Source organism: Diadema setosum, chromosome 16 (assembly GCF_964275005.1).
Source record: "Diadema setosum chromosome 16, eeDiaSeto1, whole genome shotgun sequence".
Taxonomy (NCBI): domain Eukaryota; kingdom Metazoa; phylum Echinodermata; class Echinoidea; order Diadematoida; family Diadematidae; genus Diadema; species Diadema setosum.
In genome coordinates, this window is record NC_092700.1 from 31,556,442 (window position 1) to 31,628,530 (window position 72,089).

Genomic DNA, 72,089 nt, shown 5'->3' on the forward strand with positions numbered 1-72,089 from the left:
TTGCCTAGCAAATAAATACTGCTATGTCCAAAATGCAAGTCTGAGATGCAGTTTAAGATGGTGACTAGCCTCAAATGCTACAAAGTGGTCATCTTCTGGTGGTACAGACATTATGCTTCGCATTACCTCGATCATAGCGTGTCAACAGAGCATGTTACATGCAGCTCATAGTGGCCCAGTTTTAATCAGGGTTAACTTTTTATTTTTTCTGTAATGACATCTCATTCCACATCTTACCCTTTTCTGTGCCAGGGACTTTGGGCAGTGTGCACAATGTGGGGGTTTTCTGTGCGCTAAACTCTCATTCATATCCCTATAAGAGTAGCATCTTAGTATTATAAAGTGGAAGGAGAAAAAAAAAAAGGAATAGCAATCATATTTTTGTGGGGGGGGGGCAGGGTACAAAAATAGGTTACTGAAAAAAATCACTTACAAGCTTCTAAACTTGCTGTAAAGCAAGCCAAGCGTAACTGCAGTTAGTATACAAGCACATTAAGGTAATCTGTGTTTCTTTTCTTTTTTTCATACATGTATTTATGTGAGTGCACTACTGTATCGGTAAGTGCTGGTGAATAACTTTCAGCAAAAGACCTGTCACGATTTAGTTGTACAATTCCATTGACAATTCTGAGCAGATATGATATGCCACTGCTACAGTGATAAAGAAAATACACACAAACAAATATACAAACAATGGAAACTACAAAATATTACTTCGGTCTTCTTTATCCAGGGTAGCCTCTTTAGTGTAGCCACTGTTCTGTCAGAGGACCCTGCCATTAATATTACCCATGCAGCGCTGCCGGATAGGGACATGATGGGTAAAAACATCTCCAAGGATGTCAGCTCTTGACGAGTTTTGAACTCGGAACCACAGACTTGTAAGTCAGGAGTCTTTTCCACTAGGCCACACATCCCCCACTATGGACTTGTACATGTCTGAATCAAGCCTCCATGAGTGTGTACATTCACACTTGCACACACTCCCCATGTGTTTTTCCCTCTTGTTTGCTTTTGGTGACAAAATTACAGGTTATTGTAAGTGTTGCTAACATGAATACAGCTGAATGGGACTGAATTATACACGGTTTTGCCAAACTCAGAAAACATCCATCAACCACTTACAGGACTTAAAATAATTACACATAGTGAGGTCTTCTTTTGAAACACGGTTCTTTTATAATGGCTAGTATGGTGCTTAAATGTCTCAACGGCAGACAGAACAAATTATATCTCTCTTGATGTACAATCATGTGTTTAAGTACTGTACTTGCATTCTCATACAAGTCCTGTACTTTTACCTTTTAAACAGTTTGGGAAATATTGGACAAAAGATCATTTTAGAACACTGGTATTAAGCTCCATTCCAAATTTACTGAGACACTAAAACAGCTAAATATCAGCTATTAAAGTTTGTTACAATAGTCCATTCCATTCACCCCCCCCCCCCCCCCCCGCAAAAAAAAAAAAAAGTACCAAAAAAAAACCAAACTTGACTGCATACATATCTAGATAAACCAGCATCTTGCCGTAGGTGAAATTTTCAACTCCCTGCATGAAATATACTTACATGTGCATTTATACACTGTGTGAAGAAAAAAATCATGTGAAATGCACTATAGCACTGTGCACTATAGCAAAGTGCACAGTTTATTTCACATATAATGGTTAAGATGTCACAGGCATGTACATCATGCTCACATCATAGTCTTTGTTTTTCTACAGTGCTAAAAACAGGTTGTAACACAGTGCCATGAGATCAAAGGAAAAACAGAAATCACTACTTCGTGCAAAAAGTATGCCTTTTGCTTTGATAGCTTCTTCTTTCTTTCTTTTTGTTTTTGTTTTTCTGTTTCCTAAACAATCCTGAGACCATCATCACAATATGTACCAATTTTAAATTTGATATCAAACAATGACATCACACAGTGATTTTTTTTCACTCCTTTTCTTTCACTTTGTTTTTGGTAAGTGTCCAACATATACAAATACTAGCAAAATGCACAGACGTTACAAGAAAAAAAAAAGAAGAAAAAAGAAAACCTGATAAGGAAGTTAGATTTCGAACACAGAGAAGTTAAAGAATGCATTAGACACTTCTGGAAAATTTGAATACATAAGCAGAAATAGTGAGACTGAGAGCCATTTGTAGAGTAGGTCTGAGGAGTGGACAACGGACATTGCATTGTGTAGACGTCCACTTCACTCGAACGGAACAAGACACTTTTTACCCTCAGCCAGAATTGCATGAAATGTGGTGATGCTAAATCTGACGAATATTACATTCACAAACAATGGAGATATATATATATATATACACATACATATATATATGTATGATATATATATATATATATATACATATATATGATATACATATTTATATATACTATCACCTGGTAAATATGTAGTCTATGTGACCACAATTAAACAAATACTTTATACATCCAGTACTATGCATTTTTCTTTCCAATTTCTCCACTTAATAACGATATATTATTTTTACAGCAATTCTCTTTCCTACAAAGTAAAAAAAAAAAGACAAACAAAACTTTGGATGCATTTGCAGTCCTTTGGGATAACATTTCACAGTGAAACAAAAATAGACAATTCAGAAACCATATATAATCTTCTGCAACATAAAAATGACGATTCAGATTTAAGGCTACCATTTGATTTTGTGACTCGTAGAGTCCATACATTATTTTTACGAAAGAAATCGACAACAAACGTGACACAGAGACACAAAAGACAAAATAATCACACCTTATATACAAAAACATGTCTTTGACGATAATTATAGTACTAACTGCCTATGCTGGATCAAAAGACATAACAATTGCTTATAATTTTTTTTGTCATATAAATCTCACCTTTTCAATTCAAAGGGTGCCTCCGAGCGCTCTCCAAAAGCGTACCATACCATATCACATCCGCGCCAATGGAGCACGCGAACGCTCCCGCAGACTGTACCATACCACACCAAAAGTGGACCACGTCCCGAAGTGCTTCGACAGTACCATGGCATATCATGTCAAGCCCGAGAGTGCTCGAACGCAAAGTGGTCCAAAAGTACAGTACGTATCAGCTGTCGACATGAGAAAAATGCGTGGACGTCATGATGCAAAGAGTTGATTCTCTTTGGGAGGGACACCTGTATGTAACATATGCACATGAGGTGAATGTGCTAGTTGCTCAAAAAATGTGTGACCCATCCACTCGAGTCCAAAAGTAATTCACCAGCCACGCTATCTTCACAGAGCCCTCGAACGTTCGGTTCCTAATCTGGCATGGTACGGGACGGTATGGTATGGTGTACTTTGGTTTGGTTCAGTTTGCCTTTGAGCGCTCGAACGCAGCCTTAATCAAGTAAATTTCAAAGTCAAGGCTAGGATTTGTTTGTCAAATTATCTTTGTTCCACTTCGGCAAGCTCCAAACTTTGCACGGAACAAACCACTCCACTGAGAATACAGATTCAAGACGAGAACACATTCGCATGCCCCTCACAAAAATGATGTTAACCTCCTTGAAACACGAATGCAGCGACGGCTGAGGCTTCCCTCTCGTGCAATCAAACCACCTCTACGGTTGTCCTGCATGCCCCGCAGCAGGACTACCTGTTACCCTTGCTCAGTCTCCCCCCCCCCCACCCCGCCGATGACTCAAAAAAAAAAAGAAGAAAAATCACAGCTCCATTAAGAACGACTCATAATATTGGAAAGTAGGAAGCTGGAGAGAAAGTAGGAGGATGGAGAGAAAGTAGGAGAGAAAAACTGTCAGGAAGAAAAGAAGGAATAATGGAAGGAGAAAGAGGAAGCAGAGAGGAGATAGAAAAAGACAGAGAGAGAGAGCAATAAAATGCTAATAAGGAGCTCTATTCTTGCACTCACATGAAGCTTCTTCCACATTCAGCTCTAGGGGGCGATCTTTATCAAACTACTCTTCCTTTTTAACACACCACAATAGTTAGGCACGAAGAGAGAGAGAGAAAAAAAATTGACATTTTGAAGTGCCGCCACCCAGCATCATTCTCTCTACCCATTGACCATATCCCTTCCTTCATTTGGCCCGAGTTCTGCCAGTTTAACATCCAGTGCAGGGCACTGTGGAAGTCAGTACCCTCTCAATAACAAATTTGCTTGGGGTTTAGACTGAAATTACAGCAAAATCCAAGCCCAGAAGAAAAAACAAAATCAAAACTTGGTCTCAAATGAAGAAAACAGAAGAAAAATAGCAGCATTTCTGATATCAGCTACTATCCTATCACCTTCCTGTTCTATTTAAAATTTCTATTTTGCGTGCAAAAACTCGCTGACTGGCCCAAATATACTGAGGAAATGTTGATACAAAGTTTGTATTCTTTAAATGTATTTTGCATGGCTTCAAAGATCATCTTTCCTTAAAACTTACCTAAAAAGCCCCACCAAACCAAACAAACAAACCCAAAGACGACACAACGCTGCTAATTTACTCATATATTCCTTCATCCATGGTATAACAGCAAGAGTAAAAGTTTCTGACACTGAATAGAATATTTTGCCGACAGAGATATAAAAAATGGGTGGTAGACAATGTACCTCTGTTCGAGGTAAGTGTGAGTTGTGAGGTGAGGAAACTGGCACAAAAAATGAAGTGGGGGGGGGGGGCCTATACTAGGTTTCCTGTTATCTGACTGGCTAGTTTTGTTTTTCAAACAGACAATAGACTACCATATTGGACAATCAACTTGTGTCTGCTACCTACTCTAACATGGGATTGTTCCAGGAGCGAATAACTATGAAAGTGTATGACAAAATGAAACCATGACCTGATCATTACTTTAGCAAGAATGCTCATAACAAATAACACACAACCAAAACAAAAGAACTTCCTGGAACGTATTTGCACCTTCAGAGGTACAATTTCACTGATCAAGGCACACATATTAAGAATAAATATCATATTTAAACCACACACTGCATAAAAATCTTCTCTTTATATTTTATTTATTCATCTACTTTTTTTTTTTTGGGGGGGGGCTGTTCTCAAGTGGATACACAGGTTGATAAACATTTCATAAGCATGCTGTCGGCATAGCAGTCGCACTTGTCAGACAGCTTGCAGAATTTTTAGTGTCTGAGCAAAAGCTTAACAAGGACATTGCAATTACCACTTTCCATTTAAAAAAAAACAAAAAACAAAAAACAAAAAAAGACTTTTTTCCCCTGATGACAAGGACAAGTTTGATTGACAAGATTGCACAAGTTTTCTTTTGTTTTGTTTTGGGTTTTTTTTCTCTCTCTCCAAAGAGATTTCTATGATAGAGGGAAGGTGTTTGGCATTCAAACAATTGACAGTGTCAGCACTTGATTGCTCTAATCTTGATATTTCCCAGGAAAACTCAACGACAGTAACACTACTTGAGAAGATTGTATCTCCATTCACGGCATAAATTCGTGACAAACAAACTTCTTTCATAACGATGAGAAATTACACGAATGGAATTATCTCATTTATCAGACCCCCAGAGAATTGAACAATAGAAGAAATGTGCCCAAACAAGGAGACAATGTGACACTGTTTGCTATCTATGTAAGTCATGCAGGGGAATAACACAGGACATTGTGATGACTAACCATATCAGTCAATCAAAAATACTTGCCCTATGCAAACAATTTGATATATGTGGGCGTATTCCGTCTAGGTAATGACAGATCTTCTTCATCTTGAGGCCATTAACGAGCGCAGATTCATCATCCCTCCTAGCAATAATGCTACCTCTACAACCGGTCATCATATCTGGACAAGGCATAATTAGTGTCAAAGGCTAGAAAGTTTTAAAAGCAGTAGACAGAGACAAACAATTAGAGAGAGAGAGAGAGAGAGAGAGAGTGGCAGATATGGAGGAATAGAGAGACGGAGGTCATCACTGAGTTGTCATGACAACGGGACAATTTGTTCTCTCCTTTGCTAGCATGTCCCCTGTTAGAAAGTCTTGCTATTCAGGAGCCTTCACTGACAAGCATGAAATTACTGTTCGGCATGCCATTAAGATGACGACATCAAATATCTCAATTAACGTCGAGGGCGGACATGAGTGGCATGTCACTCTCGACTTCTGTGACAAGAACCCCCAAAGGCTCCTTGAGCGTAGCTGGAATTACTTGGGGATGGGGCGTCAAATAAACCAGGACACAGCCAAGTCAAAACCTGAATGCATGCTGATTGCTCCAACACCCTCGAGGAGGGGTAGGCATGGCAACCGCCATCCCAGGCGAGCTGCGGCTGAGGCCTTGCCAACACATCAGAAAATCAACTCCAATTGATGATGCTACTACCACAGGGAGCACTGCATTCTTGTTAAATCTAATTCTGTCCGAAGATGGAAAATACGACCATACATCTCTATCGTTACTTTCACAGAAGAAGTGATGCCACCTTGATACTTCCATAAGCCAGTTTCTAACTATATTTGGTTCAGTCATTTCTAGGACAAATTTCCACGTACTGGAACCTTGAGTCGTTCAGAAAGGAAAAAAAAACAACAACAACAGATGAAGGGAGATCGAGCTAATACTGGAGACTATTATTCTACAGTCACACTACCACTCTGAACCTCCCAGATCCATTCCTGATATTGCTCACTGCACATATTGGCTTACGTCTTGTTTCTGAGGGCAGGAGTCTCGTGCATGTTTACACCACATGAATAATAATTGATCAGTGACTTTGCACCCTAATTAGCATAATGTTCTTACATAATTTCAATCTAACCAGAGATGGTTTATAAGACAACACTTCAGCACATGGCCACAGGACACAGTGATACACATAGAATAATTGATGCTGCCTTACACGTACGATACAGACGCTGAGAGGCAACACACTCTGTCTTCCGCTCACATACAGACACAGAGACAGTTACTATGGCAACGAGAGGCTGCTCGCTAGGAGGGCATCCTTCCCTGCACCACAATAGCCACAATTTGTCCTAAACTTACTTAATGTGAGCATCACAAGTCCTCTCTGCTGACTGCACTACAAAAGATGCATCAAAGAAAAAACAACAACAATTCAACTAAGTAACAACAATAATAAAATTGCTCTCTAGGAAAAAGTTAGAGATGTATTCTGACTTTCACAGAGGAAAGATGGAGGGGGGATGAGAGCAAAAGTGGGGAGGGGAGGGGATGCAGGGGAAGGGAGGTTTCATCACAAGTCCGTGGTGATGACGCGGCCCAGCGACAGGTTGACCGAACCCGAGGAGGAGTGACGAGAATCTCCCTGGACGAGCATCCCACTCCCCGGACGGTCGTTCTCCACCTCGGTCAGCGACGACAGGCTGTCCTTGATGCTTGGCGAGAGGCCGTGAGTGGAGCTGGTGCTACTGGAGAGATCGTTGCGCAGTTTGCCCTCAGAGGTGCTGGTTCCACCACCACCACCACCACCAGCGGGCGGGGCAGAGGCGGAGTCGACGTTGGAGATGGAGCTGGTTTCCGGCTCGCTGTCGGCGATGACGGCGCTCAGCTCCGAGTTGAGCGAGTCGTTAATGCTGACAGAGTCGGCGCACGAGTACGACGGAGCCTCCGAAATGCAGTCGCTTATCTTGACGCTGCTACGCTTCCCACCGCGGGACCGCCCTTTGCTCTTTGACTTCCGCATGGCACTGGCTGTCGTGGTGGTCGGGCCACTGGACTCCGCCCCTTTTTCTGCCAGGCTGGGAACATTGGCACTTGTTTTCAGTTCCCACACATCGCCTGTGCAACCCTTGTCACTGTAATTCTCGGCGAGGCCGGGCACTTGACGGATGGAGGTTGCACAAGAACGGGAAGAGCCACTGGGGCCCGCTATGCTGTGCTCAGTACTGTTGCTACTCCCGCTGTTGTGGCGAGAGCTTGGGTAGGAGGTACGCTCAATGTCCACATGAACTTCGAGCGGGTTGCTGCTGTGTGGAACACCTTTCCTGAAACTGGTACTTTGGTAATCTGGTCCATCAGGGAGGAGTAAAAACAAACAAACAAAGCAAGACAGCTGTCAGTTACATCAACCACAGATAAGCATCTTTGACAGCAAAAAGAAATCTGGTGAAACAATTTTGTATCTCTGCAAATCAAAACATGCTAGAAAGAGTATTCACCTTCATCTTATACCATCAACATCCTCAAATAAGGGTAAATTTCGTAAGTCAATCGCAGATTTCTATTTCTAATATGCATAAGGACAAGGAAAAGCATAAACTCAAATATAATCCTTCCTTTGTTTGGAGGTATAGACAGGATGTGACACCTGTCCTGAAGAGAAGAATTATAACCTTCAATTAGGATTTTGATAGTAACTGATATCTTCTAGGATAAGAGGTTGTGAAGGATCACAAATATAAACTTATATAAATAGTTGATATATTTGGGGGTTGTGCAATCACATTTCAAAAAATATGCTTGTTTGTTTTGTTTTGTTTTTTCCTTGGGGTGTGGGGGTGTTATTATCAGTAATGTGAAATTGCTGTCTTTGGTTAGATGTTTTGCAGTTTTATTGGATGAATAGGGGGATATGGCGGAGGCAAATCAGTCGCCACAGTAATTCTTTTCAGTTCTGTATGTTTTCAGAAGTGTGTAACATGTCTTTATTGTGCACGCTACATACATATTGGATATTGTTCAACCTATTGATTTGTGTACTTACAATATTTTCTCACTCATTTTTTATCATACATGTACATGTAATATATGTTATATTTTGTAATTGTGTGAAGGTTTGAATTTTGCCTGTAAATAGTATTTGTAATGTTATAGGCAATTTAGCCCTTGGGCTACGAGGTATAATATGAATAAATAAATCTTTATATCACACTATACCTTTGTCATCCCTGTTTGAGCTTGCGTTGTAGGTGTCAAAGGTCGCTTCACTGCTTAGGCTCAGTCTTTTCCCAACAACTTCAGCGTGGACATCCATTCTGACCAAATAAAAGAAAATCATATGAGTGTTGAACAAGGGTTTCAAGAAAGGGATCGTATGGTTTTTGGATGAGATGGGGGGGGGGGGGCTTCAGATTGCAAATTTTTGTGAGATAATTAGAAACCACTCAAGAAAGATGAAAGAACATACAATTCTAAGAGGAATTCGATGAAAAAGTAGTCTTGAAATGGCTTAGGTATCCAAAAGCAAAGTAAAACAAAGTAAAACAAAGTGGTCTCAATAGAAGAGTGGGTCCCACTTTTTATTAAGATCTCTTTGTTTTTGGATATCTCCGCCATTTTCCCACCATCATCATCATCATCATCGTCGTCGTCACTACAACATCCCCATCACCCTCATCATCAAGCTGTCATCACTGTTCCTCTTCCCTCTGCTCACCTGTGCTGACTGAGGATGAGGGGCCCCACCCCTCCACTCCCGGACAGGCTTCCGGTGAGGCTCGCTCCGGCGATGGCCCGGGTGCTGGCGCTGTCGCTGACCGTGTCGTCGGTGATGACTCCGGCCACTTCCAGGTGGCTGGTACTCTCCCGATTCAACACGCTAGCTTCGCCTATGCTGGCGTTGGCCGCCATGCTGTTCACCTCTGGGTTGTTCTCTGTTAGTTACAATCACATGCACACAGACAGAAGGACAGAAAAACAAACACACCATTAGACAAAGACAGACAAACACACGGACAGAAAGAAAGAAAGAAAGACAGAAAAGAGAGATGAAAATTACAATGTTCAGTGGAGTCTTTTTAACAGGAAAGAATCCTATAGCTTTGGAGATGTCTCCAAAATTATGAGTCCCTTGGCTATTATTATTTGACAGCTATTGGCATTCTTGCTGTATTACCAGCAAGCTTTAGAGATGCGGCGCAAACACTAAGATGACACTAATCAGACAAAAAAAATGGTGTTCTACACATGCGCGAGACAGTTGGTTCCATTGTTGAACCTGCTATTATCACAGTAGAGATCGATACTCTCGATCAATCCCCCCCCTAAAAAAAAAAAAAAAAAAAATGAGTTGACAATTCTAATACGTGAAAATAAACTCCTCGCTGAATGTTAGTGAGATGTAAGGGCTGATAATTCTATCTGCTGCTTCATATCTGGAAGGCTGGTTTGTGGTTTGTTAATCTCAATGAAATAATGCACCATGTAAAAGATGATGTCTACAATTACAATAATGCAGCGAGTTTTTACAAGAAATTTGGGTCATGGGGACAAAAAATCTACACACATGACTTCACTCAGCAAATGAATGTTTTGTTTTGTGTTTTCAGTATCATCATCTCATCTAGATCATCATGATCACCATCACCACCACCACCACCACCACCACCACCATCACCATCACCATCACCATCACTATCATAATCATCACCATCATCACCATCACCATCATCATCATCATCACCATCATCATCATTACCATCATCATCATCACCATCATCAGTACATCTACCACTGTAACATGAAGTCAGCTGGATGGCTTTGCACGGGGCTTTGTATGATTCACCTTCATGTCATAACTTTTGCATTTTAATACTAACTTTTGCATTTTAATACTTCTCTCTCTCTTTCTCAATCTTCTCAAGTAGGTGAATCCATTGAGTGACGAGGGCAATGCTGAATGTAAATCATGATTACGATGCCCACTATGAGAGACAGAGGGGGGGGGGGGAGTTATGTTTAGCACTCCACATAATGTGCTATCAATTGTTAAGGAGTAAAATCTAGATGCATCACTGGCCGGTGGTGTTCAACAGATTTACGCTCTTGCAGCTACAACTGCAAAACACACCACCAACATTGTGTGCCGTGGCAGTTGCCTATGGCAAGGGCAGGGTTAAGAGACAGCAGCGATGAATACCTGATCTGTTATCCGAGACCCCGACTCCCACGTCATTCTCCTCATCCAGCTCGATGCGGACGCCCCCGCTGTTGCTCGTGGTAACGCCGCATCCCCCGCTGCGGCAGAGTGACACCGGCACCACCCCGTAGACGTAGGCCAGCATGATAGGCACACCGATTCCTGGGTTTGGGTGGTGTGGGGGGAGGGGGATATGGGCAGGGGATGGGAGTTGGGGAGAGGGAAGGGAGAGAGGGGGAGGGGTGTGGATGGGGTAAGGAAAAAGGGTGATGATGAGGGGGAAGGAAAAAACACAAGATGTCAGAGACAAGGTCTTGTGTTGACCGAATCAGTAAAACATTATTCATGTGGCACTACTTAATGCCATTCTACCAAGTATCTTCTTTTATTGGGAGCATGAGACACAAGGTTACCATAAGTGCAATTTCACAACACTTCGAAACCCCCATGATTTGAATCATTCAGTATGTTGTATATGCTTGCCTGCATACTTACATGCTGAGTGCCCACAGTAAAATAACATCTCAAACCCATCAAAGGGTCGGGGGGGGGGGACCCTTGAAATTCAGTTTTCTTTAGCTCACAAGCTACTGAAAGGAAATGCCAAATGAAGCAAATGAAGACAAGAATTGACACAAATCATCCTCCTCTGCAGTATATTCCTCCGTACACTTCAAACTAGCTTTCTGGTGAAATGTTGGTGAAGGTAGGCATGTGTAAGACATGGACTCTTGCCTCTCTTCAGATAACATACGATGTACTGCATCAGCCCACCATTTTAATTGTATCTAAAATGCAAAATGATCCTCAAAATCCTATATAATAGGCTTGGGATTGATAGAATGTCTCTCCATTCTCAATGTCCACACGGATGTGTTGGAGTTGAATTTGTGAACTTTAGTGTACCATGTACCCAATATTGCTCAATCACATCATATTCAAAGATCAGTGTGCCATAGAAACAAAAGCTGATAAACCTCAGCATTACAGTGACAAAAATTCTGGACACAAAAGTTACATGACAATTGCAATTACCCATGGCAATTAACAATATGGTATTCCTGTAAATTGCCTAAAATATGAATCTAAAAGAAAAAGTGATACATGTAACATTATAAATTTCATCAAACTGAACAAGAATACTCACTATTGAATTAAGAAAACACCCCCAAAAAAGGCAATTCAAACAATGAGATCCCCCAGCATTGTGTTTAACAATACAACAAAGTCATATACAAGACTGGCTACCTACCAACTGTGAGGGCAGCAATCACAGGAGAAACGAGTATCGAGAGCGACACGCTGCCGGCGATGGCCAGGTTTCGTCGATGTCGAGGCATGCTGGCGTACTTGGCATGGACCTGAATGGCAGAAAGGGAACAGGGAATGCACTGTTAGCCACAACACTTCCCCGACCTTCCACAGCTGCTGCAACTCTTCAACAAACACATCTTCAGGTAGCGAAGAAGCATCCACGATGCATTTACCCAACACTATGCAAATTCTTAGTATTCACTATCAAGCATGCCTCTGCATGAATGTTTGCTTTTGTTTCACTTTAGACAAGGAATATAATGATGAATGAACACATGATAAGATAGGAAATCAGTCAAAGGAAATGTTAATTTTTCATTGCATGGTTTGCATATTGACTGATTGTTACTTGATCCAGGGAGGTGGGAAACTTGCCACCTCCTGCTTGATCTGATTCTATGTTTGGTACTCATATCAGGGCAATTACCCCCTCCCCGGCTAAATACTGGTTAGTGATAAAGTTAGAGTAAAGATTAGGGTTAGTTTTAGGGTTAGAGTTTGGGCTAGGGTTGAGAATTAAGAATATACTATCATTTTGACGTTTGTATTACTAGATGTACTGCATATTGTTTAGAAATGAAAATAAAACATGAATGAATGAATGAATGAATGAATGAATGAATGAATGAATGAATGAATGAATGATGGTTTGAGGTCCCTCCAAATGACTATACATGTAGGCAAAGGGGGGGCTCATGACTATACATGTAGGCAAAGGGGGGGGGGGGGATTACCCTGTGAAGGACATCACCCCTGCTGTCCGAGGACTTGAACATAAGACCTCAAGATTCACAATCTCTGGTTATACCCACTGATGAGATATACTTAATTAAATATGGAAGTAGTATGGCAATCTTTACCCATTTAGGATAGATTGATTTTGCTTACAGCACATATTTCTCATAGACACTTGCCTGAGTATACTCACGACTCATCAACGGGTTACGGGGCAAAAGGGTGTGAGGTTCAGCCCACCTCACATGTATGCATTTATGATTTACAGCTTTGCAATGACTTTGTAACACTTTCTACATTGTTTAAAGCTGATATATATTCTAGGGGCCAACAGTGAATATGACAAGATTGTAAACAGTGTGCAATGATTTTGTTTTCAATATCACATTTCACAGAAAACAACAGTATGAGTACGCTGCCTAACGGAAGTTGCACATAATAAACTGCTCCATATCTGTTGAAATAATGGGAACAAAGGACAAAAATGGCTAAAATCATGTCTGAACTTGACACCGAATTGGGTGTTGAATGGAGACGACACACAAAATTAGGCTAGGATGTAATAAGTAATCAGCACATGACATGATCAAATACTATCTACATTATTTTTTCATTATTATTGTTTTTCTTTCTTAGACAGGAAGAAATCCCTTCAGTTTGAAGATAGAAGAAATGCTGCACTGAAATGTTACTCCACATGGATTTACCCTGAATACATTGTAAGAATATGCTTTTCTTGGCCCCATCCCCCTCTTTTTTTTTTCAAATGTGAATAGGGTCAGGGAAAAGGGAACATTCATGTTTCACTTCCACACACTCATGTTGACTTCTATGTCTCTGTACATTCTGTTTAATGTTATCAAGACTCCGAGTATATTTGCCCAAAGCATACGGCCACTCGATCATCACATGTACGTAGCACGTCTGAACCGCTGGGGCAGTGGGGCAAATAGGCACAAAAGGTACCTGATTTTTATCTGTGTCAACGACCTTATCATGCACGCTTCACGACGAGAGTCAGCCATGAGACTTACAGGGTTCGGTCAAAGGTTTCCTGTTGTACGCATTCACATGCATATTGTATTCCCCAATCATTTTCATATCTCTCCCTATGTGAGTTTATGACATCAATGTTCTTTTTACCACCAAGCCATTAATGTCTCTCTGTGGATCGTATTATGAATGCTTCTTCTCCATACATCACATAATGCTCACTTCTAATTGTTTGGGGGGGGGGGGTTCGTGGGAGCTATCACACATATCACCTTAATTTGTTTCAATCTTGCTACATGCTACAGTCACACAAATATTATCATGGCAAAGATGAACTACATTTCTTGATGGCTTGTTTACTGGCACTAATTCCTCATGTTTCACACTTAAACAAACAAAACAAACAAACCCCAAAACTGCACAACAGTAGAAAATTTTCCCTTTCTAACCACAGAGTTACAGTTCTAATTGAGCTGGCCAGTACACAATAGCAGAAAAGTTCACTTTATAACCACAGAATACTAGTTCTAATTGAGCTGGCCAGTACTATTTGTTTTTTTACTGAATTATGTATATATTATAGATATCTATTTTGGTATATTTGGTGAGACAGAGTGACGGGCCATGGGATGGTCTATTCTTTTTCTTTCCAGGTTTGAGGCCTATTTAAAGCTATTGAACCAGTCACATTAGTCCAGATTAAAGAACTTCAAATTCAAGTGCTAACTGAAAGGGAAGACAAAAAACACAAACAAACAAACAAGGAAGGGGTGGGTAGATACCAGCACATTGGCTGAAGGTAAGGTTTCTGGCAGTCACTGATCTCTGTAATGTCTCACTAAGATACAAAACAAAACTTAAGGACTGCACAACGGCAGCACTTCATACGGTCATTATGATGTAACTTTACCCTGAATGTGCTTTAGGCTATTGCTTTGTTCTGCTGCAGCACAAAAATAGCTTTATCTATTATGCACTCGGCACCTCAGCAAGACAGGGGGAAGATACATGCAGTCCACACCCACATAGTCCCACTATATTCAAAACAGTGTTGGCTAATCAGCAGGTTTGGGAGGATATCCATTCAACAGACACTCGTGAGCAGGAGCAACATTATTAGGGGAATCACGTACAAGTCGTAAATGATCACAAGAAAATGATGCACGCCCCATAGAGGCCAGTTTACGCAGCAAGGACAAATCAATACCGTGGCAATCATCCTGCACGTTTATCAACGCTAATTATGACACTATAATTATGTTGCCGGGAAGTCTACATGTGTACATGCATGTCGGGGCTGTCCCATATTTACTGCATCATGGGGATGTGGTGAGAAATTGCTTGCCATTATATAGTCAACCCAAACAGCTGCTGGGGAAAATATCGTCTCACCTACCACTAAAACAAATTCAGACAATTACAGTTTATTTCAATGTCTCTTTGTTGTTGTTGTTGTTCTTGTTGTTGTTCTTTTTTTTTTTAGGTATAGAGAAATATGCTTGAGAAAGTCATGACACCAAATTTTCACTTTACTTCAAATCACATCACGGGATATACCATAGAGCCATTGAGGAAGACCATGTTATACTATGAATCGGAAGTTTTAAATCTCTGTCTATTTAAAACAGGCATCTATCTCTTTGGGAGGGAGAAAATGTTACTCCTTTACTACTCCTGGTCTTGTCCACATTTTTCTTGACTCACATAGTTTCTGTTGTGCATTTTCTCTTGCTTCCTCTCTTCTTCCATAACTCATTCTTCTCTTGCTTTCTTACTTTCCATTTTGTTTATATGTTACCCCCTCTTTCTATTCTATTCATCTTCTTTGATTCCTTCAGTCTCTCTTCTTTATCCATCTTTTCTTCCCACATTCTGTCACTTTGCATTCCAATCCCTTCGACATTCTTCTGACCTCTCATTCTATCCGTCTCTCTTATACATAATTCCCTCCCTTCCTCCACTCTCTTTTCATCTTTTCTTCCAAGGGTCAGCCATTCTACAGTCCATTCCCTTTGGAGTTTTTTACTGCCTGTCTATCTATCTACCTATCTCTCTATCTTTCTATCTATCTATCAATCTTGCTATCTATCTATCTATCTATCTATCTATCTATCCATCCATACATCTATGATCTATGCTCTATCTACCTGCCCCTCCATCTATCTATTCATCCATCTATCTACTCTCTTTTTCACATATCATCTGCATATTGTTCCTTTCCACAAACATGAACTTCCTATTCATCTATTCTACCATCTGTCAATCATACTTTACCTCATACCGATCTTTCACCACTTGACATTATACATAGATGTGAGTGAATGATACTGTGCATGCAGCTGCAAGATATTCCTCTGGTGAACATCAGCTTATTCAATTCAAACGCATCTATCCCACTCTACTGCACTATCAAATCACTCCATATATTGATTACCATTTTACATAATTTCTAAAACTCTTCTAAGAACTGCAAGTCGGACTGTTCATAATTGCACATCTTTAATTTAATGCTCTACACCACCATATCACACAATGATTTTTACACACACACACACACACACACACACACATATACAACAAACAATTTGATTCAATTCATATTCAGATTCAAATGCCCTTGGGGAGGTATCTACATTGTAACAGCTGTCTCCACCAAACACAATTACTCCTGTCAAAACAGAAAACAGGCAATGACGCACTTTCTGTGATCAAAAATTGCCCGACACCCTATTAACATGCACAAAATTAAATGGCAGAGCGCCGATCACTATAGTGTCAAACGAAGACATGGACGTTCTATGCAGCGAGATGTATAGCCACAGGCGGACTTTAGAAATAATTCTGATGCGACAGTATAAATCTCTTAAATTCATTTCTAAAACCAGCAGTTTCTGACATAACATGGCCCTTTGATTTAAAAGGATAAAATGTCAAAGTGGCAGTCCTTCATATTTGTTGTTTTTGTTTTTGTTTTTGTTTTGTCATATGTGCCAACAAACAAGTAGTTACACTCTGCTCATTTGTCCACTACAATTTCAACCAAAAAACAAAGCCACGTATATGTCTGTCCTGTATGGTGTCAAACAAAAATCATCAGCTACATTCAAACTTCTTTGTCGTAAGGCATACACTGTATTATTCATCCTGGCTTTTAAACACTATGATAGTGCCATACACCTTGCTCCAAACTTTCAGTGCTCTGCATAACTCTATTATCATTACTGATGAACTTGTACGAATGAAAACTCACCTGTTCAAGTATTGATGATTGTATATGTTATGTCAAGCCCATTGAGAATTCATGATAATTATTATGCACTTTATAGATGTGAATTATTATTGTTATTATCATTATAAATAAGAGTCTTACTTTTCCAGATTTTCAAGGACCATGAACTAAAAACAAAAGAAAAAACAAAAAACAAAATGGGGGGGGGGGGGGGGGGAGACAACAATGTCTAATTCCGGCAAGAAAGTCAGTGTGAACACAGATATAAATGATGACAGAAGAGGCCTTCTAGCACTGGGGAAATCAGCCAATTACTGGCAGTCCAGGAAGAGAGGCTGTCCGAGATCTATATATTACAAGTCCACTGGACACTTGTGGGTGCATTCATATCCAAATCATTAACCATGGTATTCCATTCAAAAATTACCAAGGTATTTCTGGCCGAAAATTACGCCTCTCTCAGCCTGAGGTATGCACTGTGCATGCGCATATTGCCTACGGGGTGAAGACGGAAAGTGTGCCAGGTCACACGATGAGAAATACATCGCTGTACGATCGATGGTATTCCGTGACACGACCCATGTACTCGAAACCTGCATGCTTATTTCATGCAAAGTTCCAATGACCACCCTACATACCATGGTATTTCATGGTGTACTATTTGCATGATTCACATTACGAATTACCGAAATACAAACTGTACCACAGTATTTCAACATAAATGTTAGTGCGCCCTACATTTGTATGTCTGTTTGTCTGTTGGTCTCTGCGTCTGTATTTTTCTTTTATCATCTTCAACTCCTACTCCGATTCTCAATACAATCTAAGAGCATCAATGTAATATATGATGGCTTGCTCTTTTTTCAACTGTCATGATATAGGTTCCTATTATTTGTACATGTATGCTAGGTTCAATGATATTTTTCTACCTCTTTCTCTTTCTACAATCTCTCCAAAATTTACATCAACAATTTGATGACTGATATCTCTCTCTCCCTCTCTCTCTCATCCTATTTCTTCTTTTCTCCATCTCTTATGTACTCACCACTCCCCCCCCCCCCCTTAAAATTCCACAAACATATTAAAGGAAGCAGATAAAGTGCGGCCCAGGGCTTGTATTGAATTATACATGACTCGTCAAAAAAAAAAGGTAATGTGTATTCAAGCTTTTTTTTTTCCCTGTTTTATTTTTGACCAGAAAAACTAACTGACTGCTGCAAAAGACAGAAAGACGGGGGAAAAAAAAGAGCAGCTGCCTGCTTTGACAAATATTTTCCAATCGGTTGCTGAAATAGATTTCGATGACGTAAAACCTGCCGGGGTAAAATGTCACATTCTCCCCGTGCATGTTTGAGTAGAGAATCCCCGACCATTTTTTTTTTTTTTTTTTTTTTTGAGGGGGGGGGGGGGGGTGGTTTCATGCCCTTGCAAAGTGACCATTCACTAGGAAAGACCATCACCTACTATAACATCAACACCGATGACGTAAGTCTGACACTAAATTTGGACTGGTGGTTATCGATACAGTTATTTGTTTTCCTCTTAGATTTGTTGCACTCTTTTTATCCTTTTTCCATATAAGGAAGCGTAACTGTATTTGCTTTTAAGCTTTAGGGGGTTTTGAAAGGATACTCTTTGCTGTTGTTGCAATTTGTTTGTTTATTCAGCAGCATAATGACCTCCTGCAGATCAATGCTTTGGTTGTGCAAATAACGGAACAGAAAAAAAAAAATGACAGAAATTAAAGCAAAACTTAAAAAAGAAAGAAAGAAAAGGAGATTACAAAGAAAAATCCCATTCCACATCCTGCATTAGCCGAGCAAGTGTGTAGAAACCATCTATCTGTGGTTTGGCACTATATCCTTTAATCACCGTTTCAATTATTCATTGCAAGAACTTCCTAAAGTTGAATACTATACAAATTCTATTTCGCTGAAGTCCTTTGCTGTCAATTACACGAGTGTTTGTTTCGGTTGTAAAAATTTCCAAAAGTCTCTACATTGCTGAATCTACAACTGACTCTTCAAATTTCAACAAATGGAAAAAAGATTCTTTTAAAGAATGTACATCCTCTATCAAAGGCATAATTTACCATTTGCAGATGAAATAAAAACCCAGCATTAGTGCTTTAAAATGTTTTAAAATGTGAGTTAGGGATAGAAACAACCACTGTAAAAACTGAATCTGCATAATTGATGTTAAGTATTGTTAAATACACAAAATGTGAACAATAGTTATAATAAGAATGCTTCCAGATTACACCATCTACAGCTACGGTTTATTGAGGAAAATGCTGTTATCTCCTTATATTTTAGACTTTATTGCAAAAATTTTATATGGTAGGATGTTTTGTGACACAACAGACCTATACATATGCATCAAATGTGATATCCTGAACATTTTTAAAAATCACTGCTCCCAAAGGTAAACTGGACCTTTAAGATGGCACAATTTGTCTCAATTTCTTTACTGAATGTCCACCTCTATAATAAATACTACCAATGCCTTGAGTACAAAGCTTTCTCCAATACAGGGGTGTACAGTGGAACTCATGTTTGCCAATTCAGTGATGACCCCGATGGTAATTCTTCTGGGCCACTTCCTCCTAGAGCCAAATGGATGACCTTTGTCTGTATTTACAATTCTCTTTTGCTTGCTTTGATTCTTGAAATCACCTCAGTAACAGCTTTCTTTGTCTCAACCTGTAATCTGAGGCCTGCTGTCTCATGATTCCGCATCTATACTACAGAAGCTATGTCCATGTTGCGGTTATTTCACTGTGAAAAGGACCGCTCACTTTGGTGTCTTTTGATGTACATTGACTTAATATGCAGCTTGTATGAAATAAATCTCATGGGCACTCTAAAAATATCAACTATTATTATTACAAATCTTCAAGATTCCTTGATGCCTATCATTGTAAGAAGTTATGGCACATCAGCGATCTGAAGATCACATTCAAGAGAATAGATGGTAATCTAACCCTATGAATACGAGATTAAAGATATTGCTTCTCACTGGGAGCAGTGATTTTTTTTTTAAATGTAAAAGTTATTACAATTAATGCATATATGTGTTGGTCAGTTTTATCACAAAACATCCTACGAAATAAAAATTTTGCATTAAAGCCAAAATATATGGAGATATCACTTTTTTTTTCTCAATAAACCATAACTGTACACGGCTTATTCTAGAAACAATTCTATTATAGCTGTTAAGTTCATATTTTTGTATATTTGGCAATACTTAATACTGATTATACTCATTACTGATAAAAAATATGAACGTTTTAGAACTATTTTGAAGCACTTAAACTAGATTTTTGTTTCATCTGCAAATGGTAGATAATGCCTTTAATGAGAAAAGCACTCCAAGAGCGCGAACCTCTGCTGCACACACATGCTGATGAAAATGCCCTACATGTATGCCCCAATGATAAAGAATCCGGCTTCAAAATATTGGGGGGAAAAAATTCCTGGATCACCATCGAAATTCAATCATCTGTTCCTGCGTCATTACTGACTTTTCCTGAAATTTCCTCCAAATCCGTAAATGAATTTTTAAAGATATTTTGCAAACAGACAAATACTGTACGTCAACCCCAGGAGGAACATAACCTCCATGACAGAGGTAATGAATACTTGATTACCACCTTCCTCAGAGAAATCTAAAAAGAAACAAACATGTATATCACCTTACCTAAGAATTGACCTTGTATCACACGAAGGGGAAAATAAAAAAGGTTTTTATACATAGCCAGAAATAGATCAGAGCTTATTTTGAAACAAAAATTTGACACACTATGACTGAAGGATGATCACTTCAAGACATACAACATGCACATGATCTGCAAACACTGTGAAGCCATGTTCTATCACTGACCAATCACAAACCTGCGTCCAACGGTCACTATCGAGGCAAAACAACAGAGAAAAAAAAATATCAGCACTATATCTACAGCAGGAAAGGGAAGAAAAATGTGGTAAAGGTGCTTTGACAGCCCGACGAAATGAGTAAAAACAAAACATTCAAGATTAGGAGGAAATCAAGAGCATACAGGAAGCGATGTAAATTAAAGCATGAGGATGCAAATGAAACGAGCGGTGGCTCAATTTTGAGAACGCTTCGAGTGAGGAGAAGGAAGCAAAACTGACAGGATAGGCGGAAGTGAAAGCAATCATAAATATGTTGATTAAAAAAGAAGAGAGCGATTACCAAGGAATCTGGTAGAGATTTCACTTTGCATAGCAGAGAAGTCAGAATTGAATTAGGATAAGATGGATAGAGGGAATGAAGGAAAGATTGATATCCACAGATATCTGCCCAAACTTCACTGTGGGTGAGAGATGAGGAAGATGATGAAGGAAAAAGATAAAATGACATGGATTGAGCAAAGGAGAAGATTGGGGGGGGGGGAAGACATGATAAATGGAACTTTGAGGGAAAGAAGTTAGAAAATGGCAACAACAACAAAATAGATGAAGTGAAGGAAAAGATAAGGGGGAGGGGGAGAGAGGGAAGACATACTGGACTCCACCAGGGGTGTATGTTGAGCGAGATGGAAAAGACGATGATTAGTTGTGGGATACGAGCAAAAGGGGGCTGTGGAGACAAGCGTCCATATGAAAGGATGCTGGAGTGGAGACGAGAGATCATGATGATAGTGACACTTGTGGTTGTCATGGAAACCAGATATGACTAGTCAGAATGGGAGGGGGAGGGAGTGGAGGGGTGAGAGAGACAAGGTTACAATTTGTCATCTCACTCCTCGGTCGAAAGACACTGTCACTCTCCACCTCCGCGTTCTCTCCTCACCTTTCGGCCCACGTAGACGGGAATACCGATGATGATGGCGGGGACGGCTATTCCAGCTATCAGGGCGATGCCCACCGGTGCGCCTACCAGCGTGCCAAGCTGCCAGAGTATCTTCTTCTTGCGACTCCATGGCTTCTTTCCCCAGAAAGTACATCCAGAGGGACTGTGGGCAGAAAAAAAAAGAATAGTCATGTTTGGGGGGTTTTTTGTCCTTCACTTTTTTTTTTTATCCTTCACATTTTCCCCCAAAATTTTGTCTTTGTCAGCAAGCAGCGTGGAATTGGATGGTGTAGTGCTCGGGAATCATAAACTTTCATTATATGCATTGACCTGAAGGGCAAGGATGAATGTTCTCTCACTAATACATGATCATATAATGCACCTCTTTTGCACACAGTTGCAAAACTGAATCAAAGAACGTATTAATAATTCATAATTACACACTTGACAAAGTGATATATACACTGTTTCCCCCATCCAGAGACTCCTATGATCTCTCTCTCTCTCTCTCTCTCTCGATCTCTCATGCTCTTGTATGATATCCCAAAGCTTTATTTCTTCCCATGATTCATGATCAAATAAATAACAACCAAAAAGTGAGCAATAATTATTCCTAAATGCCACATTTTTCATATTCACAAGAATCAATCATAATTCTATTAATTCATAATCGCAAGAATGACCAAGTTGTTATGACCCCCTGATCACAGAGGGCCTTCTTTTCCCCTGCATGCTTGAATAACTCATGTACACAATACCTCAAGCAATGAATACTGAATGTTTTCTTGCATCACAATAGCATGTTCAATCAAAAACAATGTGAAAATGAACTGATTTTGTTACAAGTACATATTTTGCATTTCCCTTGAGTATTCTTAAAGGGACTGTACAGTACTGGTTGAGGTGGGGATTCAGGTTTATAACATTCCAAAGTGAGATAATGAGAAACCTTTTATGAAATATGAAAGAGCATGCATGTAATTTTGAGAAGGATTCAACGTTTATTTGATGAAAATTGGTTTTCAAATGGCCGAGATATTAAAAAAAAAAAAGCGATAATAATAAAAGGCGACAGGCCACGCCTTTTATTAGGATCTCTTTGTTTCACCTTGTTTTTGGATATTTCAGTCATTTCAAAACCGATTTTCATCAAATAAACTTTCCACACCCCTTAGAATTGCATGCTCTTTGACTTCTCATACGTAGAGTGGTGTCCGAATATCGCGCAAAACGTTAAAAGCTAAATCCTCACCTCAACCAGAACTGTTCACACCCTTTAATCTTAAAATGTATGTTTATCCCCCCTCCTCCCCCCCCCCCCCCCCCTCCCCCTTCAGTCTCATTCTTTCACCCAGTTTTCATATTTGCCTTGGTACTTCTGTCCAGGATCATGGAATTCGTTGTGTGTGTTTGCCTTTATTTTTCGGGAGAGGTTTCACACACCTTTTGGCCCAGCACATCTCTTTCTTCAAGATAATCTCTTTTCTTGGAACTAAGCCAAGGTTTTGTAATTCATGCCACAGTACAGAGATTTCACTCCACATTTAGAACATTGCTATTAACTTGCTTTTTCCCCATTTTTCTCTATGATCATGCCAAGCCCCATAAGAACAGAAAACACATAAGAGGGAAAAAACAACCCACCATGATCAAACAAAAGCAATTTCAAGGCAAATAGCAGTACAATTTTTGTGCAATGTCAAACTGATGCTGCTTTATTTCATTTCAGTCTTGCTGCCTATGTGTGTCTATGTATAAAGTTCTTTTAACCGACAAACTTTCAAAATCTTCATAGACTATCCACACGAGCCAGTGAGTGTCTGTGGTTAATGGGTTAGGCCACGAGGAATGCCGTAAACACATACTTGATCGGCAAATCAATGACTTGCTGGGGTTGAACATTATCTGGCACACTAAACCTCTCACATGTATTTTGCGTGTCCCAGTTTGACGCATTTCTGATAGGTTTTTATTTACGTTTCCTGCAAAGAAGACATAACAACTACGCAGATGAGAAAACATTTCTGTAAAGATGATGGGCGATAACACACATGATAGAATATATTCTTGATCGTGTGAACTAGAAGACCTGAGTAGAACCCAACAGTTAAAGATACAAGCTCTGACATCATGTGATTATGGAAAAAAAAAAAGGAAGCTATGCATTTGATATTTCCCATGATGATTTCATAAAACAATACACTCCAGCTTCCAATAACCTCATCATTTCTGGTTTTGGTTTCACTTCCCAAACCAGATGAGAAAGTTACCAGCACTACTCAGTGACAGTGATATTGGATGCCAAGTACTCTTATTGGTATAAGTCATACTTGTGGACATTGTACAGTGCTGCATAAGTGTAATGATCTACTTCAAGCTTGACCAGGAGTAGTGCTACTCAATACTACAGTGAAGTCACCGCATCTAGCACATACACAAAATTGCTTGTTTCGATGCATTTGCATGTGACATGATATATAAGAGTGGGAATATCTTTACAGCTCTAGAAAACTATGCCTTTTAAATTTGGAAACAAATCTCATTTTGGCCGGATATATCCGGTTCAGGACGATTTTGCACTAGCTTCTTTTTTGGCTAAAGTGACATGTAGTGAAAAGTACTGACTGCTACACATATGAAACCACTTCGCAACACAAACAGGTAGTAGCAAGTTTAGATTATTTCGATAAATTTGTTTACTTTTGTCTCCACAGGTATCACCCACATACCCTTCAATTAGACAAACTAATCATTCTAAAGCATCGAAGACATTCAAAATTCTACTTTGCACACTGTGCCAGATGTTATTCACAAAACAAAAAGAATACACAGTATTGTAAGTTGTTATATAACAGCTGATAAATGGTTCCTCAGGTTCCTCAGAAATATTACAAAAACAGGTCATTCTCATGACGAAATCATTCTTTTGTCTACAGACCAGAGTTAATCAAGACTTTGCCTTTGTACCTACACCATAAAAAAATATTAGTACAAAGTGAAAGAAAACAATCACAAATGAACACACAGTTGATTGTGATGTTATTTCGATACTGCTAGAAATTTAGCCAGTTATCTCTGATTTCTTGGATCTGTCTCGACCCTCTTTGTTTTATGTCCAAACCAGTTCAAATATGAGAAAATACGACCATTTATTTGCTTGTTTGGGATCAGCTTGTGTATGTGTGGATGTGTGTGTATGTGTGTTTGGGTGTTTGTTTGTGTGTGCATTGGAGGAAGGTTGAAACAGTAATCTATTTCCAAACTTCCCATGTTTCATCTCCATTCAATTCCATGCCCACTAATAGTATGTTTACCTAATGTTGTATCGTGTGTGTCGACTGCTTTATGTTTTCATTACCAATGGTTTGTTTGTTTGTTTGTTTGTTTGTCCGTGTGCAAAATAACTCAAAAAGTAGTAACCTGATTTGGATGAAACTTCCAGGAAAGGTTGAGAATGACACAAGTAACAAATTATTAAATTTTGGTAGTAATCTGAGAATTTTTGGGGGGAATTCATGAAGGATTTTTGATATTTTGACAGGTAGGGTCAATGAATTCGGGAGTTCAAGCTGCGCATTTTTGAGGTTTTCAAATGCCCACTAAAGTGCGTGCTCTAGTTTCTGCTAGGGTGAGGTGCGCTGTGCAGCTGAGGGTTTATGACGTAACAAAGGCTTCTACTGTATATTGGGAAATCGGGCGATTTTTCAGCATGTATACCTATGGGTGGAAATCACTGCTCTTGCCCAAAGAGCTTTTCCCCAGTGGTGGGGAGGAGGAAAATCTCTTTGGGAAGAGCGAGATCATCGGTGCAAAGTAGCTGCTTGGCGGAGGTCTGCGCTCTCAGAGTGCTTTTTTAGTTTTATAATGAAACGGAAAGGGTGAAGTCTCATACCCTGTCTTTAATGGACCTTAACGGACCTTAATGTCCATACAATGTCCAGACAATTACATATTTAATTTTTTTTTATCCTGCCTGCTAAGACTCTCCACGCCGTGAATGTTGTCCAGATGTTGCAACTGATTGCCAAATTGCCCTACATCGACGACATAAGATGTTGTCCAGGGAATTTTTGCCAAATTTCATTCTAAGCCACTATAGGATAATTACTGTGACATTGGCACGGCAACATCCGGACAAGCTTTCTATTAAGATGCTTTCTCGAGGAAAGATTCGGCCAACACAGGAAATAGACATATAACATGATGCATGTCCAAATAATCCAAGCAGAATGATATTACTGTGCACCAGACATATGCAAGGATCACAGTCTTGTCTAACACTGTTGCCTGCTTGAATGTAAACTTTCTTTATCAGTATCATTATTATTATGACTATCATTATTATCATTATAATTATCATCATTATTATCATTATTATCATCATCATTATTATCATTATTATCATTATCATTATTAATCATTATCATCATCATTATTATCATTATCATTATTATCATTATTATCATTATTGTTATTATCATCATCATTATTATCATTATTATTATTATTATCATCATCATCATCATCATCATCATCATCATCATCATCATCATCATCATCATTATTATTATTATTATCATAACTCGCTCTAATAATACCCCTCTGCATCTTGGAATAGGTCACTGTTAAAATCAAAGGCACATTACAAATGCTCCATTCATTCCCATCATTTTACTGGTGGGGTACACACACCACATAAAATTGGGCAAGCACTGCACCTTCAAGGTAAACAGTCATAATGGCTTGCGTGCCCTAATCAAATTTGGCCACATTTGCCATAACAACAAGCCTGCGACTCCGCTCTGTGCTGACGACCAGGAGCCTTTTAGGCAACCCTGCTAACTTCTGCAAACTCCAAAGCAATTAGCATTAATTTGAATAAATGCATTTGATGCTCGTCGGCTTGTACTTGGCCCTAGATGGTCAAACTGAAATAAACATAACTTTTCTCTCTTCATCTAAATTCATATCCCAAGGAATTGTGAATTTGTTGTCATCCTAATATGCAGGTCTACTGACTTCATTATCAATTTTCCTTGCAATAATGAATTCTTAAAGCTGATAAAAAGAGAAATGTCTCTTCTCAAGTATCTATTTTTTAGATATTTTCTCTCAGTTTTTTGAATAATCAAAGGTCCGTTCCTGAAGACAAAGTTGTACTGAGTATAATCGACAACAGCAGCATTGCAGTGAAAATCTATAAATAACACACTTGACATTCAAAATCATGATGACATAAAATAACAAATATTATACAAGGTATCACATGCACAACTGTTATCAAAGCATTATGTCATCACTTGCTCATAAAACAGTAAAGTTAAACAATCATTATGTAGATCATGTGGTCATGGTATCATGTTGCTGCAAATATCTTTATATTTTTATATATATGGTTTTATAGCATTTGACTTTATGAAGCCTTCATATCTAGGCAAGGGTTTAAGTTTTTTATCTGTGACATAATTGCTGCCAAATGGGGGGGGGGGGGGATGGAGGGAGGGAGGGGGGGAAAAGGAATGGATGGCCGAGGGGCCACAAAGGCACTCGGTAAATGATATCTACATTCTTAGGTTCTGCTTTAATGACGATTATTGCAAAATGAATGAGAGTAGCTGATGGTGATTACGGGATAAAAAGAACTCTGAACATCGCAAGAGCTTCATTTGTGAGACCTGAATGCCTAGAACTGCTTTGATTTTGTGGCCATTAGTTAGCATTCAGTCACTGAATCGCCTTTCACACAGCTTGGAATCTCGTCGACAATCCAAAATTGTTGAACTGTGACCAATGTGGTGCAATGTTGGCAAACATCCCGTCTTTCCTTTTCCCCCTATCTCTATCTCTCTCTTTTCATCGTTCTCTCACTGTTTGTATTATTTGATCTCTGCAAAGGTGGACAAACACTGGCGACCGGCTTTTGTCCACTTTAAACAGCAGCGGCAGGGAGAAATCCAAAGTTTGGATCGTAAATCCACTTCAACCGTGAAATTCTACTCCGTAATCAGTCCGAGCGATTGAGGTATGTTTGTGCTGCGTCACACGGCACCATTTCCATCAGTACCGGCAGCGAGATTCCCCACATTGTCAGAGAGCGAGACTGATTTTTACCTGGGGTTCTGTGGGAAGACGGGTACAATGTACAACGATGTACATGCACACCGCAAAGCAAGTTGAATATCATTCCTCAAACATGGTGGACATGCGTCTTAAAAAAAGGATGGTACAGTTTTGGTTGAGATGGGGTTTCAGGTTTCCAACTTTCCTTTGAGATAATGAGAAACCTTTTCTGAAATCTCACGGAGCATACAATTCAATGAGGAATTCAAAGCTTATTTGATGAAAAGTGGTTTTGAAATGGCTTGGATATCCAAAAACTACGCGGTCCTAATAAAAGGTGGGACCCATCTCTTATTCGGACCACTTTGTTTTACTTTGTGTTTTGATATTTCAGCCATTTCAAATCCAATTTCCATCATGTCAACTTTTAATTCCTCTTCAAATTCGATGCTCTTTAATATTCATCAGTGGTTTCTAATTACTTACAAAAAGTTAAATTCTGAATCCCCCATCTCAACCAAAACTATACCATCCCTTTAAAAAAATACTAGCAGAGTGAAGAGTATGGCTTTACATCCATGTTGTTTTTTTTTTTTTTCAGTTATTAGCTACATAACTATGTAGTCTCATCATTTGATTTGGTTTGTTGTTTTTATTTCTGTTCAATATAAGTAGGATGGACAATATTAAATGTGCATTCTGAATTTTAGACAGGGGCTATTTTAATGGCGTATGGGACGAGAGCTATAGTGCACAGTGCAAGCCAGTAACGCACCACGAATCAAGTCACTATTGCAAGCTACAGAGCATTAGATTTTCCTCTACGAGGATGGCTAGCTGAATACGTACTCGCAGCGTACAGTATATGCCTATAGGTTACACTAATTCTCCAGAGTACATATAGAGCAGCGGTGGGCTTTCGCAAATGGACAAGCCCCCATTTAAATAGCACGATGCGTGGGATGTTTGCGGGGCGTAAAAAAACCACCCCAAGAACCATTAGGCAACAAGCCGCATGCTTCATGACACCCAACTGCATCATTACCAGAGCTCTCCTGCAAATCAGGGAGTCGCATAATCCCATCATCAGCCTTGGAAAAAAAGTGGAGGCATAGAAAAGGAGAGGCTATGAATTTCATTTTAGCAATGATGCTTGGTACCGGCAACCTTTTTGATGGATGGATTGGACCCATGCATCAAGCTGAGACAAGAACCAGTGTCAGAGCACTGCACGGGGAGCCTTCTTCATTCAATAACTGTACATACACCGACAACTTGTACACGGCACATTGAACACCTCACAGTTCTACATTACAATGGTGGACGGGCTACATTTCTATCATCACATTTCTGAGTAATTCTCTTCAGAGAATTGCATGCTATCCATAACCTTCATGTTTAACACAATTACTTCCCCTGTAAATACTTTGCAAATAATACCCCCAATAATAGTCCTAGTGAGAAAAAAAAAAAAAAATAATTGCCAAAGACTGTCAAAGTGAACAATGCTAAAAATGCATGTAATTAAGTTAAGAATGTGTAAGATTGGGCTTTAGATCATATTGGGTTGATCCAAAATGCTACACTGCTTCATGAAAACTTGAAACGTTTCCGAAGTCAAACATTTCTTGCTTTTGAAACATTGAATTTATTAAGGTATCACATTACCGACCTCTGACCATAATAAAATTTTAAATACTTTTTAGCGAGATTACCTGATTTTGCTGTTTTATTAGCTTTGATGGCAAGTGACAGGTTATATACATACAATATAGACACTGTAAACATGTATAATGCGTACCTGTGTGTGCCAGTTTGTATATCAAATTTTAAGTAACCATTGACCAAGCTACCACAGCACCAACAGCTTAAAGTCCACTCCAAAAGACTACATATTCATGCAACCACGCTTAAAGAGTGTCTTGCCTACGGGCACATACACTGCCATCAGGGGGACTTGAACCATGGACTTTGCCATCAAGTATCCACGATCCTAATCACTAAGCCACAGTGGATCCCAATGTGTGTCAGAACATTGTATGCACGATGTTTTTACTTCAATGAAAGTCACTTTGCTCTTGGGGCACATCATACACAATTCTCATCTCGAGGCGACTTGCGAGCTCCGATTTGGGTCAAGTGCGTGTTTCATTTCCTTCCAGCCCGACCAATTTCCTTTTCCAGGATGAATACACTCCATAGATTTTCCCTCCCTCTCTTTCTCTCTGTTCTCCCCTCTTCCCATACACAGGGGATGGGCGGGCACATGTGGATTTTTACAGGAAATGGGAACCAAATGCCCGAGGACAATAATTTTCGGAAGGGGGGGGGGGTGGGAGAGGTTCTGAAAAGATCGATCACGGCTTAAGTTTCATTTTGTATAAATGTTGACGTAACATTGTGTTTTCTGTGTCTTCCTAATGCATGACAAGTGACTATTACTGCTGGAGCTGAACTTTATGTTTTTAAGCACTTCAAAGTTATTGACCCCAGTTGCCGGGCTCTCTCCTATAAAGTCCATGCACCATCTTTCATTGGATGGGGAGAACTGAATATGATTTGACGATTCTTTTCTTTTTTGGGAGGGGGTGGGGGAAGAGAGGGGTCTACAGATGCCATCTTGAAGATTCAACAATGTTATTATCTCTCCAATGCAGGATGGGGTCTGGAGTGGGCGTAAAGAATCACTTTTTTCTTAAAACAAGAACTTAGTGACTCACTCTCTGTTGTGTGCACACACAAAAGAACTCAGAGATTTAGAAATTCCCTGGCAACTGTGCCATTTAGGGATTATCAAACCATCCCGATACTTGGCATACTCGGAGCACAGAGTCGATTCCTGATTATTTCAAAGTAATCCGACCATATTGTTGGCCACGTTGACAACTGAAATCCTACATTGCAGATGGGAAGCATGCATTATACTCAGGCCCATTGGAAAATTGATAAATCAACACAGAGTTTATATGGTTTTGGTGATGCAACATCTCATATGGGAGAAAAAAAAAAACAAAATATGAAAATTAAGAGTTCAACATGGAAGCAGATAAGTAAGAAATGGGGGGGGGGGGGGGGGGTTGGTGACAAGGACCCCAGGCAAGAGCAACGCCACTTTAAACTAGGTTCCCTGACCGTAAGAGTGACCAATACTTTAAGATGTGATATTTGCGTGTGCAGGAACTCTTGGGAGTGGGTGGATGCAACTAGCCCACTTGCAGGATCAGAGATCCCGTAAAAGCCATCGCCCCATATTTGCCAGTAAAGATGGGTTTGGATAAGGCCATGCAAAGGCAGCAGAGAGCACTAAGTTCTAATCCCTAATGCCGAAGTATCCCCATCAGCGCCTCTGTATGTATCTCAGAGTCCATCTTCTCTGAGCAGCTCAAGACTGCTGAGATAATGTCAGAACACAAAATGAAGGAACTTGTCTTCTATAATCCCACCGAGATCAATGGAAACTGGGCTCTTCCCAAATCCCAAATGAAATGAGAAGATTATCTCAAATGTGGGATTTTTCTCCATTTTCAGGCCATTAATGCTAGCTTTCCTGATTGAACAGATAGGCTATACATTGTAGGACATAAATTCTGGAACAATTTGTGCCTGGAATTCAACAGCAAAGCTCATAATTCCACAGTAATCCATCCTATACAACACTTTTAAGATCCCTTCTGATACTATAAATGAAGGATTACAATATAACAAGTTATATCCAGGAATATATACTACTAGATTGTTCTAGATACACATTTCAAACTCTTGTTGACATTTGGACATACAAAGCTAATTTTCTCCTTCAGTCAGTCTGTGTACTAAATGTAGCTGTGGCAGAATGAAATTTCCCAACATACCAAAACAGATTAAAAACAATTTTATGAAAAATATTCGCAGTTTTGCATGGAATACTGAAAACATTCACAAAGTAACAGGTAATATACAAGGCACAGTAGTATAGACACAAGCACAAAAGTCTTTCCTATTTTTTTGCGGAGATAATTGAACAAATTAGTCAAAGCGCTGTTCTCTACATCCCGAGTGAAGTTTTGTCATTTCACTATTCAACATGCTGAAATGTTTCTCTGCATGATTACATGGAACATAATACTCTTCACAGCAGTTGTTCGCGGATGACAATTACCTCTGCCAGTAGCTGAAACCTACGGCTGACAGAGGTTGTTTTCAGTTCCGAATCTCTGTCTGTCTGTCTGTCTTTCCCTCCTCAATCTATCTGTTCTCTTCCTCTTTATCCTTCTCTCTCTTTCTCAATCTTTTTATCTGCATATATTTCTCTCTCTTTCTCTATCTCTATCTCCACTGTACATATCTATATCCCTCTCTTCAACATATATTCATCTATCTCTTCCTATTTCTATCTCTGCGCCCCAACATGGATATAAACACTGACAAACAAGGTGACAATTGTCTCATAACATACAACAGGGGCGTCTACCAAGCCATGACCTTCACCCTTCCTGGAGAGCTCTAGAGGCAAAAAAAAAAAAAAAAAATTACTGGCACAGAACCAAGCTCTTACATGGTGTGAACGAAAGGAGAAGTTTTATGTGGTACAGGGACCTTTAGCTGTTTTCATACTGGTCAAGAAACATAACTGCAATGCCTAATTAAAATTATGCTAACCATTGCGATTGGAATTATTGTTTGTATACAAGACCGAGTCTTTTTCCCATTTTTGTTTTCTATTACACTTTTGTTAATATGTTTAGTTTGCTTTTGTTGATTTTGTTTTTAACCTATTAATATAGTCTCCTTAAATTTGGGGAGGGCTGAATAGACCAGGGTTTCGTTTGTTTGTTGTTGCTGTTGTTTTTTTCTCTTACCTGAGATAATGGAGGTCTGATATTTCCTTCATGCAGAGCCAGCAGAATTCTGCCCCGCACACAGCGCAGGTCATGTGATTGCACGAGCCGTCGTCTAATTTGATGATCAGGGCTGTACAGCGGGGGCACTGTTTGATTTGATCTTCTGCGGGGCGGTCCGTGGCGAGTAAAACAAACACGCAAAATGCTAAAATTAAACAGGGGTACCACTGAATTTGCTTCTGTGAAAGGCATACAAAATTTAAAAACAAAAGCGAGTTCAATCACACAAAAAAACTTCACAATCAATCATCTACTTTCAACACCATTAAAGATTTTGTCCCTTTTTTATTTCTTAAAAGCTGTCGCCTGCTCAGAAGTGCAGAAAGAAAAAGCTCTATAGACATTTACAACCTTCTTACACTCACAAGAGCTTTCTGTCTCATGGTTACTTTAATCTAGCACTGAGTAAAAGTTGGCATAAGATGATGAGCTATTTGCTGACTAATCAGGGAATATGAACCACTTGTACAATGTAGATGTCATTTTGACCTTTAGAGGTGAATGGCAGATGCTGAAAAACACACAAAAGATGTGCATGGAAAGTTAAAGGTAGGGAATCCCATTTGCATGCCTTAAATGAAGAGTTGTATAAATACAGTGGTATGTTGAAGAGAGTATCATTTTAGAAACTCCCATAAAGTATTGAAAGTGGAAGGTAACATTTAGTACATTTTTATTGACCGTTAGATTTTGAATTGAATTTTTGGGGGGGCTCACCGTAAATTCCAGTACATTACTAGGCTACCTTTGCAGACCCATGCACTGCATGTGTGTCCATCATGTATATTTTGTGAAGAAAGTTCATCAAAACTTACAAACATTTCTATATACATTCTTGCCACACACTCTATATGTTATTACATCAGCTCTTATACTTTTAGATTTGTGTTTATAGATTAAAAAAAATACAGAAGACTGCAACAAAAAGGCTTAAGTGTGGCTGACACACAGAACTACTGAGTAGTTGAGTTTTGTGCATTATTCAAATTGTAGATAACTGTTGACTTCCAAATTTCTCAGCAGTGGCCTAAACAAGTCCCCCGAGGTTCATATTTAATGTTTTGCTGCATTTTGGGAGGTCTGTAAAAGGTATCCCCTACCTTTAAGGCTGTTGTCAGCTCCTATTGCTCTACCACTCTATCCCACCACTTCCATTCTCTCCATACTATCTGATCTGAAATATTTGACACATAATGCCTTTTTGATGTGCATCTGCTGGTGTTATTGTCTGCAACACTCTGTAGCATAACACAGGGTTCTCTTCCAGAAGGCCATAACCTCCTTTACCATCATCATCATCATCATCGTTATCATCATCATCATCATCATCATCATCATCATTATCATCATCATACTCGTCCACATCTTTCTCATCAACTGTAACATCATTATCAATATCATCATTGTCCTCATAATCATCAACATTATCATTAAACATTTTCATCATCATCATTATCATTATCATCAACACAATCACCAATCTCATCATCATTATTATCAACATCATCATCATCATCATCATCATCATCATTAAAGTCATTATCATCTAAATTATCATCAACATCATCCTCATGAACCTCATCATCATTTACATCATCATTATCACCATAGTAATCAACATTAACATCACCATTAACCCCATCAATATCATCAGCATCAACCTCAACATCATCATCATCATTGACATCAACCTCATCATCATCATCATCATCATCATCATCATCATCACTCACGAGAGGATGACCCCTGGCTGTAGGAGAGGGAGGTCTTGCGGATGATGCCGGAGCGCTGCTGGCGGGCAGCATCACACGTCTGGTTGGGGTGCCAGAACTGCTTGCAGTGGTAGCAGAAGCTTGTGCCACAGCCAGCCCGCTGGCAGAAGAGTTGTGGACAGTTGGCACAGCCCGTTGCCAAGACAGCAAATCTGCAGGAGGATGAATGGTGAACAGAGAGGGAGAGGGGAAAAAAAGATCAAAAGTCATCAAATTTCACAGAAAAAATAACAACAGATGAATAATAATAATAATGATATATTTTGCAGCAATTGGTTCATAGATAATGCAAAATCATCTCGAAAATACATGAACTGCAGAGTATGCAATTTACCAAAAAAAAGGAAGACAGACAATGACATATCTTCTGATGCATACTAGTCCACAGATCATACAAAATCATACAAAATACACAAACTGCAATGTAAGCAGTGTACATGGTAGTGCATAATGAATGAGTACATTATATATTCAAGACACAAGCAGGTATGGACAAAAGGTTTGATGCAAGTGAAAAGAAGAAAAGAAGAACTGATTATAACAACAATTCTCGGTAAAAGAGTTTCTGTGGCCTGCTCCAGTCCAGTTGAAATACTTACAAATTGTAATTTACAGGGCGCATTGATATTTCAAAATGCACACCTTTTTTTTTTTGTTGTTGTTGCGGGGGGGGGGGGGTAATAATGTTTATGAAAAAAGAATTTATAACTCAGCAGTATATTAATGAGATAGAGAAAACAGCTGAAATACTCTGACAATGCAAACTAGTAATCAAACATTCACTGTATCTCATCAGGTTCATTGAATATGAATTAGTTTTCACGGTAATGGATTCAGAGACAAACAATAAACAATAGACCTCACTGCCATGTCATAGAGGAAAACAAAAACAACTAAACAGAAGAAAGTATCCACAAACAGTCTCATTACCAGACTTGTCATTCTTGGTAATGACTGTGATGCTACAATTACCTAATTATTATGTACAGTCTCCACATCATTAGATATTAACAAAGCAAGACAAATGATATCAAACAGCCTTCACTCATTCATAAATTACAAATAATGAATGTGATTCCACAATTATCTTTATCATCAAAAGGGGTTATACAGAGTCTCCACATCATTTTGATATCAAAGCAAGACAAATGATATAAAACAGCATTTACAATCTACTAATAAAACATTCATTCTCAATCATTTCTAGACATCTGAAGGATCAAGGCTTGACACTAGCAGTGGCCCAATAGGGCAACTAAGATTAAAAATGGATTATTATTTTCACTTAGGGCAACTACATACACCCTTCAGGCCATTTGCCCAAACAGGCCACCAGACAAAAAAGTTTGTGTTGAACCCTGGAGGGATATTCCTATTTAACACGAGAACTACAATCTGCAGTATTACAGTTATTTCTCACTAATCTTTCATAACTCACTGCAATAACCTTGGATATTATAGTTGTAAAAACTAAAGGGGAAATACAATGGCATGATCTGTCAACTCCATCCAACCTTTGGCAAATATTAAAGGCCTATTTCCCTCCTGTGTTTTTTGTTTTGTTTTGTTTTGTTTTGTTTTGTTTTTTTGCCACCACTCATGGTCAGAGGTACATGTACTGTATACCATGCTGGGCTGACAACTTTGATTCAAAGCACTCTTACTGAAAGAGGACTCTAATTTCTTTATCTAAAACATTATAGTCAACATGTAATATAAAAGTAGCACAAAGTACAAAGGTAGTAGAGTGCACAATGTGTATCATGCTGTGTTACATAGTACCTCTCTTCATTTTCGTTTTTATTTCTTCCGCAGACTCAGCGTAGGAAGTACTGTGCATTCACAATATTACTGCGGCAATTCCAGGGTTTTGTTAACCTGTTACATCCGAAATCCCTATAGATCTATAACACACAGGCCACCAGGTTCTCGTTGGGACCGGGTTACCATGGTTCTCACAGGTCACTTGGATAATTAATGATTCATTCAACTGCTAATTGCAATAGCATTAGAAGATATCACAGGTGTAATTGATATTGATGATAAATTACAAAGTGCATGTATATGTATAAATGCCAATTGCTTGTACTGGTGGTACATTACTTGAAGTTGGTATAAAAAAATATGCCACAAACAATAGTCAACAGAAGGCCAGTTTCTACACTTCTAAATGCTGATACATGTACAGAAGTAGATTTTGAAAGAAGATGCTGCAGTTTATCAATGCATTCTTTTTACAAAATAAGTCATAAAGAATCATTCCAGCATTTGCATTTGGTGATCTGAATTTTTTTTTGTGTGCTTTATGGACTATTAAACAAGCTTTACATCGTAGGCCTGTATTACATTGATACAGCATATAATGCCAAATTCAGATAGGCAACTTATCTCTCAGAAGAAAAATAGAGAATTCTTTCATTCCTTTTCTTCAAACAGATATGGAATTTCTGGCCTCATATTGATGAGAGGCAAAATACAAGGTATCTGATTTGATACACTCATTCAGACTGTCTACAGTAGAAATGGGCTCAGCAGTTATGATGTTAATAGAAGTACATGACTTTGTGTCAAAACAAAAATAAATTTTGTATACTGCTTTCTGGTATTGCATGTGATGAAAAAAAACCACCCACTGTGGTTCCAATGCTCTATTACAATATGTAGCTTGTGCAGAAAAGTTCCTACCACACTTTCCCCGGGTATTTCGTCTTCATGACATTAGGAATAAATGTGATCGAGCCCCATTGTTACAGGCTGGAAGGGAAAAAAAAAAATGATATTAACGATGAAGAGAAGTACCACATATCAAGGACAATACAAAATCCCGGTACCCTCGTGTTTATATTTATAAACTAAAGGCTTCTATCAAAGCTACTGTGTATCAGATGTTTTGCACTACGAAATCTGACCTTTTCCAGCAACGATGCTCTACAAACATGTGATGCGCTCCGTCGGAATGAGTCAAAAGTCGCAAAAAATGAAATCGTAGTTATGCCTATATGTGAATTCTACAGACTCTAAGCTTTACACTGATATATAATACAACTCATTTCGACATCCCTGTAGATCATAAAAACGAATATTAACTACGCTTATGATGTCAGTCCGTTTTCTAAATAACGGAGAAAATCGCTCTCAAAGTTCAGGCTATGTTCAAGCTCACGACCTGTTTCTTTCACGGGACGAAACAATACAACAGTCCTGCTTAGCGACGGCGTTTACGCTCCATCGCACGCACTACCATATAAGGCGATAGCTTGGGTGTGTAAGATAATTAACCAATCGCAGGACAGGTCTATCATTAACGATTCTGACCAATACGGCAGCCCGAATGTAAACTTCGGTGCGTTTGTGTCCGTGCCGCTGCCGCCGCATGAATGAGTCGGTACGCGTTGTGTATCGGCTGCGGTGTAGTTTGCCGCAAGTTTTGAACTCACAAACAATAGGAAACAGTAGAAAGAAAAAAAGGCACGCAATGCGTATTACGAGAAGCGTCTTTTAGGGAGGGCGTTGATCGCTTTCATTCTCCTCCCATGTTGTTGTCAATGGAAACGTTTAGCAAGTACCAATAGCTAAATAGAACATGTGAACCCATTGTAGGCGGGAGTTCAAAAGACAGCATCGGTAGAGAAAATCAATGAAGTTAATCAACGATAGTCGTCTTTTGAGATCGTGTTCTTTGCATGTATTAAAAACCCTCAAATTATGCACATGGTCGTAATGTTGCAGAGCATCAAAGACTGCTTTCGGGTCTGTTCTGCTGCAGCTGTATACAGTCGTAACATTCTGAATTCCCGCCATATTAGGCATATTCCTTTATAGACGTTGCGTCCACAGTAATTATCGCTTATCACACTTGCCAATGCTGCACATACTATACGTATCAGAAGCAAAGATTGATGTAGGCCTGACAGCTTCACGTTGGGTTTATATGATTGTATCATAAATATACTTCTTATTCTCGGTCACTTTTGTAATACCATAGCATATAAAGAACCATTATATTAACTTGTGGCTTAAGCTTAATGTTTTTACATCACATTTACAGTTACAATCTTTCTGCATTTGAGACAGATAATTATACTGACAAATATTCGGAATTAATACTTAGGCCTTCTTCATTTCGTTTTGCATTCACAAACCTTACTAAAATAAAAATGATTGCTTGATTTCTTTCGGGTAAAGGAACCACCGGAAAAGGAACCGCATTTGATTTTCTTGTTACGAACCTACTGTAAGCTAATAGCGAACCATATTTCATTGTGTGATTAACGAACCTTCAGAACAATCAATTGTATTACCCCCCCCCCCCAAAAAAAAAGAGCATTTTAATGACATGCGTTGTCAATAGTGATAAAAGGCCCGTTTTTATTTCGTAGTGTGTCTCAGTACTCCTGTGTTTATTTTTAAGGATGTGTCTCTCTTTATGATTGCGATTGATGTTCAACTATTTCTTTCCCGCAAGGCTTAAAAAGGAAGAAGCTAAAATTGAGGCAGGGAGACGAGTTTTCTTCCATGAGATACAATCATTAAGACATACATTTATTCCCGAAAGTTGTGTGATTGCTTATGCGCTAAAGAATTGTGTCCATTACATGTATCAGGCACTATACAAAACGGTTGAAATGTGCTGAAAGTCGAACTTCGGTTTTTTTTTTTTTCTATTTCCATTTCAAGCGGGGATAGACTAGAAATTAGTTTGTCTATACTGGCAGGAGACATTAGTTTTCCAGTATATACTCCGCATTTAAACAGTCGCCATATTTTCGTGGTCAGAATCAGATAATGGACACGTGATATATTATAAAAATGAAAATACAAAACAACGAACATGTCATATGTACAAACATTATGAATTTATACTTACCTGTAATATTCTGCATAAAAAAACAAGCACGCCAATTAAATAATTTAATAGAATTAATAGAACACACTGTACACATCATGCATGGTAGATCAAATCAAGTTCAATTGGTGAGAAAGCTAAATGCAGTTAAAAAGTTGACTTCTTTACGTTTCTCTTTCAATTTATGAAAACAGAATTACTTTGTATATCTATTGAAGCGGATTTTCTCCGTTGCGAACGATCGTCATACATGTATATAGCATTGTTAGTCTTCTGAGCAAATCCGAAACCCTAAATACTTCAATTTTTGCTTGATAATGTAGTAACCCTTATAACTTTATAAAGGACTCGCAAATTCAAAGTTTCAAACCGTATACTAAAACATTACATTGTACACGATGTATTTTAATGCGTTGTGCGTTAGCATGTTAACAGCATCAATCTGCCTTTTATTTTCCGTATACGTAAAGCGCACAGAAACGTAACCAAACGTTACCAAATACAGTGAAATGCATTGTACAGCGTGGTATTATCATTAGAAGTATATCCCATTCCTTTTTACTTTTATTTGCTTGAAGCAGTAGTCAAACCATGTGTCATTTTCGTAGCGACATCACTTAGGAATTAGAATGTATGAACATAATTGTTACTTAATTATTTTGCGCTATCATTATAGCATTTACATTTTCCAACTATTATTGACAGGATTATGTTACTGTGATGGTTACGATTACGAATGTTGGTTATGAATTCATAAGACTGGTTCATTAATCGAACTATAAAGGTAATAGCCGTTTTGAAAGTTGTTCGGTACAAGTTCAAAACGCAATCGAAGTCATCGTCATAGGGGGAACTGACAGCTCTAGAAAACTTGTTTAGGCCAGTAAAGATTGCCGTATGCAATCTTTGTAGAAAGTTTTGACTTAGGCCACCTTTTGAGTATTTTGAGAAATTATATTTCTCAAAAGAACTATTTGTTTTGATTATGTCAAGAATTAGTTTGAACTATGAGAATAAAAAGGCGCGGTTACCTCAACAATGTCGTAGTGCGATTAGACATGATGGGTAAAGTGAATTCATGACTTGTTGACTTATCCTTACTGAATTGATGATCACTTCTGTAAACCATCAATTAAGTCTTGTAGATGATACCTCTGTAATCGTAGTCAAAATTCTTTTGAGCGATGAGACGAACACCAACAAACAAAATGCCATGTATAATCATCGCTCGAGCTTCCAACATTTGGCGTCACCCGACCAACAATAAGTGCCGAATCAAAACTTAATGGAACATTATATTGTGGGATAGCAGACTGTGTTACGATTTTTAAATATTGCGAGCAATTGTTACAAAAAAAAAGAGGAAATGAGGCAAAGTTCAAGAAATTCGAAAAAGCATGTAAATGCAGGCGATCATGTTTAATAGTCAAAGTAAGAGATTACAATCGGCCATGCGGATGTATAATATGATTGCCTTATTTACATGTCTGATATTTCTAAACTATGTTATATTCAAATTTAAGTTCCCTTCCCTCCTTGATAAAAGTTGTGTTGGGTTTTCGCTAAAGGCATTTATTAGGAAACGCTATAAAAAACGACAACAAATACCTACTATACATCAAGAGATGACCTATACATTCATGAAACACAAAAATTCTGTACGTTCTGATATAATGCAACTGCTTGTTTGTTTGTTTGTTTGTTTTGAATTACCATGGTCTTTGTCGGGGTAAAGATGAAGAAAAATAGTAGAGTGCATCACTCTCAAATCCGGATTATTGCGATAAGTGTGTATTCCCGCCATTTCTATACAGGTAAACGATTTAAGCTTGGTATGCTTTTATAAAAGCCTTGTGTCACGCAGAAGAACTGATTCCGCGATCGCTTTTAACCTTTCATAAAATTCACGTTTTAAGATAGTAACGATAGCTTGTAAGAGATAAAGTAAGTTAGCGTCCCTGACTGTGGTTCTGAACACAAAAGGGGACTGAAAAATTCTTTTACAAATTAGCATACATAATGCCGATCCTCCAAGACTGTTGCTCCATTACAGTATGTCACTGATTCTGCTATCAATGGCGAAGAAAGAATACTGGTTGCGTGATTATCCACCCCTTGATAGCAGGAAGTTTACCTTTCATTGTTCAAGGCTTCGTTGATGCGGGGTTTACTCGGATAAAAGGCGTGAACAGTGTGGCCCGAGTTCTTTCATTCGAATTCCTCACAATACACAATTCAATAGGCAATTAGCGCTGCTACTTCGCAAAGCTGTTAGCCAATTTCTTTGCAGACTTGACCTCTCACATGTCAGCTACACGTAATACACGACAAACAGCTATCAGTACAAACATTCTGACAAAAAAACAAAACAAAATGAAGAAGCACACTTTTGAGTAGCGACACAGCTTTCTGTCACTTTCTCAAATATGTCTTACTTCTGAAAAATACACAGATGACAAGAGTCAGGAGTCAGAATATCCTCCAAAGGGAACACGAGCTATTTGGGCATAATAATAATGTTTGTCTTCCGATTTCTCTCCATGCCGTCACGGCCCAAACCATCATAAGTAAATAGGGCAATAATTTTTATTAACCAGGGAAATAATATTACGCATTACATACATTTGGCTAATTATCACACGAACTGTCGACTTTATAAAAACGAGAATAATTGACAACTTAGGCCCTACTATATCTCCAAAGATGAACTTTAAACAGCAAGTCACATACCAGGGAACGAAAGTTATAATCATTTGAATGAATTCATTAATGAGGCCAATAACCGTTGTAAAAGTACACACACGCATCACTAGAGAGGTTTCAAGTTCGATATGTGATCATTTTAGCTCATTGATAAAGTATCATAAATTTTGAGTGATCGTCTTTAGAATAAAATTTTTCAGCGCCATTTGTGCGTCACATCAATCACCACTTCATGAAATGTGGTGCATGTATCAAACGCAACTCGCTGGTCATGCAATTGATAGCCTTGGTCAGCTCACTGTTATTGCGTAATTCTAAAGCCCTCGCCGCCGCCGCCGCACGCACCATGCTTTTTTTTTTGTCTTCAATGGGGTCAAGAGCAATGCTTCATTAGCATACGCCCTAGCAATGGAGGCGGAGTCTCGATCGGGCGAGAACAATAGGTGCGAAACGCAACGCAAAGGCGAGCGTTCGAAAAAATGTAACCGAAAAAAATGGTCTCAGAAAAACTGTGATTTGGGACACTTGTACTCATTTTTACACGCTGAAATTTTCTGTACAAATAGATAAAACATCAAGGAATCAAAATCCGTCGTAAAAAAATTTCGACCCGAGCAGTGCTTCCCCTTCATTTTCGGCTCATTACGGGAAAACTCCCCGTGCGACTTATGACTCATTTTGTTGGAGCGTCACACACATTTCTCTGAACAGCCCCCTCACCACCATGTAATAAGTTCTATTTTTGTATCGATATGACACTGGTGACCAACATTAGGAGGAAGAACAAGGACTGCAGTTTAGACCTGTACACGTTCTGTATCACTTCGAACTTGATAGTCATATCACAAATCGCTACATTAAAGTAAAGCCTGACCTCAAGATTCTGTTGTTGTTGTTGTTGTTGTTGTTGTTATTGTTGTGTGTTTTTTTTAATCTGGACAAACAATCAGACCATACAGGACATATATGTTACTATTTATTACTTCTCAAATCCCTGTATGTGATAATGCACTTTTACAACATATGAAAAATGTAATTTCATAAGCCTTGTGTCATCCTTGATATTTAACATGATTATGGGGGGGGGGGGTAGGAATTGGGAGGTCAAAAGTCAATGAAACCCCATGGGGGATTATTCCTTGGATTTTTTTTGTTGTTTTTTTTTTCCAAATACACACAAACACTTTGATATTGTGACCACAATGAAAAAACAAACAAGATTTCCATCACTATATACATGTCAGCTAATCCAGAGAGTGTGAAAACAACAAATGCTAGAGTGCTCTTGTATGTGGTGAACAACCTCGCAGTCCTCTACAACTCTTTACCAATAAAACAGCCTTCATGTTTCGCAATCTGCTGCAACTAAAGCTCGAGTGTCTTCTTGATTCCGTCTGCCAAAAGACTACCCTCACATTTTAGCTTCAAGCACCAAATGTCTTTGAAAACCCTGTCGCAATCACTACCAGCTGCATGTGCACTGCATAGGAATACTTAAATATTACATACTGACTGAATGGGACTGTTCGGGTCAAAGGAGGCATCGCACAGTTCACCTTTCAGTGCGAATGGGGTGCTGAAGGGGGGGGGGGGGGTCATGGGGATATCAACCAGGATTACCATACAGATGTATGTCAGTCATACTCCCCTTTTAAGTAATCTTTGGATCAAAATCCCATGATATGCCAACGATTATTGTTTAAAAAAAAAAAAAAAAATGTGCTTTCTATTTGACACATAATGCCCACACAGTTGCTCACAATACACTTAATTATGTAGTCTCACCTATAATACATATTTTTTGTGATTTAATCTTCCAGTGACACAAAGCTTCTTGTCAACAAAGTCTGTTGTTTCACAGTAGTTTTTGGTCACAGTGGGCTCTGAGAATAGTTATTTCTTATTCAAAGCAATTTCATATGAGTTTGCATTGCATTTCTAAAGAAACCTTCCCCTATTGTACACAAATTTCCATTAGCTTCATAGATGGACATGTATTGAGGCATAGGAGACAGCTGATACTGTGGCATGAATGCATGTGGCATGAATGCGTGGTACATGGGCCAGATTCAACCATGAACGTGATAGCAATTCAGAGAAACTCTTTGTTCTTAAGCCAGTGATTTCTGACTCATGAATGGTCCAGAGCCACTGGCTTCAGATGAAGCTATTGACAATGCAAATTCAGGGTCACTGTGCAGACATCTCGCTGAACTGATTTCTTTTTCTTTGGAAAAGGATGCCTGTACATATTACTCACCACAACTACAAGCATAAATAACATGAGATTCTGAAATGATAAAGTATTTGTTGATCATTGTTTTTACTTGGCTTGTTTCTGTAGTCATGGCAACGGAAGAGGATACTCACCCACAGTCTGGCGCTGGGCACCATCTGCAGTCAGGGTCCATCATCAGCAGTCTCCGCAGTGTGAACTCCTCGTACTTATTCATGAGTACGCTGTCCTGCAGGACCAGCTTAATGTCATTGGGGTGGAGCGGCTCGGCGCACTCCGGGCACGCAATGTTCACGCGGCTCTCCGTGATCTCGATCTTGAGGTACTGCCGCAGGCACTCCCGGCAGGAGCGGTGGTCGCAGGTGATGATCTCGGGGAACTGCTCCTTGGGCCGCTCCATCAGGCACAGCGGGCACTCCATCGTCCCCGGCCCCTTCTTCAGCGAGCTGTTGATGTAGGCGGCGGCCGCGCTGCGTGACCGGCCCACCTGATGCCGCACGGCCCGCGGCGTGCCGGGCCCGCTGTGATCCGAGTCCGTGCTGCTCTTGCGCGTCTTCGACCGCCCAGACCAGAACCGGAAAAGCCCGCCCCCTTGCTTCCGGTGCTTTGACACGGACTCGATGCTGTTGGCCTGCGAGCCACCGGACTGTACTGACCGCGTGTCCACTTCCGTGGCCTTCATTGTTGGACGCATGTGTTTCTTTTCTTCTGTGTATCCGTTTATATACTACCAAAATTTACAGCCTTTTTGCACAAAATATTATCTTAACTATTATTTCGTATAAAATTTGTTGTTTCTTCTCCTTCCTCTTATACCACCACAAGTATCACCTGACAAAGAAATGGGGTCACATGATCATCTCCTTGTGCCCCGCCCTGCTTGTAGAGTCCTGAGAAAGCCTCCTGGCTGTGCTCCTCGTGGGAGACGGAGTGCTGCGTGTAAAGCTAGACACACACAGCAATCCATCAACACACTTGCATGGTGTCTATGGTGTCTGTAAAGATGAAATGAGACAGGCGACGCCCACTCCACAATCCTCCCCTTTTCTTCTTTCGTTCCACTCCTCTCAGGCCCAGCTGTCGGAGACGATCACGCACGACAACATTTCTCGCCCTCACCCTGTCTCTTATGATGGAGAGGCACTCTGAAATTCCTTGTTACCGTGGCAAACTCCCGCTATTACGCTGGTCACTACCACCAATGTCCGGCCAAGACCACTCTGTAAATGAAAAAATAAAAAATAAAATCACAATTACAACAAATTGCATGAGTGACCGATAATCTCATATTTCATGTTCTTCCCTTTCAAACAATCACAATGTCAAATCTCCTGATTTTAAAAACAAGACATCAAAGAAGTCATGAAAATAGGGATGATATGGCTCAAACATAGGAAAGAAAGAGCAGAGCTCTCCATCAGGAGTGCGTAGTAAAATCATCAAGAGAATGGGAAACTCCTATTGAAACGAGAGTGGGGGGGAATGGCCAAAATTCCTTCCTCCAAATCCAGAATGGTTGGGAGATCTGCCTACTGCAGCAGTTGACAGCAGTCAGAACAGCACACTATAGATGAGATTTGACATTGCCAGAGCATCAGTCCACATCATTTTTGTCTTTAAAAAACTGAAACAGTTTACATCCCACTTCACAATTTGCTGATGACTACATATACATGTGTAAGACTGAAATTGGTTTCATTAGTGAAATCATGTAAAATTTTTACAAAATTCTAAAGCTTAAAGGGGAAGGCCAGTAACTGATCAGTGGGAATCAGTGGAAATGCTGGGAGATGATTGTTCCAATCCTTATGGGATTCATTCAAGAGTACATTATATATCTACAGATTGTTGTTTAAAAATTATTTGCTTCAGAATGGTCTCATATTCAAGTAATGCGCAGTTAAATGTTTCCAGGTAAGCGTCCCTGGTCAGTGACGGGGCATTAAACTGCACATTACTTGAATATGAGACCATTCTGAAGCAAATAATTTTCACATAACAATAGATATACAATGTACTCTTGAATGAATCCCATAAGGATTGGAACAATCATCTCCCAGCATTTCCACTGATTCCCACTGATCAGTTACTAGCCGTCCCCTTTAATTTGAATCCCGATTCAAATTAATGAAACTTTCATTATCTTCTTGTTGTATGACCACAGTGGAGTTTCTCTTTAAAAGACATGCACGTATGATCTGATCTCCTAGGGGCCGACAAAGGTCAAGCTCTAATGACTCGCATTACATGACTGTTGTAATCATTTGGCACTCCATTGGGTGCCTGATGAGATGTGATGCAGACTTGGTGCACCATTAACCTTCGTCTGGACAGATCATGTAATCTTAGTCAGTCATAAAACAATTGATTTATTTGATTTTATAGGTTTCAGGGAGAAGAATATTTCTGAAACATTTCAAATGTCATCACACAAATCAAAAACTTGAACACACACACACACACATAAACACACACACACACACAGACATACAGGCACATTTATATCTCTTGAACACAAACATCAACAGAAATTTTTACTACCATGCAGAAGTTTCACCCCGTAACCCCTTCCTGTTGAAATTCCATCATTAACTACCAAACAAGTTTATAGCCTTGACAAATCAAAAATTGAAAACCATTAGAATAAACAGCTCCCTATTGAAGTCAAGTCTTCACAGATGTTTATCATTGTAACACCATAATACTGTAAATTAAAAATCAAAACATAATAAAATGTAAAATATCTTTGTACATTTTTGTGTACAACGTACCGTAATAAAGGCACGTACCCTTATTTCAGTTGGTTTCTTTTTTTTCAATATACATGTACATACATTGTACAGTAGTATATATATTGTGTTGAAGAGTAAGTTCTAAAAATTTGGGTCATGAAATGATTCACTGTAGAACAGTATTCACAGATCGATTCCATGACATTCGCTCCTGTGACAGTTGCTCCCATGAAATACTATAAATTGAGGAATGTTCGCGTGCATTTTAATTTCGCGAGAAAGGCTGTCGGCTCCAATTTGAGAACATTTTGTGCCGCGAATACTGTTTATCGTGTTTTACAGTATCAGCACGCTAAGCCAAACATATTCTACACACAAACATAACCCTAACCCTCATCCTAATCCTCATATCTAACAAAATTTAAAACCACATCATAACCATACTAACCCTGTAAAGTCCTTGAAGAAAATAAGACCAGAATGATTGTCATAGTGAGCAAATGTCATGTCACCTCATCACATATGATCATCACTTTTACATCAGACATGCCCCTAAAAAATCTCTCTCCACCTAATCAACTTTGCCCTCATTCAAGGGTCTGATCATATACCTATACAATTATTCTGCTTCAATGCCACAGTGTGTGCATTGTTTCACGTCCTCATCCAGATTACAGAAATAAAGAAAAAAAAAACAAATGAAGCATTTGTCGCATTCAAACGTGCATGTATCACAATGAATGTGTGTCAATACCACCCTCAAGTAATCTTGACTTCTAGTATCACTCCGGTTATGAACTTGACTACGTGGCAGTCACACGGTAAACTCATGCAGCGCACGTAAAAAGAAAAGCAATAGTTTCCATACCTTTGTCACACATTTAATATTTACCTTCATAGTCTGTATAGTCATAAGGTTATCATTATAAGATGACAGTGTGTGCATGGCAAATAAACTGTGAACGATTTTTCTTGAATGACACGCAGATTACAAGATGCGTACAAAGTACACCCATATGATCAAGTGCGCAGTGTGCATATCTGCAATCATACTGTAAATGTGATAATGCACCTGTGTATTCGAGTATCTGTGATATTCATCTGTACATGTATAAAAGAAGTAAAAAAAAAAAAAAAAAATAAGAATGTGGGCATGAGGGTGGTTGTATGGCATTAAAGAGAAAAATTATCTCACCTGGATCCCAGCAAGAAGATGTCTGCTTTGTGTGTAACACATTTTTAAGGGGTGCCATGCCCTTTCTTGTTTGATAGTAGGCCCGTTCACAAACAACGAAAATCGAAATTTCAATCGCCATCCAAATTTCGATTTTTTTTTTCGACCGTTCATACACAGGGAAAAATTGCACTTCGCAGCAAGGAAAGAACGATCAGTGGCCAAACTGCGCATGCGCGAATCTTGCATGACCGAAGACTGACCCCGCAGTCCCAATAGAGTTTCGCACGCGCTGCGAACGATGGGACTGAAAATACCGATTTCCGAATCTCGATCGCGCTCACACACACGACGCTTGGCAAAATAATCGCGATTATTCTGAAAAATCGCACTAACAGTGCGAGTTGGATCGCGATAAGGATCGCGGTAATTAGTGAGATTTTTCTGTCCACACTGGAAAAAATTTCGAAATTTTGATCGCGATAAGAAAATCGATTTTTAAATCGCACTTTTTCCCTTGTGTGTGAACGGGCCTAGTGACTTGAACTGCTTTTAAGAGCCGAGGAGACATAGCAAGTGGGCATATCATCAGCTAAGAACCAGAATGCCATTATCGCAATGTGGGGGTGGGGGGTATTGAGCTATTGGTACATGTATCACTTGATCTCCTCTGCATTATGGTGTCAATTTTAGACTATTTTCATTTTCAGTAGGCCTAAAATGTTACCAATCAAATCACAAGGGTGCCATTTTACCCAATATTTTGGAACAATGCTTATAAATCTACCAACTTTTGACTATGGGCAAGTCCAAGATATCGCGCACCTTACGTATGGGACATTCAGAGATTTCAAACCTCTGAAAAGTAATGAAGGAGCACTTGGATTTTATTGTTTATCATCAGGAGGACTGGTATCCTTGAGAAGAATATTGTGTTTAAGTTTGGTGTCATTTGACCTTGGGTTGATTATTTTATTAAGAAAAATATGCCAACTTACGTATGGGACCAGAGAAAAACTGGATTTTTCAAAATAAAGTTTGAACTGAAAATTCTCTGAAAGTACCTTACTGATCAAGTTCTGTTTGGAAGTGAAGAAAGGTACAATACTGAAGTATCTTTCAGCAAAGTTTCACTGCAAAAGAATAAAGCATATTTTCATGAAGTTGGTTTAATTAACGAAAGTACACCTTACGTATGGGACATGGCTCAACTTACGTATGGGACATTTGTCTTTAGTGCACAAATGTATTCATGGGAATGACTTTAAATTTCCCCATAGTGTCATATTTAGTTCCACAAATCATGCTACAACATGTAACAAATGAAATAGACTTCTAAGTGGGTACTTTCCCGGTTCAGGTACCCAGCAAAAGCTAAAATAAAACAAATAAAAGTAATTATCAATTTACAATTAAATGTCTTAGTTTGGATTCCGTCATGCATTAACACTGTCCTCATGATGTCTACACATGCAGATATAGTATACTGACACTCTATTTCTAGCCCATTTGTAATTACTCTAGTCAATATTTTTTCATCAAATGAAAAAAAAAAAATGAGCAAATTCTAGCTTGTGACCTTGATATAGCATACATGTACATGTACAATAACTAATTTGTAGTCTTGATAATTTCAACTTTAGAATCAAATGTCATGTACAATGTATTTGCAGATACAGTTTGAAGTGGGTACTTTCAGTAGCTCTAGGCTTACCTTGCAAGTTGTCTAAGTTTTTATAAAGCTTTATAATTGTTTGAAATGCAGCACAAAACACAACAACAAGAGTACTTCATTTTGCTCTGTAATCATCATGTTTTGCCATGTGAATTTTAGCTGAACTGCAATATCAATCAAATTTTAATGAAAGTTTTAGATTTTAAGGAGATAGAAGAATGTATGTACCAATGCTGTTTCTGTTTTTTTTTTTCAAATTGCTTGGCTTCGTGTCTATGAAACCAAAGACGACAAAATTTGTGCTACTTTGTACATACATACATGCTTGTGTAGTGATACAGGAAAGATTATCATTTGCACATTCAAATCTAGATTTGAAACACTTAAGTAACTCACTGATCTGCAAATTACAATTTTGAATAAATTCTAATAACCTCATTTGATCATACACTACCAGATTGCAGTGTATGTTGATAATTGTGTAGATGTGGGGTACAAAGTAAGTATGAGTTGATGAAGGTGTCTCAGAGCACATCTGTCTCTTCAAACACAAAATAGAAAAGAAAATTGAATTTCCTATTTGTTTGTGTAATTTGTGTTTTTAGCACTCCAACCACAGAACCAGTATTGATATTGTGGTTTATAGCAAATGTAAACTATAGTCTTCATTTTACAGGATTTTCAGAAATCATGTTCATGACCTTGATAAGTCATGACATATTCTGAGGGTGAACAGTTGAAATATTAACAATCATATCAAAATAAAAAGTACAAGTGTACTCTCATAGGGTTTTTCCTTTGCTATCAACTCAAGTAATGACAAAGTTACCTGCTCACACCTTAAGTGATTTTTCTTTTCAGTAAGACCTATAATGTTGTCATTGATGCGCGCCATAAGCACAATTGTTTTGATTTCGCTTTTGAGGCTGTACAACCTGTGGTACATGCTGAACAGTGTACTGCACCTAAAATGACACTCAGAGAATCCCATTCTTGGACAAAGTCATTTTGTAGAGAGGTAAAGTTGAAAATGATAACTGAATTAAGAAAATGTCCAATATCAAAATGTTAACGGGGAATGTTAATTCAAGACCAGCTGCACAGCCTGTAATGAAAATAAGAAATTACAAGTATAAATGAATATTCTTTATTTTCCTTTCTTAATCATAGAATGACTCAATAATGCTGTTCTTACACTCTCCCTGAGGTCATCTGAGTAGGAGAGGCAGATATATAGACATATTCTTCAGAGTAGGTGCAAAGATAACCATTAACCAAACAAATGTAAGGACATATAGCATCCATGTCAAAAGGCGGTTTTCCCATTCACTTTGCATGTAATGTCCCATACGTAAGGCATTTGTCCCATACGTAAGCAAACTTTAATTAGTTATAAGATGAAGGACTAATTAAATTTCCTCATTTAGTTTTGCTAATCTGGAGTTGAAATGAATAAATTAGAACTTCCTAAAGTATGATTGGTCAATGTTACAAATCTTCAGAAAAAACTTAAAAAAACATACTCAAATCCTTACGTATGGGACACTATGTTCTGGGAAAGTGCATAATTTGCATAATTAATGTGCTGACCTTGTCTTACCAATTGCAGATTATACTAACTCATACAGGGGTCATGTCCATAAAGGAACTAGGTCAAGGACAAATTCAACTGATTTTAGATGAATATTTATAATTTGTCCCATACGTAAGGTTTGTTTTTGATTTATGCAAATCAAGGCCATATTTCTTGCATAAATTTGCATAATTCAATATTTTCTTTGCTGGAAACATATGATTTAACTCTTTGGCTACAAGATGATATCAATAACTTTTTGATAAAATCAAGATGAATTTTGAGCATCTGAGGGGACATTATCTTGGACTTGCCCCTAAATAAATTTTTCATCTCATGAAAATTGATTGTTTAGTTTTTATTCATGTTCAAATTTTAGAACATGATAGCGCCATTCTGGTTCTCAGCTGACGATATGTGGGTTTAATAGGAGTGCTGGATCATTGTGTGACTAGATATCACATGCCACTATTATTCTGCAGGTATCGTTATCCACAGTTCACATACTGTCAATCTATATGTAATATTAACCCTTTTATACCCAAGGACAGGATTATCGTGTGCAGTAGCAATGGTATAAACAGCCCAAATTCAACATTACAACACACGTTGGTCTCATGGGCCTTATTTGCTTGGTGTCAAACTCACAGGCTGTATGACCTGTGGGCTGTATGACTTGTGGGTGTCAAACTTGTGACATGCCCCCTTAGCATGCATGCTGGAGTGCTATCTTTGCTGATTGGCACAGAGGTCTGGAAACAAACTATAAATGAATAGAGATTACCTGTCATGTAATCCCTCTAAATTCCCATTACTTCACAGTGGCCTTCCTGTTGAACTTGGAAATATTGCTATGATGCCTGAGTAGGTTTCCTAACTGTACAACTGGGACAAGTTTGAATGGATTACAGTACTTCAAATGCTGATGAAAAGGCTTGGCAAGATATACTCTGCATGCTAATTAACATGCCTGGGCATACACACAAAGATGCAATCAAACATTGATCAGGCATCAGCCAATCAGAATTAAGTATTTAGGGACTACTACTTTATTTTCTGATTTATGTTTTATCTCAATTTTTGTGGAACAGGGTCCTGGGTGCATAAGAGCACTGGTTTGTCATTGCTGCACTTTGTATGTAATTTTTCGCACTCGGCTGGGTAAGATGAATTTTGCATGTTTTTAATTCAGCGGAATCAAGACATGTACTATGAGATTATATGACATGCAAAACTATTCGCATGTTTTTATTTTTGAGCCGGATTGTAAGTCAATCAACAGATAAAGCAAAACAAAACTTTTCCAGTGATACCTCGCTTGTAAAATAACAATATTCTTAATGTTATGATTAACAATTTCCCATATTTTTGTATCATTCTCTTCTTCTTCTGTTTTTTGCAGCTTTTGTCGCAAATATCTCAATTTAACAAGAATAGAGTTAACTTGTTTTGCAATTACAATCTTTATTTCTTACTGAAGCAAAATGACAACAATATCAACAACAACACAAAAAGGAACATGGATGAGTGAATTTTCCACGGCAAAGAACATTCACTAAACAAAGTGAATCATTACAATGATATGAACTGGATGGAAAAAAGTGCAGCGTGCAAAGGAAGTAAACCGTTTTGTAAAAGCCAGATGTTAGGCAGAATTTCACAGAAAGGAACAGATCTCATGATTGCAACAATATAATGGCAATGAGGATAACTGTCAGAAAATGTTGAACGGGATCACATAGAAACCATACTATTGCCTTGTCGTGGTGCAAGGACCACTGAACCGATTCACAAACAATATCATGCCCCCCTCATTGCTGAGCGCTTAGCACAAGGACACATTAGTCCTGATTAGTACAAGATCTAGCTGTATAGTAGTACTGGTTGAGGTGAGGATTCAGCTTGTAACATTTTGCGAGATATTTAGAAACCACTCTATGAAATGTTAAAGAGCATACAATTCGAAGGGGAATCAAAAGTTTATTTGATGAAAATCAGTTTTGAAATGACTGAGATAACTAAAAACAAGGAAAATCAAAGAGATCCTAATAAAAGCCATGGACAGTCAATTTTATTAGGATCGCTTTTTTTTTTGTTGTTGTTGTTGATATCTCAACCATTTCAAGGCCAATTTTCATCAAATAAACGTTGAATCCTTTTTGAAATTACATGCTCTTTCATATTTCATAGAGGTTTCTCATTATCTCACCAAAAAAATGTTATAAACTTGAATCCTCACCTCAACCATTACTGTACAATCCCTTTAAAGTACAATTGTCGAAGGGGAAAATTATACAAATTCTGAGTGCATATGGCACAAAATTGTTGTAAATTTGAGTGTGTGCATGTGTGTGGGTGTTTCTAGATCTTTGCTGTTGTTGTTGGTTTCATGCTTTGATCTGGACTTGAGTTTTCTCCTAGCTTTGAATGCTCGTCCCTGGCCTTTCTCCTTTTTCTTTTTTCTTTTTCTTTTTTTTTTCCACGACGTCATGACACCACTACAAGGATGACGCTGAAGAATTAACCCTTTATGTGCCAGTGACTTCAAACGGTGTGTACAACACTCTGGGGTTTCTCTGTGCTAATCGGCACACAAAGCACACAGAGGGTTAAAGCTTTGCTGTAGATGTGTACGTATGAATATATTGATTTGTGTTTTTAGAACGTCTATTAAAATTAATGCAATATAATCAGAATGGTACAATCTGCATGGGGGAGGGGGTTGGAGGTTGGGGATATAAATACACCATCACATGAAGATGTAGTGTGTGCAATCCAGTGTGAGATTATTTCCAACCCCAATAAACACAAATCAAAGCAAACACTGCCATAAGAATCTTTCCAGGGAAAAAAACAGTTTTATCTACAGTCTACCTTTTATGCAAAAAACACACAAATGAATTCACAGAATTCATGAATTACATGTTCTTTCATATTTCATAAGAGATTTCCCATTATCTCACAAATACACACACACACACACACACACACACATAAGTTGGAAACCTGCAGCCCCATCTAAACCAAAACTGTACCATCCCTTTAAAGTTAATAAAATTCCACATGCATAAACACACATGCATTTCCATGACAACAGAAATATTTTGTCTGGTTTGGGGAAATAATTTATGTTGTAATGATAAATCATGGACCGATTTCAGCTGAATTCAGTGAATGAATTGTCCAAATAATTCATAGCAGAGCGCTGTGGAAGAAGCTTACGGCCACCAGACATGCAACCTACTGCACATCATCACAACAGGAATATTTTGTCTGCTATTCCAGGATGTAGCTCTCCGCCAGTTCTGAATCATTACGTACACAGATGTCACACGTAAGATCTACAAATACACACTGAACTTCAAGGTCAGCCAGCAAGGAAGCCCTGTAAAATATCATGCATGTCTGTGGTGCTGGCTTCACTGTCAGCCTTTGGTCTGGCAATTATGCAGAGATTTGTCACGCTGAACTCACAATCACATCAACGAAAAACACAAACCGCCATATTGGGCTTCCACGTACTGACATACAGTATGCATGTGCACAGAATGGTGTGTAATTTTTGCATGAGAGATTAAATTTGTGGTTTATAATACATGCTTTCACACAGATTTTCACGTGGGTAGAATATATCATGCTATGATTTATGCAAGCGCCAGTGCAGTGGAATCAGAACAGCTTTATTTTGGAATGTAAATGGGAAAAAAAAAATGCTACCTACATGATTATATGATGCCCTATTGCCTTGCAAAACAACACTGTACTACTGGCACAGAAAGGATTAAGGAATTTATGATTTATTTCACTGAAATCCCATTCCTCCTCCCCCTTGAAAAAAAAAAAATAAAACAAATTTTAAAAAAAATATCCCTGTTTATTAATGAGAACATACAATGTATATAGTAAAAGCGGATATTTTCTCTGCGTGACATGCAGCCAGAAGCTAGCACAAAAATAAGAGCATGCAAATATTTTTGTATGGCATATGCTCCAGTAGTTACTGTTCTGATTCCTTGGAATTAAAAACACACGTTTCATCTTACCCGGCCGAGCACGAAAAATTAGTCGTGCGAAAATATTCACTTTCACAGTGATATGCACACAATCACACACGCCCACACACAAACAATATTTCCTTGGTTTCTGAAATTAGCACTGCTGACAGTATACAACTACAGACTGTACATTGTGCACGTACAGACACATGTACAGACGCATGTACACACCAAATTTACTGCAAATATCCATAACAATACAACAAATAGGGCCTACAAGAAACTCTCTCCTCATTATACCTTGCCCTCAAAACTCAATTCAATATAGGCCTATTAAAGTACTGATGTCAATCACTCAATGATCACATCAATATTCCGTTTGACAATCACTTTCCTCATCTGTCAAACTTACCCATTAAACACAGCCAGACAGATTTTGACAGATTTGAGTCATGCACAAACACAGTACCTAAAAAACACAAATTCCAAAATAACCCCATCCTTTCAGGGGACCCCACATCCCCTCCCCCCATCTGACCCCCCCCCCCCCCAAAAAAAAAAAAAAAATAAGGTTACATGTTTCAACTTAGAAGTTCACATGTTTCAACCTAGAAGTTCACCTCTCACCATCTCCTGTATGGTATGCCTTTTCCTCCCTGAAATATGTGGGCAACTGTGACCTTTGTTGAACTTGTCGGAAGCAGTGGCCGGGGTAGGGATCACCAGACCTCTACCACCCTGATCTACGTATTTAATAATATCTGAATTTGTAATATAATGTAAGATGCATGGCAAATTTCTCTTAAATGTTTCCATTCACACAGACAAAATAGCACAATGTTTATCATGATCTAAATACTATGATTTTTTTTTTCACTCTTTCAGATTGACAGAAATATCTGTCAACTGCGAAAATTTGTCGACCATAGTGCACATGCCTGAAATCTACTGTAAAACATGATACATATTCGCGGCATGAATTTTTCGCGAATTGGAGCCGACGGCCTTTTTCGTGGCATGAAATTTTCGCGAATTGCTACTGGTGTTCAATGCATATAGTGTAGATAAGAAATTTTGCATGCATTTTAATTTCGCGAATCTTGGCACTCGCGAAATTCGCGAAATTGAAATGCACACAAACATTCCTCGTTTTACAGTATCAAAATGGTAAGGCTTGCCCAAAGGTTGTGTCCATGCACTGTTGTGATGTGTGTTTTGAATCTGGGATAAAAAGTCTCAAGATATTTGCTCTAGCAATCGTAGCATTGAGACACTCACCACAGAGCAAAATATCACACCATGTTTCTCAAATGCATTTCTCAATGCAGAAATTTGAGGTGTTTTATACATCTAGGTGAGTACGTTTCACAATATTGCAGAGGACCCCCGGAGTTTGAGCAGTCTGTATTGTATAAACTTCACACTGAAAATTTATTCTTGAGTGCTAAAAAGTGTTAGTGTACAAATGTAGCTTATAATCACAAATGTGTAAAGCTCGATATTCCTAATCTAGACATGTACAGTATACCGGTATATAACACTGACCTCTGCCAAAAAGCAGCTCACCGCTCAATATCATTGGCACACACAGTACAGTATTCAACAACTCTATGCATGTACATGTCCGATATATTCCCCCTGCACAATATATAATACATTGGAGCAAGACAAAATGCATTAGTAGGTATACTACGATACCGTAACAAGGCATACATTACATCCCAATGGAGACAGACTCACAGCAAGCAAGGCAGTTATATCCAAATTCAGTCCTCGTCACTGTATACATCCATGGAATCTGAAACTGACAGAGTACGTATCACTTCCATGCGATGTGTTTTAAAGTGTCCGTCCAGCAGCTTTGACAGCTAGTGCAGGATTCCATTGACAACACTCCTAACAGGGGCTTGTACAACACCACTCTACCTACAGTAAATGTCCACACAGCGTAGAGGACATACATGCAATGGGGGATGGATACGTGCTGAATGCCTGCTTATGCGATCCGAACGGACAGACACACACAGACACACACTGAACACGTTCACACACAGGGGCGGTCGGCAGTGCGCGACGCCTACCCTGAATGAAGTCATCAATGGGTAAATAAAGGAATCCTGTACTATCAGCAGAGAGAGAAAGAAGACAAAATCCCGTACTGACTGCTACAGCACTGGCTCACACAAGGGAGCACTGTGTGTGTATATCCTGCACTGGTCACCCCCCTTCATACCAGCAGTTTTTCTCCGAACTATCCCTCCTTTGAGGAGCAAATAATATTATGTTGAAGAATGTTTCTCCTTCACCTCCAGTCACCTTCCTCCCTTCTCCCTCGCCTTGAGTGGTATAAAGCGAGTGATGGTTATGTCGGACGACGGAGAAACATCCACTGTTTCCCTAAACGCTCTCCACTACCATCTCTTTCGTTCTCTCTTTCTTTCTTTCTCTCTCGATCATTCGTTGGCTCTCTCCATGGTGTATGTCCACAATCCCCGCGTTCACATTGTCCCCCGCGCCGCGGGGACAGCCTCAAGAGATCTTATCTTTTTTACGACTGACCGTTCACATTGGTATCTCATCTGTCCCCGAGCTGTGGGGGCAATTGGGGCTTGGGGCGAGCTCTGCCAGGCATAGCGCATGCGCACATTTGATGACCACAGCTGGACGCTATCAATTTCGCCCCAAGGTCACTCTCCCCTCCAAATCTTGTCCCCGTACCCGACTTGATTCGCGGGGACGAGGGGACAAGTCCCAGCGAGCGTTCACATTATGGTTTTGGAGGAGAAAGTCCCACAGCTCGGGACTTTCCCCGCGGCGCGGGGGACAATGTGAACGCAGTGAATGTATGACGCACGGTGTACCAATGGGCCTATCAGATATGTCATCAAGCCATGGCTAGTCTTGCTACGCTAGACCCATCCGTTACAAGCAGCTGGTATAAAGCCATCCCACAGCCAAGGCAATACCCAAAAATATGAATATCATGTATATAATATACTTCATCTTCATGGCCCATATCTCCTATCATTCTACTACAGGAGATAATTGCAGTACAACAGGGCAATATTTGTTTATAATTATTTGTTCTAGGCCAACCTGGCTGAATCGGCCTGTAGCAAATGGACAGTTTGACCCTTGACAGACCAGCAGAGAGGAGGAGGGGGGGGGGGGAGGGGGGAGGGAGAGGAAAGGGAGGGAGAAGATGCTGTGCAATGCTCGCTGAGGACAAAAACGGACGAAAATAGTCAACTAGGAGAGAACTGTTGTCATGTCGTTGGAATGCCACACGCATTGGCGTGCGTGATTCATTCACATTACACATATCAGCGTGTACGAGTTTGTGTACCTCTGTGTGTATGTGTGTATTTGTGAGCCTACCTACACACACACATTAATGGTCCTGTATGAGCAATGTATTACACACATACATAAACACCCACACACAACCTCCACTCCACGCAGGTCATATTAACTCGTGCAGATCTAACTTGGAAAAAACACACCCCACAAAATCCAAGAAAATGTAATGACATCTGTATTGTTCGACCAATCTGATTATACCCCCCCCCCTTTCCCGAAGTCTTCAATTCTATCTCAAAATGACCTTAACTTTAATAAGAAACTTCTTTTCTTCTCATCATTTCTATACAAGTATTATATTGCATAGGCCTACATATAAACATTCATGAAGGGGGATGGGAGAGGGGTACACATTGTACCTCAAAAAAGCACGAATACTGCACAGATTTCAGATCTCCCGACCTCGATGATATTTCCCCACAGGATGTGACCCGTCTATTTATCATGTCCTAGCCGTTTTGCTTTCTCACTTCCCTTATTCGGTGTTTCCATCAAATCCACTTTCTGTCCTCATTTTAGCAGGTGAGGATCAGATCAGCATCAGGCTGTGCTACTGTTTTGCATGCCGACTTGAATTTTGACTCGTCTTTGTTCTCCTCTATAAAAGAAAGGGTAAAAAAAAACAACAACAAAGGACTCTTAAAGGGTGTGTACAGTTCTGGTCGAGGTGAGGATTTAGCATTTCACATTTTGCGAGATATTCAGAAACCTCTCTATGACAAAAGCGGATGTAGAGGGGGGATTGGGGGGGTTGCAACCCCCCCCCCAAAAAAAAAAAAAAAAAAAAAAAAATCCGGGGACAATTTTTTTTTTAATCTTATCTTCTTTTTTTTTAAACTTGTAATTTCATTTTTTTCTATTTATGGCAATGACCTCTATACCAAAAATAGTGGTGTTTTAGATGCAAGAAAACGCCATTTTCACACACAGATTTTCAAAAATTCTCCCTACTGTGGGAGGGGGGAAACCCCCCTCCCACACCCTCCCCCCCCCCCCCCTCGCTCGCTCCGCTCGCTCGGGCGCTACGCTCCCTCGCATACCACCCCCAACCCCCTCCTTTATATAAAGCTAGATCCGCCCCTGCTATGAGATGTCAAAGAGCATGCAATTCTAAGGGGTATCAATAGTTTATTTGATGAAAATCGGTTTTGAAATGGCTGAGATATCCAAAAACAAGGTGAAACAAAGAGATTCTAATAAAAGGCGTGGCCTGTCGCCTTTTATTATTATAACTTTTTTGGATATCTCAGCCATTTGAAAACCAATTTTCATCAAATAAACATTGAATCCTTCTTAGAATTACATGCTCTTTCATATTTCATAAGAGGTTTCTCATTATCTCATTTAGGAATGTTTAGAACATGAATCCCACCTCAACCAGTACTGTACAGTCTCTTTTTAAGACTACTGCATCATGTTTCACAGAATAGGCCATGAAATATTAAAGTGATCTGTGAAATATGGTATTATAAAAGCATGAATGTGAATCTCTCTTTCTCTGTCCATTTACCTCTCTATCTATCTATCTATCTATCTATCTATCTATCTATCTATCTATCTATCTATCTATCTATTTATGCATACATATTCTTGGATGGCACCTTGGGAGACAATATATGACTATGATTAATATGTTAAAGAGACACTAAACTTAATTAAGGGGACAACTTTATGTCTACATTCCATTCTAGCCATTGACTGACAATGCTTTACAACACACTCTCTATTCACTGTCTCAAAACGGTGCCATCTAGGAGTATGTCTGTATCATACTTATGCATAATATGTATAATATATGGTATGGGCCTACAACTGCACATGTCCATGTACATGTATATTTAATACTACTACATATTTTTGTGTTTGGCAAAAGCTGAAATGGGATGTTTGCATTATGATTTTTTACATTGCAGCTGAAATTCTACACAGGATTGCAATACAATGCTGAAATAATGAAAAAAAAAAAATTGGGGGGGTGGGGAGGAGGTATGTATTTTTAAGTGCTGATTCAGTGTAAGTCAATGAAGTACAAAGCAGTCATGTTTGTGCTATAAATCCTATATTGTGACCATGAAAATATTGAATTCACCTCATGAATCATATAACTGGGAGTGACATAAAGATGACTTTCCTTTTCGGAAGGATTATGTCATTCACGACTTCCTCTGTCTACACTTTTTCTTCATATTGTGCACTGAACATTCACTGCAACTTACTGAAGACATCCACATAACTTCCTGTTTGATAAGGTCATGAACTTGGGCAGATCACAGGAGCAGAGTAAGAGAAGGAAGCAAAAGACAGATTGACTGACAGAAAGACAGACGACGAGACAAGTGAATTTAGACAATATTATACTGATAATTCTACTAGCGTATGAAAAATGCCGAGTGTGAACAAGTGAGTGCAATTTCTACAGTCTCATTCACACTGATAAACTGCTGTTCTACTAAAGTTCTTGCCCACGTACTTTAGTAATACGCATGGGATGCCAGTGACAATTTGCAAAAATATCATGCTGCGAGAAAGGCCGTTATCTCCAATTCGCGAAATGTTCATGCCGCGATGATATTGTGTTTTACAGTACATTGTCCTTGTGTGAATGGTGGCTGTTTTGCAGCTCATACTGTAAAAGCTGTTTTGAATACATTCATGAGGGTTTAATTTTTGCGAATTTTGCAAATCACTGTTGGACTGCAAATTTAAGTGCACATGAAGATATCACCACTAGATCTTGATTGCATTAGATTTATAAACAGGCATATGTGCACTTACGATAGCCTCTATGCAAAATAGCAAAAATAATACAATCTCTCAAAAATGAATGTCTATGACTGCATTTGCAATAATATCTGTATCAAAACTGCCATAAGAACAGCTTTTATATGTTCAGTACCCCTCTGCTAGGCTGCAGAGTATAACAATGTGAAAAGCAAAAGGTCTTTACATACAGGATACAAACTCCCTGGACTTTGGATAGCGTTCGCACCCTTCCCTCTTAGTATTCAAAGGACGTTTATTTTAATACCACATACATGTATTTGTGATGCAGATTCTACTCATGTCACTTTCCCAATGACAGGCAGTGCGGGGCGGATAAACTTTGTACCCTGCTGGCTGTATCACTCTTCCGAGTCACACGTGACGATCGGCTTTAAGGGAATGATCTTGGGGGGTGACACACGTATTCCCCTGTATGTCATCTATTTCTGGTGCTGAAGCTGATTTCAGCACACACTACGCTAGGATGTTATACGTCGGGATGTCTGTTCATGTGTCACCATACGCTTCACATAGAGGGCAGCAATGCATGCCCCGAGGAGGCACGTTATCACTTTGCATGCACTCACTCACCCCAAGAAAAATGCGGGGGATCACAGATGAATGTACACATAGTGGTCACTAGAGGGCAGTACAGAAATCCACTTGTCTTTATTTGCCCCCACCCCCCTCAAATGCCAACTGCCAGAGGGTCAAAGTCAGTGACTACTTCTTTGTAACACACACCTATGCCATCAATGCATTAATTGGCTGAGATAACAATATTGACAAAAGGAACCAACTTCCGGTAATTCTGTCAATATCATCTTCTTCTTCTTTTTTTGTTTTTCTGCTTCCCCATCAGCTCAACTGCTAATCATTACTTCTATGGTCACTTCTGGCTCTATCAAGAATTTCATGTTTTTTACAATGAATCAATTCCATGCCTTTGTTTTTATATTTGATTTGTTGTTGTTGTTGCTGTTTGTTTGTTTGTTTTGTTTTGTTTTGTTTTGTATGACTAGCACATGCTAAAACAATGATCCATCTATAGTCAAACCTTCTGTATGATTGTAAGGACAACCTGCCCACAGAAGCATAAAAAGCCTGCTGCACTTTCCCATTCAGCACTGGTTTACAAGGTCATGAACCTAACTGCAAAGACCACTTGTCCATGAATGTCACTGGTCTGTCTCTCTCAGGTGGCCTCTGAAGACAGGTTTCTGTGTAACAATACAGAAATGTCCAAGCAGGAATACAAGAAGTGTATAGGGAAGGCATGAAAACATTCAAAATAAAAATGGGCTACTGTGGCTCAGTGGATACAATCACAGACACTTAATCTGAAGGTCCCTGGTTCAAGTCCCCTGGCAGCAGCAGCTGTGCCTTTACGCAAGGGACGTTGTCCTCACTGAAGAGTCCTCTGGAGGACAACTCAAGCCCTTGGTCCCATGGCAGCTTGCTTTATATAATCACTGATGAGCATCTTTCATAACTACATCAAAACGTCCTAAACACTTACACACACACACATGCACACGCACATATCATGAATCATGCCAGAGCTCATTGAACATCTAGGACTATTAAACTTGTGGAAAAACAAAAAACAAAACATGCATGCTTCATAACTGTTCTATTACTGGTAGTGATATCATGGGTCTTATTCTCTGGTGCACGCATGAATAAAATTGTTGAGGAACACACCAATTCTACACCAAAATATGCCTCATGTATTGAAGGTATTTGATGTATCAATGTAATGCAAAGTAACTGCATATGGACACTACACTCTTCAAGAATTCCTACCTCCATGCAATCAACTGATAATTGAAGGGAATATTATGATAAAGAGAAATTTATTGCAAGAAATAATCATAAGTTGCAAGTGTTTCAGAAAAAATGGTGTCTCTTTAGACACCTTTTTTCTTGATGTATATTAATATCATATTGTATTGAATTCGAAAAAGTATGATGTTATTTGAAATATGATGTATTACGTGTACAGATGAAAGAGAATAATAAAATCCCAGTGAGGGGAAAAAAACTGATAATTTAGTCCAGCTATGTCCAACTTCATAATATGCAGATAGTCACACAGATATCATTCATTTCAAGGCATGTTATGTAGGTCCCCTGACTATTCCACATTTGATATTTTGCTAAGTCATCCATGCTGTGTACAACTGCATGTGATATAGATCTCACTACCCGACACCAGTCCTCAAATTTGACTTTGGAGAGTCAGGAGTTGCTCCGCTGTCAGAGCTATTTCAATCGATGTGAGTCAACACTGTTGACACGGGCGGGGATTTGAGGTGGGTTATGATGAAACACCTTGCAGAACAATTAATAGTTAGGTTCAGGCAACATTTTCTGATCTTGATAATAATAACAATAGTAGATATTTTTAGAGCGCCTTTTCCACTGGATACAAAGCGCTATGAGATGTCATCCCTGGTCACCATAGGAGACAAAATATATACAAATTACCAGGCAGTGACAGTACAAGGCCAGTGCATATGTATAAGAATATCAAAATAAGTAGGTCTTCAAATTTTGTTGAAGTGATCCAGTGTTGGCGATGATTTCAGAAGAGGAGGGAGATCTATCCTGAAATGCTAGTAAAACTCCATGGGAAAAATCTGTCTCAAAAAAAAAAAAAAAAAAAAGGAATGGAGTAAAAGAAGAATTGCTTTCAATGAAATTGTTGAAACAAAGCGCATCATATCAACGAGAGTCTGATAAAAGCATTATCTCGGTTGTGACAGTGTTACCCACCAGGAAGTTTACCTACATGGGGACTTTAGAATAGCTGTCTACGTAGGTAATGTGATTAACATAGCAGTGGTGGGGAAAAAAAAAAAAAAAAAACTCACCTGCTTTGTCTCACACAAAAGACCACAAAATCAACATGAAATACCACCACTGATAGTATGATGATATGTATTTCAAGATGTTTTGTATTTCAAAAAAATGTAAATGGACTGACTCCAGTGTGTAATATCATTTCTAAATAACAAGCTAAACAAAAACATTAACTTCAGCCTTAAAAAGCCACTTCAAAGTAACAGAAAACCATGCCCCATTTTCAGGAATTCTAACACGCAATAATTTGAATTGCTATCTAAATTACAGAAAGATTTTCTGTAAACTTTTTATCTTTAGTTTTGGAAAATATGTGAAAAGTACATGCACTCCACACAAAATCCTCAAGGCTCTTGGATGGATAAACAGTACAGGGGGCCCCTGACATTTGTTATGGTTACTTGACAGACACAGAAATGATAAGGGAGACATTTGCAGAAAAAATAGAAGAAATGTGCACAACCAAACCACAGGAGGGTTTTGACAGAAGACAGACATACCGACAGACAAACATATAATGACAGAGACAGACATACACATAGACAGCAACAGACAAATGGCTATAATTGTCATTTTCAGTGAGAACATAGCAATGACAACTCTTGCTTGGTTTTACTTTTTCCATTTTGTACTGCAATGGGCATTCACTATAACATCACACTTCTGGTGCATCGCAAGTTAAACAAGTTTTTGCTACCACATTTATATTCACACAAAACTGACTCAGCAGTCTACACGCAACTTGCTGATGTAACTTATAAACTGATGTAAGCATGGCCTGGCCAGCTATGCCACAGCAATTTGTATTCTGTTTGTGGCTGCTGAAGGGAGTACAGTGCACTCCCATTATAAGTCCTCAGGACACACAGTTTTCTTTCATTATATCAAAATATCGTTATAGCCGAACATTCAAAGTATACGAAGAATATAATAGGCATTTATGTAGATGATAATTTGGAGACCTGAATTCTATTTCGTTGTCACAAAAATGTCAATATACTGTAAAACATGATTCACGACATGAAATTTTTGAGAATTGGAGCCGACGGCATTTTTAGCGGCATGAAATTTTCGCGAATTGCCGATGGCATTCAATGCATATAGTGTAGACAAGAATTTTTGCATGCATTCTTATTTCGCTAATTTTGCGAGGGACAAAATTCGCGAAATTAAAATGCACACAAAAGTTCCTCGTTTTACAGTAACCATGTTCATTATAACGGTAGTGCATTTGTAAAATGAAAGATGTCATGCAACTATCTAAATAGAATCATGTGGTTTGTTTTGTTTAGTTTGTTTGTTTGTTTTTTTTTTTTGGGGGGGGGGGTTTTCTTCAGAGCTGAGTATCACTAATATTCATGACAGTAAACTTACACACAGAGGTACAGAAAATCATACTGGAGTCTGGGATTTTTCTCTGCTCATGTTTCAGATAACTTATGGCAGAGTTGCTTTGCCACTTTCATAGCATAAGTTTTCACAAACCTTGGTGTTCTTTTGCATTATATGCACTATATACACCACATAATATGTAGTTAGTCTAATTTTTTTTTGTGAATCGAGACTTCCCAATGATTTAAAGATAATAAAAAGTTTTGGTTCCTCAAAAATTTCCTTGTCTTAGTTTCTGTTTCAGGTTAAAGTACCTTTCATATAACTAACACTGTGAGACTTACTCGCCCCAAAGTGCTCTCATGCCTTAGTAATTATGCAATTAACTGCGACCAGCAGCCCCATACGCATAGCGACCAGCAGTCCCATACGCATAGCGTAATCGGGCTTCGCATTGTAGCATTCAGGATCATGACAGATTTAGTATCGCGGGATAAATGTTAACTTAAAATCCCCAAAATTCTTCAATTTGAAGACTTACCAATTAAGGTGAAGTATTGAAAACAGGCTTCGGGCAACGTTTGGTTCTGCCTATAGTCCCTTTCTGTTCGAATTGATGACTGAATGTGACTCGGCCGAGAGGACCTTGGGAGAGCTACATACACCATGTACACTGAATACTACAGCCAGTGCATGCGAACACATTACATGCGCACAAATTTCAAATCCCATATCAACGGATAAGATGTTTGTGTGCGCATGCGCTGGCCGTAGTAGTCAGTGTATGCATCGGTCCATGGTGTATGTAGCTCTCCCAAGGTCCTCTCGACCGAGTCACATTCAGTCATCAATTCGAAAAGAAAGGGACTATTGGCAGAACCAAACGTTGTTCAAAGCCTGTTTTCAATACTTCAACTTAATTGGTAAGTCTTCAAATCGAAGAAATTTTGCGATTTTAAATTGACATTTACCCGCGATACTACATGTAATTCTGTCATGATCCTGAATGTTACAATGCGAAGCCCAATTACGCTATGCTTATGGGGCTGCTGATCGCAGTTAGCTATGCGTACAATGGGCTGCACGCTGCTGGTCGCAGTCAGTGGTTTCGTACAATATTTATCGACGCTGTACGGCGACGGCTCTGGTACAAAACCATTATTGCATGATTACTAAGACATGAGAGCACTTTGGGGCGAGTAATTCTCACAGACAACGTACTTTAACGTGAAACACAAACCAAGACAAGGAAATTCAGGGAAACTTTTGAGGTACCAAAACTTTTTATTATCTTTAATAGCAAGTGGTCAAATTTGCAAAGTTTTGTGGGGTACAACACTGAATGGAGAAATGTATGCATGCACGTCACATTCATGTCAGGATCAGAGTCAATATTTTCACATTTCTTTAAATTCGCGAATAGCACCCAACTTGTGAAATTCGCAAAAAAAAAATACTAAAAACCTCGCAAAACATTCAGCATATACAGTAATTGGAGCATTGAGTGTTTGCCTGACAGGCCAAAGATTGTGTGTTATGCAGCTGTGGGATGGGACGTTGATATGTGCATCTGATATTCAGCAAGGAAACTCAATCCAATGTTTGAAGACTCCACACCTTTGAAATAATATTTGGATAGTGTTTCAGAAACAGGGTTGTAAACAAATTCTTTTGAAGGTGGGGGAAATCCCTCAGAAACAAACAGAATGAGGGGTACAAGACAAAGAGGGGGAGTATCAGATTCAGAGAAAAGGGTTAGAGGGGGAGAAGGAAAATTGATCGAGAGGGAGAAAAAAAAAAGAGATAGAGGAGGACAGACAAAGATAAGGAGACACAAAGTTAAGAAAGAGACAGGTAGAAGTAAAAGGAGGACAGTGATGAAACAAAAGATAGATAGAGGGAGGCAGACTTACCCCCTGTTCAGACGCAAACCAGTTTATCCCAAAACTTAATAAAGACAAGACATAAAGAATCATCATATAGCCTACAGACCGTTCAGACACTAATTTCGACCATTCTGGAAAAACGTCGTATAGATGTGCAGTTTCTTACTGCGCATGTTGTTGTGGTCATGAGTAACAGGTTCAAGGTCACCTATCCTGCTCGCTGCCATTAAGCCCCGCCCAGTTATATCGTTCTATGGTCACCATACGTTCAGACGCACAATAGATACGATGGAATGCTGATTCGTTATCGAGTTCTAGGTCGAAACGATGCTCTGACCGTTGTTTCGCTATACATCCTTTCGTTATGCGTCGTTTCGTTAGTCAGTGTTCAGACGTATAAATTTGTTGTATAGCTATACTGTTCTAGTATAAATTTTTAGCGTCTGAACACCCTGAAGGAGATAAAAGTTAGGGAGTAAGAAGGAGAAGGGCTACAAATATAAAGATGAAGAAGAGGGAAAAAGTAATAGAGGAAGAGGAAAGCAATAGAAAGGGGAGAGAGAAAAGGAAGGAAAGATAAAGTAAGAGAAGGAGATATTAAAAGTGAGGGAGAAAGAGATAGAGAAGGGCTATAAATATAGCAAGAAGAGAAAGAAAGTATGAGTGAGACCGACGAGATATGGGGTATGCTGTAGTTGATTTATTGAAAAACAAATCTCCAGGACAGGCAGGATTTCCAACTCATCCGTCTCTGTTTACTTTGATATAAACCAGAGTTCCTGAGGAGATACACTCTCCTACCATGTAAATGTTTATGCTTTGGGGTCAACAAACTTCAGCTCCCGTTCTGTGTTTGTTTTGTTGTGATTTTGTGGAGAAGCAACATAATGCCCCACATGAACTATTTCACAGAGAGGTATAACACAAGTAGGTAGGCCTACATGAGCAGTCTGGCTTTGTTGGTAATTACCGACTCAAATGCGTGCAATCTTGGGTCAGATGTGTAGGCCCACATATTGAATTTCATGTAGGAAATAAAGGATGACTTTAAATGTCTGGTCTCTATAAATCACAGCAGTAATGAGAACAAATGTCAAGCTGCACAGCAATCTTAATCAAGGTATGTCGATTGTATTGATGCCTACTCAAAAGCTGCATAATTAAGGTGACTTCTTCTCAATCTAGAAAAGATGCCGCTTACTTGGTGCACTTTCTAGTGGCTCAATGGGGGCCTTTGGCACCTCATTTGGGGGTCCTATTATTACCATGGGATAAATGTTAAATTGGAGTACTTGCATGTACACATTCTCATCCAGGGATGCCACATTCTCATCCAGGGATGCCACATTCATTTATGTAAAAATCAGGGACATTCCAGAAGAGCAGTGAGGGAGATATTCTTTGCCTTAAATGCATCTCAAGAAGCAAAGCAAATTCTGGAAGCAGAGAGGATTTTGTGTTCTCTTCTTGGAACATCATGATACGATGGCAACACATGTATCCCACTGTTGAGACACAAAACGTTTCCATCAAAAGTTGATAAGGAAGCATTTCAAATTTCACGTATTTGGGTATAAATTTTTTTGCATCTGAACACCCTGTCCCCGCGTTCACACTGGGTCGCACATCACAACTATGTCCTGTGGCACAAGTCATGCAGCGTGGGACTTTCTCCTCAAAAACCAAAATGTGTACCGTCAATGGGACTTTTCCCTATCCGCACGAAGCCAGTCAGGTCAGGAGACAAAATTTGGAGGGGAGAGTGACCTTGGGCCGTAATTGATAGCACCCAGCTGTATTCATCAAACATGCACATGCGCGAAGTCTAGTGTTAAGTGGCAGGACTTGCCCGGAGCCCAAATTGCCCCAGCAGCTCGGGGACAGTCGAGATAGCAGTGTGGACGGTCAGTTGTTAAAAAAAAAAAAAAAGGATCTCTTCCGATTGTCTATGTGATATTTTTAGGGACACTTGACCACTCTTCCCATCCTTGAGATAATTCCTAATCAAAATTGATAAATCCGATCATGCATTTTATTTTTTGAAAGAAGGAGCTGAGCATTTATACCCCTTTCAGTAACTCTCCTGCCTCGGGCCAGGCCAGGCTCGGGCCAAAATTCCTTGTACGGTCAAAGGTCGCAATTACCTGGCCGTGCCGTGCCCTGCCGGAGCGCACGTTCAGTTACCATGGTAGTTATCCTGGCCCAAAAATGCATGAGTTACTGAAAGGGGTATAAGATTCTAACATTTCAACACCCTTCCCAAAATGTTACCAGTTTACTATATGCCAAAGAATGCTACCAAGGCTTACATCTTCTAAATTATTCTCAATAACCCATAGAGCATACAATTCTCAGATTTCACCTCATTGTCCTCTCTGACAAAAGAAGCCAAGAGGTTGCAGATGACAAAACCTCACATCTTGCCTCCTGAAGTGGTCTTCTGGGCCTGGAGAAGTTGAGAAGATGAAATCTTGCATCTTGTCTACAATACTCCTCTATTTACGTCTGCCTGAGAAGAGTGACCCGGATTTCAGCTGTAAGCTTCTCTGTCCATTAGTTGTTGTTGTGTTTTCTGTTAAAGTCTGACTGGAGACTAATCCCCATTGAGTAAATACTCAATCCTGAGTGATACATGCCATTAAAACCAAAACAACAACAACAGCATTTCTGCGAAAACAGTCGTATTTGTAACAAGATGCTGCATATGACGTCAGAGCGGCGAGTCTTTCCCTAGCCTAATCCAGACTGACATTTACTTTTTTTTTTTCCATCGGCCATTTGCCAGCATTTTGAGTGTTTGCATGTGCATATGTCTTTGCAAACATGTGCATGTTGTACATACAGTGAACTTACCACATAAAAAGCAGCCTGAGCAGTTTTGTATGCATAGGCTAAGATCTTACAGCAAATCATAAACTTATGTGGCAACATTCATGTTGATTTTTTCTTTCTCTTTCCTCTTACTGGTGTCCTCATGGGAGTTCAATCTCCCAATCAACTTCCCATCCAAGGGGCTTGAAGGGAGACTACCATGACAAGGATGTCAGGGGAGTTTTTTACCAGCAAGAATCCACACGGATGTTTGTGCTGCCACAACCGATATCTTGAGGCAGTGGTGGCAGTAGGGTTAGAACATAAAACCTATGGGCATATTCAGCAGCTGGAAGCCAAACATAAATCACATGCAATGTCTATTGATATTAGAGGACGAGTTCTACAATGCTTTATCACTTTAAAGTGCAAATCAACACAACATTTTTCTTGGCTCTGGTTAATGGCGTAAAATTTGACGCACAGAATAGAGAAAGTTTGCTACATAAAATAAAAGAGTCACAGAATTTCAGAGTAGGCCTACATCACCTAATTCAAAGTGATATAATTCAACAGCCAATACAGGAATATGCAAATTGGAGTTGATGATGTCATAATGATGATGTCGTCACCTCATGGTCGCATACTGACCTGCACACAACTCTTCCTATACATCCTTAACAATAAGCTATGCCCTATGCATAGAATCATTGTAGTCTCCATGTGATCTAGCAAACCCACTTCAGTGGGAGAGGGGTTGTAGTTGCTCTAAACTATCCACAGAAAAGATGCTTTTCAAAGTAAATCAGATTTCTTCTATAAGCCCATGAGAAATTTGTGAGGCAATGGCATCATCACCTCTTTAAATTTGCATTTGCATTTGCAACTGATATCATTATTCAGTGAAAACATGAGAAAGTTAACGATTCAATAACTTCTTATTACACATCCCATTTTCATGAAATTTTGTCCATTCCATGCACCAAATTTTACACTACTGTATACGCCATATATTTTGCAAGTCTAAATTTTCGCGAATTGGAAATTCCCGCCGATTTCGCCAGTGGTCAAATTCGCGATCATGGAGTCCTGTACTGAACAGAGAAATGTACACGCGTATGTCACATCCACATCGGGATCAGAGTCAATATTTTCGCGTGTTTTTAATTTCGCGAATAGCACGCGACTCGCGAAATTCGCGAAAAATAAAAACCTCGCCAAATATTTGGCGTATACAGTATCTGATGCAAAGTTATTATTGGACACAGCATGGTATCGCCCCTTGATCATGAGTACATTTTGAGTTGTTTCACACTTGGCTGGACCTGTGGATTCTGCACAATTTCACAATTTAGATACCTCGTCTGCTTCAAAGCCATTTTCATGATTTTGATGCTTGAAAGAGATCACTGAAGTCATGAAAAACACAGACCTCTGGAGTCCCACCCGACTTGACTGATTGATTGCTGTGTTATCACCATGCATCTGTAGCTCTTGTCTCAGTTCTTTCATCTACGTAAATTT

General features: G+C 39.1%; 1 protein-coding gene across 1 annotated transcript; it reads right to left on the reverse strand.

The window, feature by feature from the left end:
• Positions 1–6,519: 6,519 nt before the first annotated feature.
• Positions 6,520–45,609, reverse strand: LOC140239522 (E3 ubiquitin-protein ligase RNF19A-like). The gene is made up of 9 exons (XM_072319353.1): positions 44,534–45,609; positions 34,576–34,766; positions 32,801–32,945; positions 21,903–22,065; positions 12,069–12,177; positions 10,817–10,978; positions 9,335–9,551; positions 8,836–8,933; positions 6,520–7,965 (listed from the first exon to the last, which is right to left on the reverse strand). Exons 1-9 carry the CDS (start codon positions 45,091–45,093, stop codon positions 7,193–7,195), a joined length of 2,418 nt encoding a protein of 805 aa, XP_072175454.1. The 5' UTR covers positions 45,094–45,609; the 3' UTR covers positions 6,520–7,192.
• Positions 45,610–72,089: the final 26,480 nt, after the last annotated feature.

Excerpts from the sequence above, each read along its gene's own strand:
- LOC140239522 (XM_072319353.1), bottom strand. The coding sequence starts at position 45,093 with ATGCGTCCAACAATGAAGGCCACGGAAGTGGACACGCGGTCAGTACAG. Across the intron at positions 22,066-32,800 it reads TCAGACCTCCATTATCTCAG|TCCCTCTGGATGTACTTTCT; the intron begins GTAAGAGAAAAA and ends TTCTGCCCACAG. Across the intron at positions 8,934-9,334 it reads CTCATCCTCAGTCAGCACAG|AATGGATGTCCACGCTGAAG; the intron begins GTGAGCAGAGGG and ends TTATTTGGTCAG.